We start from the raw sequence: 72,089 nt of genomic DNA on the forward strand, positions 1-72,089 counted from the left end.
TCCAAAATCATTTTCTGTACAAGAAGTTGATCCTTGCACCCCCAACATCCCTTTCTTGCTCCCTTCTGCTCTCTGTAAATTATATCATTGGAAGAGCAGTAAGATGACACGAGGTTTGTCAAACACCCTGTGAATATTTTGTATTGTGTATTCAAACATGTGATAGGGCGGAAGTTTTTGGGATCAGTCAAGTCTCCTTTCTTGGGGAGAAGTATTGTGCGACCTTTGCAGAACCATGGAGGAACATCACCTGTGTCCACAAGAGTATTGAAACAGTGTAGTAATGGTGTTTGGACACAGGGGAACAGTTTCCAATACCGATTTCGAATGCCATCAGGCCCTGGAGCTGTATTTGATTTGGACTTTTTATAACACTTTTCAGGCAATCTGGTGAGATGTAACAGACAAACGACCTAGTTACCTTCTCATGCATTGCATGGTCATAATCACGGACCCATGGTGCCTCAAGGTTACAGTTGCCGGGTACAGACCACAACTGTTTCCAGAACCTTTCATTGGCATCCATGGGAGGCCGTTTGTCATGTTCACCATCACCCTTTGCTTTCAGTTGCCTGTAGAAGTGCTTTTCATTGTTTCTAAACAGTTTATTTTGTTTGATGAATTTATTTTTCTTTTCCCATTTTTTCTTTCTTTCAGTCCAAACCTTTATTTTGGCCTTAAGGGAATCGACAATTTGGAGATGTCAAATAACATAACTTTTATTAGCATTATTACGCTCTTTATTATTATTATTATTATGTTTTACAGATTAAAGATTGTATGCAGCAGAGAGGGTTCGGGTGATCCTGGCACAGTCAGGCTGGTAAGGCTCATCATCAGCTCAGGGCCCTTGCCCCCTCTACACGCAGCCCAGACAGCGAATGGGACTTCTCCCAGGAAACGCTGCCTAGTCGAACCCACCAAGAACTTTCCGGAGAATATGAAGGCTCCCCAACACTGCAGCCTTCTGCATTACCCAGAGTGTCAGAAGGGCTGTACTCCCGGTGGAGAACCCGGGCACTCTCCTGATCTGCGCCAAGAGATCAGGAGGTACCAAACCAAGGGCACCGAGAACAATGGGGAGCCTGACGACAGTGTACTTGGGATGCAAGCGAGACATTTCAAAGGCGAGGTCCGCATATTTATCATGCTTTTCCTTGATCTTGTCAATCACATTCCTGTCAAAAGGGACAGAAAATTCAATGATATATATAAATTCATTGGCTTTATCAAAAAGGACAAGATCAGGTTTGTTAGCTGGAATTCTTCTGAGGCTGTATATGGGCCTATTCCACAGAAGTTTGAAAGCATCATTTTCCATGACGCCCTGGACATGTTCAGGGTCGTACCATGGATGGACCTCGGAGTCAAAGCCACAGGCATGTCGGAGACGGTAGTAAAAGCAACGAGCCATGCCATCATGTCGTTTAAGATATGCTGTTTGTGCCAAGGAAGGGCATCCACTGACAAGGTGTTGGACAGTCTCTGTGAATTCATTGCAAAGTCGACATTTCATGTTAATATTCTCTTTAAGAATCACATTTAGGCGATTACGAGTGGGAAGTGACTGGTCCTGAGCAGCAAAAAGGAAGCCCTCAGTTTCACATTTAAGACCAGCCGACTTCATCCAGGCGAAGGAGTCGGTGGGATTGCTATTCTGTTCAACACACTGCATGTACACACGATGCAATGGCTTCTCAGAAAGCTTCTCCACAAAAGACCGACTCTGGGCAGACTTGGTGAAGGACTTCACCTGGTTTACTCCCATCGCTGTACCGTCCAGCAGTACATTGCTATCAGCAAAGTCAACCTCAAATTTCAGATTCTGTCCAACAACCTTGGCACGCTTAAAATAGCTGTGGAATTCCTTGCTTTCATCATGAGTCTTCACATGCATCACCGGAGGATCATCCGATAAATAAATATGTGCAAAAGTACACAATAAAATTCTGTCATGAAGAGCCTCCACATTAATCAAACCCCGACCTCCAGAATTGATTGGCATATATACACGGTTAAGAGAGGAACGAGGGTGGTGGGCTCTGTTATCAGACATGATCCTTCTGGTCAGACGGTCAAGACTCTGGATGTCTTGTTTCGTCCAATCAACTACTCCAAAGGAATAGGAGAGGACTGGCACAGCAAAAGTATTGGTGGCTTTGACCTTGTTACGAGCATTTAGCTCTGAGCTCCAGATTTTCTTTAAATGAGATTTGTACTCGGCCAGAAGTTTGTCTTGAATCTGGGCATTCTGGAGCTTGTCTCGAACTTGCATTCCAAGATAGGTGTAGGCCTGATCTTCCACAAGATGCTCAATAACTCCTCCCCCTTGTAACTTGACCGATCCATCATTAGTTACCTTGCCACGTTTCAAATGAAGAGTATTACATTTGTCGAGTCCAAATGTCATGCCAATATCATTAGAAAAGGACTCGACGAGGAGAACCTGCTCTTTGAAATTGGTATCTCCTTTGGCAAGGAGCTCGATGTCATCCATGTAAAGGAGATGAGTAAGAGGTGTTGGGGATCTGTGCTGAGGAGGTCCGGGATGGTAACCCTCCTCTTTATTGAGCAGAAAGCTCAAAGGATTTAAAGACAGACAAAAAAGCAAAGGACTAAAGGAATCCCCCTGAAATATTCCCCTTCTGATTGGAATAGATTCCGAAGTCTGCACCTGCCCAGCGAGTACATCTCAAGTTGAGTCGACCAGCAACTCATTAAAGACTTGAGTAAATCAAGTAGTCGCTGAGGGAGGTCAATACAATGAAGAGACTTCAGAATCCATTCGTGAGGGACAGAGTCATATGCTTTTTTGTAGTCAATCCAGCACATGGAGAGGTTGCGGTGATATGTTTTAGCCTCTTCCAAAATCATTTTCTGTACAAGAAGTTGATCCTTGCACCCCCAACATCCCTTTCTTGCTCCCTTCTGCTCTCTGTAAATGATATCATTGGAAGAGCAGTAAGATGACACGAGGTTTGTCAAACACCCTGTGAATATTTTGTATTGTGTATTCAAACATGTGATAGGGCGGAAGTTTTGGGATCAGTCAAGTCTCCCTTTTGGGGAGAAGTATTGTGCGACCTTTGCAGAACCATGGAGGAACATCACCTGTGTCCACAAGAGTATTGAAACAGTGTAGTAATGGTGTTTGGACACAGGGGAACAGTTTCCAATACCGATTTCGAATGCCATCAGGCCCTGGAGCTGTATTAGATTTGGACTTTTTTATAACACTTTTCAGGCAATCTGGTGAGATGTAACAGACAAACGACCTAGTTACCTTCTCATGCATTGCATGGTCATAATCACGGACCCATGGTGCCTCAAGGTTACAGTTGCCGGGTACAGACCACAACTGTTTCCAGAACCTTTCATTGGCATCCATGGGAGGCCGTTTGTCATGTTCACCATCACCCTTTATTTTTTCAGTTGCCTGTAGAAGTGCTTTTCATTGTTTCTAAACAGTTTATTTTGTTTGATGAATTTATTTTTCTTTTCCCATTTTTTCTTTCTTTCAGTCCAAACCTTTATTTTGGCCTTAAGGGAATCGACAATTTGGAGAAGTATCTTTTCTTTCGTTGTTTTATATTTCAGTTTTAATTTTCTCCAAATTGCCTTTGTCTTTTGACATTGGACTGCCTGATGATCTTAACTTCAGGCACAGCTCTATCCAGGAAATGTATTTTCTAGTTTCCGTTAGTTTTACTTGAAACCAGTTTTTCTTTGGTGTAGTCTTCTTAGTATTGGATGTATTTTCTTTGGAAACTGTGTGAAGTTCCTCCAAGGTTCGAGCGGCAGCATAGACACAACAATTAACTTCATGTAATGAACAGTCCGATGAAAGTTTCATAGAAATAATATCATTTAATAAATTGATTTCATTTTTGGGAAAAGATTCATTTGTTTGTTTAATTGGCCTCCGATTTTCTAAAGGTATGCCAGATATTTCATCATAAATAGAATGAAACAAAATATACACAGGATTTTCAGAAAGATCTGCAACTGAGGAAGAGGAAGAGTGAGGGTCTGAAATTTCGGGGCCAATTGGCTCTATGCCGGAAGAGTTTCCATAAGCAAGAGGAAAGAGGTTGACACGGACGTCCATTAGAAGTTTTGGGTCTGCTGCCACTTGAGCATTCTGTTCATGCAAAGGTTCCTGACGGGCACCAGTTGTGGGTTGAACTGGCTCACGGGGCAAGAGATTTTTAAGCCGCCGGAATTGATCTCGGAGATTTTGCTCCGTCAGGTAAGCATACATGGGCATGGCATTGTCCCAATGCAGCTTCAGCGACTTGCCATTGATACGTGGATTTTCAGGCCATCCTGTCGCTCTCGCACACTCAAGTAGTGTGGTTTTAAGGTGGTTTGACCAAGATATTCTTGGTCGGGTTCTGTGCCTTCCCCTGGGGCAAGTCCCATCTCCAGTATGGTTGGTTTCACTACCGGAGGAAGGCTGACTGGGCTGCGGAAGTGAATCTAAACTTTCCTTTTGGCTGTCTGTAACCCAGTGAAAAACCAGCTTCGGGGGGGTCAGTCCTAACTGGGTGATGCACGTTTGGATCAGGGAATAAAATTCCCCTATCTAGGCCCACCACGGAGAGGCGTACATCATCGGGCCCTTATTATTATTATGTTTTACAGATTAAAGATAATATGCACCAGAGAGGGTTCGGGTGATCCTAGCACAGTCAGGCTGGTAAGGCTCATCATCAGCTCAGGGCCCTCGACCCCTCTACACGCAGCCCAGACAGCGAATGGGACTTCTCCCAGGAAACGCTGCCTAGTCGAACCCACCAAGAACTTTCCGGAGAATATGAAGGCTCCCCAACACTGCAGCCTTCTGCATTACCCAGAGTGTCAGAAGAGCTGTGCTCCCGGTGGAGAACCCGGGCACTCTCTTGATCTGCGCCAAGAGATCAGGAGGTACCAAACCAAGGGCACCGAGAACAATGGGGAGCCTGACGACAGTGTACTTGGGATGCAAGCGAGACATTTCAAAGGCGAGGTCCGTTTATTTATCATGCTTTTCCTTAATCTTGTCAATCACATTCCTGTCAAAAGGGACAGAAAATTCAATGATATATATAAATTCATTGGCTTTATCAAAAAGGACAAGATCAGGTTTGTTGGCTGGAATTCTCCGCAGGCTGTATATGGGCCTATTCCACAGAAGTTTGAAAGCATCATTTTCCATGACGCCCTGGACATGTTCAGGGTCGTACCATGGATGGACCTCGGAGTCAAAGCCACAGGCATGTCGGAGACGGTAGTAAAAGCAACGAGCCATGCCATCATGTCGTTTAAGATATGCTGTTTGTGCCAAGGAAGGGCATCCACTGACAAGGTGTTGGACAGTCTCTGTGAATTCATTGCAAAGTCGACATTTCATATTAATATTCTCTTTAAGAATCACATTTAGGCGATTACGAGTGGGAAGTGACTGGTCCTGAGCAGCAAAAAGGAAGCCCTCAGTTTCACATTTAAGACCAGCTGACTTCATCCAGACGAAGGAGTCGGTGGGATTGCTATTCTGTTCAACACACTGCATGTACACACGATGCAATGGCTTCTCAGAAAGCTTCTCCACAAAAGACCGACTCTGGGCAGACTTGGTGTCACAATAAAGGAGAGATAAAACAAAGGTGGTGTTGAAATAAATATAATTTATTTCAAAACAAAATGAAATGGAAAATCAAGAAAAGTTCAAATATTCAGCTTGCACACCCCTTTCTCACCTCAAATACATTCATCCAAACATCTCAGTCATATATCACTCAAATACACCTTCAGTACATCACTCAAATACACCTTCAGTACATCACTCAAACACACACTCAGTATTCCATTACACCAGCGGTACCCAATACACTCATACTCCTATACACAATACACAAATCAAATATAGGCATACAAATGAAACATTTACAAAAATGTAATATTCCAGTCCATATCTATTTGACGATCGGCTCCTATACAGGAGGTTGCACAGATTAATGGTATGTACAGTTCACGTCCTCACGAACACGGTCACACCCTGTCTGACGATACCCTGAGGCTACCCTGCCCTCCATACTTGTCACTGGACAACGTCCGGTCACAACACTGGTGAGAGGCACTGGTGAGAGGCATCGCTTAGCTGGTCAGCATACTTGGAGTTGACCTGCCACACTCAACCGGCAATACCTTGAGGCTACCCTGCCCTCCATACTTGGCACTGGACAACGTCCGGTCACAACACTGGTGAGAGGCATCACTTCGCTGGTCAGCATACTTGGTGTTGACCCGCCACACTCAACTAGCCAGCACACAGGCCGTCAAGCCAATACGGCCCCGACACTACACAAAGACAAAGTACTTGTTACACACAATTGTTTACGTCTTGAGCGTCACATACTCAATGTACACTAATCATTCAATACACAATTCGAATGATTATACACACTTACTACTCGAGTGTAATATACTCAATACACAATCATTCAACACAATACAGAGTATTAAATACTCAGAATGATAATACACAGAGCAATGTCAGCATAATTACACTTAGAATAACATACACGTGTTATTCAACACAGACAAGTGATTATGCCTATACATACTCACTACAGTGACCAACAATTGCCATGTTTACATTTCGCCTGAGTGATGTTTAAATATCAACCTATGACCGACACTGTGCTATTCAATTCAACATTATGGACATAAAAATACAATCTAACAATTTCCATAATTAAATGCAAAATTTACTCACGCCATGATAATTTTCCTGGCTCAGCTTTCACACCGTCGCTCCGCTCTATCATATCACGACTGCACCCGTCACATCAAACCGTCCACTTTTATGACTAAGTCGCAGAAACTGCCTGCTTTTCACGTGCAATCTCACTTCGCACACAGCCCAACTGCACGTACACTCACTCAACCGACACATACAGTTCAACCACACTATAAGAAACATCCAACGTATATACAGCTCAACCACATGTGATCTTGACACACCTCCCATCCTTGATAATTATTTGCAAAATAATTATATACACTAGGACAGATCACATTGGAGTTTTGAATACAGGAAAATAAACTCACGGTGGACACCGGCTCATGAGATCGGCCCCGACATTCTCCACACCCTTCACCGCTCTGATATAGAATCTGTACGGCTGCAAAGCTAAGGCCCACCTCATAACTCGCCCGTTTGCCAACTTAGCCTTGGTCATCCACACTAGAGGCTGGTGATCTGTCTCTAACAGAAATTCCCTTCCATACAAAAACCGGCTCAATTTCTGTACACCCCACACAATAGCCAAACACTCTTTCTCAATGGTAGAATATGCCTTCTCTCGGTCCAGCAACTTCCGACTGACATACATAATGGGAAACTTCTCACCCTCATGTTCTTGTAATAGCATTGCTCCAATGCCAACATCTGATGCATCTGTCCGCAACAGAAATGTCTTTTCCAAATCCGGCAACTTTAGAATTGGTGCACTTGCCATGAGCTTCTTCAACGTCTGGAATGCCTGTTCCTGACTATCAGTCCAAACAACAACATTAGGCTTACCCTTCTTTGTCAAATCTGTCAGTGGAACTGCAATGGCTGCAAAGTTTGGAATAAACCGCCTGTAGTAACCAGTTAAACCAATCAAAGATCTCACCTGTTTCTTTGTGGTTGGTCGTGACAATTCCAAGATTGCTGCTAACTTCTTACTGTCAGGAGAAATATTACCTTGACCGACAATATGTCCCAGGAATGGTATAGTATGGTACCCAATCATCACTTTTGAGGGTCTGGCAGTGATATTGTACTGACGTAAACGACTGAAAATAGCTCTCAGACTTACCATGTGATCTGCCCATCTATCAGTTCCTTCAATCACATCATCAATGTAACTGTCTACATGATCTACCCCTCTAAGGACTTTCCTCATTAACCTTGTGAAGACTGCTGAAGCATTAACCATACCAAACGGCATAACTGTCCACTGATATAGCCCATCTGGAGTGATAAACGCTGTATATGCCTTACTTTCCTCCTCCATCGGAATCTGCCAATAAGCTTTACTGATATCAAACTTAGACAGATACTGACACTTACTAAGCCTTGCAAAGAGACTTTCTGCCAAAGTGACTGGTTCTGAATCAAAAACCGTGATACGATTAATGGCTCTGTAATCTGAACAAAATCTGTAACTACCATCTGGTTTCTTCACTAGCACAATTGGAGAAGCATAAGGTGAATCTGAAGGTTCAATAACACCTAAGTCCAACATAGTCTGTATCTCTGCTGCAACGGTCTCTCTCATATGATGAGGTAATGGATAAGGACGTGACCTAACTGGATCTGAAGAAGTCAACCTGACCTTATATTCCATACAGTTGGTCCTCCCCGGCAAATCTGTCAAAACATCTGAAAATTCTGCCAACAACTCCCTAACGTCTGTCTTCTGCACATCCGACAAATCTTGAGAAATGTTCACATCAAGATAAGTTTCCTTAGCCTTCAAAGGTGGAGAAACAATCTCAGGCAAATCCCTTCTACATCTGACTCCACATTGTCATCTCCCACATCAACAATGCCTGTACAAACATACTGTGGTAAACTCACACTCACATCACTGACCACTGTACTACAGCTACTAGATTCCCTGTCAATATACTTCTTGAGTAAGTTAGCATGATAAGTCTTCAACTTATCCCCAACTCTAACGCGATAATTGTCAGAACCAAAACTCTCCTCTATCACAAAAGGACCTTTCCATTGTAACAATAACTTGTTGTGATTGGTAGGTAACAGAATTAACACCTTATCACCCGCTTTCATCTGGCGTACCTTCACCTTGCGATTGAAATGCTTCCTGTACCTGCCTGATGCCTTAACCAAAGATTGATGAGCTACCTCAATTGTCTCCTCTAACCTATTCTGTAAGTCCAACACATACTCATAGGTTGTCCTAGTCTCTGGATCTGGAATATCTTTTGTCCACAATTCCCTCAACACCTGAACAGGCCCTCTCACTTTCCTGCCATACAACAACTCGAATGGAGAAAATCCTAGACTTTCCTGAGGTACTTCCCTGTAAGCAAAAAGCAAAGCTGATAAATAACGATCCCAATCAGTTGGTTTCTCAGCACTTAGCCGCTTTAACATCAACTTCAGAGTGCCATTAAACCTCTCAACTAACCCATTACACATAGGATGGTATGGAGTGGTGGTTAACTGCTTGAGGGACAACAATCTACTAACCTCCTTCATGACTGATGACGTAAATTGAGCACCCATATCAGACAACATCTCCTTGGGGACACCTACCCGACTAAATATCTCCAAAAGAGCCTCTGCAACATACTCAGTTTCTATCCTCGGAAGAGCTACAGCTTCAGGATACCTAGTCGCATAGTCAACAACTGTTAGGATGTACCGATTGCCTCTATCAGTTACTGGATATAAAGGACCAATCAAGTCTACGGCTATCCTTTCGAAAGGTGTAGAAATTAATGGCATCTGACCTAAAGGAACCTTGCCAACCTTCCCCTTTGGAATCGTACGCTGACAAACATCACAAGACAAACAGTGCCTCCTAACATCACCTTGCACACCTGGCCAATAAAATTGTGAAATAACCCTGTCCAGCGTTTTCTTCACACCCATGTGACCACCCATCAAAGATTCATGACACACTTTCATAACCTCTGACCTCAACTCTGTAGGAACAACAGCCTGAACAACAGCCAAACCATCATGACTCACATACTCACGATACAACATCTCATTCTCACTGAAATATCGTGACACACCCTTCTCCGTCATCTTCTGTCTACCATCTTGCACCAACTTCCGGACTTTGTCTAACCCAGAATCCTCCTTCTGTTTCTGAATAAACTCTAGCCTACTCAAGGAAATGCCAACAGACTGAAATGCTTTCATTGGTTTCATACCTTGCTCCCTAACCTTCCTCTGACGCCTAGTCTCTACAGCACCAACAGCTTCAACAACCTCTACTACTTCCTCTTCAGGTAATGGATCCTCAGGAGCCCTTGCACCTGGAATATTCCCTAACATAACATCAAACAAAGGAGTCTCCAAACATGCTGCCTTAACTGTGCCCCTTGTAAAATGGTGAATCTATAGGAACCCATGCTACTGGTACAGTACAAACCCTACCATCACCCATGGTACAGTTATGAAGCTCACCTTCCACAAAGCAATCCTCATCCACAAGAGATCTCTTGACAACAACTCCATTACAGCCAGAATCACGCAAGACATTCACTGAATGGCCACACAATTTACCAACACGCACTGGCATAGTCCCACACATACCACACATCGTACCTGACGTTGTACCTGACGTCACTAGAGCGTCATCCTCACCTGAATGATCTGTAACACTAGTATCACTTCCTTCCACACCTTGAGAATCTATCTCACTCTTCTCTCCTACTTCTACAACTGGCTCACCGGACACATCACTGACACTCTCAATGACAACACTACCAGCACCTGTATTGCCCTTAAGTTTGGACTTCCACTTAGAACAAGAAGATGCCATATGTCCCAAATCACCACAGCCATAACATTTCCGCTCATGTATCGGCACAAACGTTCTGGAATCCCTCTTCTCACTCTGTACTGACTTCTTCACCTGACTATCTGAGCCCTTCTTGAACCTATCACCACCCTGACTAACTGGATGAACAGATCTACCTGTAACACCTTCCCTAGCCTCCACAAAATGTTCTGCTAACCTAGCCATTTCCCCAACAGACTCTGGCTTCCTCTCCTTCAAGAAAATACAAAGGCCTGTACTAACACCATGCAAGAGCTGCTCCCTCAACAACAAATCTCTAATTCCCTCCCAAGTCCTAGCACTGCCACTAAGATCTACCCACCTATCAAAATAATTCCCAACTCTAACTAAGAACTGAGTAAAGTCTCACCCATCTCTATCCGAGCTGTCCTGAACTTCTGTCGGAACCCTTCCTCAGTCATCTCATACCGCTTCAGCAATGCTTGCTTTACCTCCTTGTAGACCTCCACCTTGTCGGGGTCTAATCGAGAGTAAACGTCAAGTGCCTTACCCTTCAATAAGGTGCTGAGAAAGGTTGCCCACCGAACCTCTGGCCATGCCTGTGACTTGGCTACACGCTCAAACCTTTGTAAATAAGCATCGATGTTATCTCTCTGGTCATCAAAAGGTGGCATCTTAGGCACATAAGTAACAGATGGTGGCTTACCTTCCTGCTTTATACCTTCACCTACAGTACCCTTCTCCCCCTCTAACTGCAGCTTCTTCTCCTCTAAGTCTAACTTCATGCTCTCTAACTTCATAACCCTTTCCTTTTCCTTGTCCTCATTCTCCAATCTAAGTTTCTCTATCTCTAGTTTCTTCATCTCCCGAACCCTTTCCCGGTCATCCCGTTCTAATCTATCCTTTCTCCCTCTCCCTCTCTAAATCTGTCTGTTCCCTTACAAACTGCTGTAAATTCTCCCCTGTATAACCTAACTCCTTGCCCAATTTACATATGCCCACTAAATCCATAGTGAAACTAAGCAAAGTATCTACAGGTAAAATGTATACTATCTAATACAAGGTAAGGTTTGAACAAAGGGACCCGTTATACCTCAGCACCCTACAGCCACTAGTACCAAGCAAGCAAAAAATGTGAAGGAAACCAGGCGCACGACACCCAATATACAAGCGTACCACACTCATACGAAAAGTAATTTGGAAATTACTAAATGGACCTACATATCTCACATGTGACAAAAAAAAAAATATCCCACCGCTGCCACCAAAATGTCACAATGCGAGATAAAACAAAGGTGGTGTTGAAATAAATATAATTTATTTCAAAACAAAATGAAATGGAAAATCAAGAAAAGTTCAAATATTCAGCTTGCACACCCCTTTCTCACCTCAAATACATTCATCCAAACATCTCAGTCATATATCACTCAAATACACCTTCAGTACATCACTCAAATACACACTCAGTACTCCATTACACCAGCGGTACCCAATACACTCATACTCCTATACACAATACACAAATCAAATATAGGCATACAAATGAAACATTTACAAAATGTAATATTCCAGTCCATATCTATTTGACGATCGGCTCCTATACAGGAGGTTGCACAGATTAATGGTATGTACAGTTCACGTCCTCACGAACACGGTCACACCCTGTCTGACGATACCCTGAGGCTACCCTGCCCTCCATACTTGTCACTGGACAACGTCCGGTCACAACACTGGTGAGAGGCACTGGTGAGAGGCATCGCTTAGCTGGTCAGCATACTTGGAGTTGACCCGCCACACTCAACCGGCAATACCTTGAGGCTACCCTGCCCTCCATACTTGGCACTGGACAACGTCCGGTCACAACACTGGTGAGAGGCATCACTTCGCTGGTCAGCATACTTGGTGTTGACCCGCCACACTCAACTAGCCAGCACACAGGCCGTCAAGCCAATACGGCCCCGACACTACACAAAGACAAAGTACTTGTTACACACAATTGTTTACGTCTTGAGCGTCACATACTCAATGTACACTAATCATTCAATTACACAATTCGAATGATTATACACACTTACTACTCGAGTGTAATATACTCAATACACAATCATTCAACACAATACAGAGTATTAAATACTCAGAATGATAATACACAGAGCAATGTCAGCATAATTACACTTAGAATAACATACACGTGTTATTCAACACAGACAAGTGATTATGCCTATACATACTCACTACAGTGACCAACAATTGCCATGTTTACATTTCGCCTGAGTGATGTTTAAATATCAACCTATGACCGACACTGTGCTATTCAATTCAACATTATGGACATAAAAATACAATCTAACAATTTCCATAATTAAATGCAAAATTTACTCACGCCATGATAATTTTCCTGGCTCAGCTTTCACACCGTCGCTCCGCTCTATCATATCACGACTGCACCCGTCACATCAAACCGTCCACTTTTATGACTAAGTCGCAGAAACTGCCTGCTTTTCACGTGCAATCTCACTTCGCACACAGCCCAACTGCACGTACACTCACTCAACCGACACATACAGTTCAACCACACTATAAGAAACATCCAACGTATATACAGCTCAACCACATGTGATCTTGACAGTGAGTACATCTCAAGTTTAGTCGACCAGCAACTTATTAAAGACTTGAGTAAATCAAGTAGTCGCTCAGGGAGGTCAATACCATGAAGAGACTTCAGAATCCATTCGTGAGGAACAGAGTCATATGCTTTTTTGTAGTCAATCCAGCACATGGAGAGGTTGCGGTGATATGTTTTAGCCTCTTCCAAAATCATTTTCTGTAGAAGAAGTTGATCCTTGCACCCCCAACATCCCTTTCTTGCTCCCTTCTGCTCTCTGTAAATGATATCATTGGAGGAGCAGTAAGATGACACGAGGTTTGTCAAACACCCTGAGAATATTTTGTATTGTGTATTCAAACATGTGATAGGGCGGAAATTTTTGGGATCAGTCAAGTCTCCTTTCTTTGGGAGAAGTATTGTGCGACCTTTGCAGAACCATGGAGGAACATCACCTGTGTCCACGAGAGTATTAAAACAGTGTAGTAATGGTGTTTGGACTCTGGGGAACAGTTTCCAATACCGATTTCGAATGCCATCAGGCCCTGGAGCTGTATTAGATTTGGACTTTTTTGTAACACTTTTCAGGCAATCTGGTGAGATGTAACAGACAAACGACCTACTTACTTTCTCATGCATTGCATGGTAGTAATCACGGACCCATGGTGCCTCAAGTTTACAGTTGCCGGGTACAGACCACAACTGTTTCCAGAACCTTTCATTGGCATCCATGGGAGGCCGTTTATCATGTTCACCATCACCCTTTGTTTTCAATTGCCTGTAAAAGTGCTTTTCATTATTTGTAAAAAGTTTATTTTGTTTGATAAATTTATTTTTCTTTTCCCATTTTTTCTTTCTTTCAGTCCAAACCCTTATTTTTGCCTTAAGGGAATCGACAATTTGGAGAAGAACCTTTTCTTTTGTTGTCTTGTATTGTAATTTTAATTTTCTCCAAATTGACTTTTTGCTGTTTTGACATTGGACTCCCCCCTGATGATCTTAACTTCAGGCACAGCTCTATCCAGGAAATGTATTTTCGAGTTTCCGTTAGTTTTACTTGAAACCAGTTTTTCTTTGGTGTATTGTTCTTAGTATTAGATGATTTTTCTTTGGAAACTGTGTGAAGTTCCTCCAAGGTTCGAGCGGCAGCATAGACACAACAATTAACTTCATGTAATGAACAGTCCGATGAAAGTTTCATAGAAATAATATCATTTAATAAATTGATTTCATTTTTGGGTAAAGATTCATTTGTTTGTTTAATTGGCCTCCGATTTTCTAAAGGTATGCCAGATATTTCATCATAAATAGAATGAAACAAAATATACACAGGGTTTTCGGAAAGATCTGCAACTGAAGAAGAGGAAGAGTGAGGGTGTGAAATTTCGGGGCCAATTAGCTCTTTGTCGGAAGAGTTTCCATCAGCAAGAGGAAAGAGGTTGACACGGACGTCCATCAGAAGTTTTGAGTCTGCTGCCACTTGAGCATTCTGTTCATGCAAAGGTTCCTGACGGGCACCAGTTGTGGGTTGAACTGGCTCACGGGGCAAGAGATGTTTAAGCCGCCGGAATTGATCTCGGAGATTTTGCTCCATCAGGTAAGCATACATGGGCTTGGCATTGTCCCAATGCAGCTTCAGCGACTTGCCATTGATACATGGATTTTCAGGCCATCCTGTCGCTCTCGCACACTCAAGTAGTGTGGTTTTAAGGTGGTTTGACCAAGATATTCATGGTCGGGTTCTGTGCCTTCCCCTGGGGCAAGTCCCATCTCCAGTATGGCTAGTGTCACTACCGGGGGAAGGCTGACTGGGCTGCGGAGTTGAAAGATAAAATTCTTCTTGGCTATTTGTAACCCAGTGAAAAACCAGCTTCGGGGGGTCAGCCCTAACTGGGTGATGTACGTTCAGTTCAGGGAATAAAATTCCCCTATCTAGGCCCACCACGAAGAGGCGTACATCATCAGGCCCTTGTAATTATTATTATTATTGTTATTATTATTATTATTATATATAAATGCATCGCATATCCGATGCGTATTCATGATACATATTCCACACATTTTTCACAGAAGTTGATCCACAAATTTTAACCCAAATGCAACAGGTGGGATGCTGAATCAGACAGTGTTCCTTGTCCGAACTGGTGACGGATTATATATAAATGCATAGCATATCCGATGCGTATTCATGATACATATTCCACACATTTTTCACAGAAGTTGATTCACAAATTTTAACCCAAATGCAACAGGTGGGATGCTGAATCAGACAGTGTTCCTTGTCCAAACTGGTGACGGATGTCATCCAGTCGTCGCTCCAAGTCCCTGTATTTCTTCTTCTTGGGCGGACGCTTCTGGCCAGCAGCATAGTGGACCAGCGTACTTCACCTTGTGCGACGAGTTCACCTTATCAAAACATCTAGAGTAGATTATCGGAAACCCTAATTACGCCTAAACAGAACCTTACCATCAAACAAAGAAAACCGCAGCTCGGCATCCTGAGACTAGTGGAAAATCGAAAGGTCGGCGTCCTGAGACCGCTTGGTAGTTGACAGGCGTCTGTTTACACAGCAACGGTGCTATCTCCTTACAACTGTCTTTGTGTAGTTTGCTGAAATCAAAGCTTTGGTCCCTTTTTTGGGCACCATCAAAAGCTATTTCCTCATTCTTGATTTTTCTTGGGTTATGTGCACATGATAAATATACATCTGTGAAAAAGTTTCTGCAACAATTGGCTTGCTATCACAAATAGCTAGGATATTATATTTTCACGTCAATTTCTTCTGGTCTAGTGCGTAGTGAGTCCCCCAAGTGCATGTTTCAAAAGGCGTGATTTGCATGACTACCTACGCCTTTAACTGCAGCTGTTACTGCGCATTTGCAGTGACCTGCCATACATGCAGTCTGGGCACGGGAGTACAGTGCACCGACACCGATAACATTCAGCCGGTGAGTATTACCGCCATGACCATGTGATGTTTCTTTGGATGTTTCTTTGCTATCGAAAATATCAAATAGATTCGTTGAATGTATGTATTTCAGAACATATGGGTGTATATATCAGGCCTTAGTATATTCATCTTTAAGTCTTCAAGGTTTTCTCGATGCATAGTGTGTGTGTATGCTTTCGTATGACTGTACATGTATTTCACGTACATGTAATCACGAGTGATAGATAAGATATATATGTGACAGGTCAACCTGCTGTCTGGTGCGGTGTACGGCAAATGTGGTATTATGTCACAGCTCGTACCTGCTGTCTGGTATGGGGTAAGGGAACCGAGGTATGTATGTATTTATTCGTAGTTGTTGTGTTGTATGGGTTGGGGGACTGAGGTATGTATGTGTCAATTCGTAGTTGTTGTCTGGTATGGGTTGGGGGCCTGAGGTATGTATGTGTTAATTCATAGTTGTTGTCTGGTATGGGTTGGGGGACTGATGTATGTATGTGTTAATTCATAGTTGTTGTCTGGTATGGGTTGGGTGACTGAGGTATGTATCTGTTAATTAATAGTTGTTGTCTGATATGGGTTTGGGGAACCGAGGTATGTATGTGTTAATTCATAGTTGTTGTCTGGTATGGGTTGGGGGACTGAGGTATGTATGTGTTAATTCAGAGTTGCTGTCTGGTATGGGTTGGGGGACTGAGGTATGTATGTGTTAATTCATAGTTGTTGTCTGGTATGGGATTGGGGAACCGAGGTATGTATGTGTTAATTCATAGTTGTTGTCTGGTATGGGTTGGGGGACTGATGTATGTATGTGTTAATTCAGAGTTGTTGTCTGGTATGGGTTGGGGGACTGAGGTATGTATGTGTTAATTCATAGTTGTTGTCTGGTATGGGTTGGGGGACTGAGGTATGTATGTCTTAATTCGCAGTTGTTGTCTGGTATGGGTTTGGGGAACCGAGGTATGTATGTGTTAATTCATAGTTGTTGTCTGGTATTGGTTGGGGGACTTAGGTATGTATGTGTTAATTCAGAGTTGTTGTCTGGTATGGGGTTGGGGGACTGAGGTATGTATGTGTTGATTCATAGTTGTTGTCTGGTATGGGTTGGGGGACTGATGTATGTATGTGTTAATTCATAGTTATTGTCTGGTATGGGTAGGGGGACTGAGGTATAGATGTGTTACTTCATAGTTGTTGTATGTGAAATAGCTTACCTGTCGTCTCTGTTTGGGACTTGTAAGGTAAGTATATATGTGATATAATGTTTGTATGTGATAAATCGTATCTGCTGGTAGGTATGTGCTGGTGTAACTTTTTAGAGAGACGTATAGAGGAAGAAAAGATAAACCTTAGGCTGAAATTAATACAGCTGCATATATGTGAGTGAGTGAGTTAATATTTAACGTCACATCGGCAATATCTCAGCCATATCGTGACGAAAACAATTTATACATTATAAGTGAACATATTTTAAAGAATAAAATCTGTCGACAAGGGACTTCCTAGAGTATCACACATATGAATATTAGACTAGAATGTAAATCTGAAACATTTAATTGAAGAAGACAGTACACTATAAAACACGGGCTATAGATCGCCAACAACTGAAGGTAGTTCACCATACTAGGGTCCATGGTGACTTACAGAACATTTGCTTCCTGCATGGACCCTAGCTGGATTTACACCATCCTTTCAACTATAGGCAATTATCTAGCCATAAATTAAAAAAAACCCATATATCCTACGATTAAAAATAGTGGTAGGTTTAAATTAACTTTGAACAATTTTGGGACTTACACATTCATGAGGACAATAATTTACAATACGTCAGCGCCCTTTAAGGGTACAGCCACTAATAATCTCAGTTTCTAATCCAAACTACCAATAATAAAATATATATCTACTTACAAACTACTCATCAAAAGTTATCTAATAATTCTATTTCTTTTCAAAATTCCATAATTAAATGAAAATAAACAGTACTAAAAATATCCTTAACAGTTTTTACATTGAAATACTTATCCCTTGTGATGGAAAAATTCTGCATATATGTAATTTGATAAGTTGGGAAGGTATAGTGTAAAAGCATAATTTGTATACGTGCCTGCCTATTGTAGATAACCCTGAAATACGGCTTGAACTGTAATGTATTAGAACAGCGAGGGGACTTACACATTCCCCAACACCACAAATGAGAATTAAACTCGGCATTTGTCTTCACAGAAAGTGGGTGAGTGTGGTTTTACGCCGCTTTCAGCAATGTTCGAGCAACATCACAACTTGGACACCAGAAATGGGCATCATTCATTGCACCCGTGTGCTGAATCGAACCTGGACCTTCGCTTTAACAACTAGGCTACCTCCCCGCCCTCTTTGTGGAAAGGAGTATATCAGTGATAAAGTGTTATCGCATTCTAGTACCCAAATGGGATGCAATGTCTGTAGCACATCTCAGATGTTGTCCGTTCTCGTATGTCTGGAATATTGTCATAAACATGGAAATTGTATTCACACAACACTGTTTTGCCCAAACAAAATAGCGTCGGGAAATTGAAACCTACATTTAAATGCTAGAAATAAACCCTTTTTCAATATTCATGAGAAACTTCTGCTTCTCTAATAGCATAACGAAAAGATGGAAGGAATAGGTCAACATGTAGATTATGTATATTAGCCACATAAAGAAACTGTGCATTGTCAAGATATTATCCCAGTTGATAAGTACGATAACAATGTCAAAGGTACATATAAACTGTAATCGAGGGATCATGAGACTATAACAAGTCGGGAGAATTTTTAATTGAAAAGTCAATCACAATGACGTCACGAGTCCACAAGCGGGACAGAGGTCAAACGACCATGTCACAAGCTCAATAACGGGTATGTCCACCATCGGCATTGAGAACAGCAGTGCATCGACGACGCATAGAGCCCATCAAACGTGCAAGGAATGCTTGTGGGATGTCACGCCAGATTTTCTCAAGTTCTGTTGCAAGGTCAAGGACGTTATCTGGCGGATGAGGAAGACGGCGTAGACGTCGATCCATCTCGTCCCAAACATGCTCTATCGGGGAGAGATCCGGTGAATGTGCAGGCCAAGGCAGTAAGTCAACGATGTGGTGTTGCAAGAAATCCATAGCAACCCTTGCCGTATGAGGGCGGTCATTGTCCTGTTGGAATGTTAAATCAGGGCCATAACGTTGCAGAAAAGGAATTGCCACAGGTCGAAGAATCTGATCCCTGTAGCCCACACCAGTTAAGCTGAACAATCACCAAAGGAGTTCTTTGGCGTGTTGTTATTCCACCCCAAATCATCAAGGAACCACCACCAAAGCGATTCCTCTCCAAGACACAGGCCTGTGCATAACGTTATCCCACGCGTCTATCGGCACGTTGACGTCCATCACTATGGGAGATGTTAAACCTATACATGCGTTTCAATAGCCGTTTACGTTTTTGAACGATCGCAAGGGCAGCGGTTGAGCTTTCCAAAGTGACAGTATTGTGTGGCATTCATTTGCTCTGTTTCTCTTTCTCGGAATGCACGTGCAACAACGTCACGGAACGTGGTACGTGCATGTATGTTGGATACATGTCACTGTTCTCTGAGTTTAAATCCTTATGTGTCTACACAGGTTTGATAAAGTTAGATTATAATTTTTTGTATGCACATTTTCCTTATGTGCCCAGTATACAAACAAAAGGTATATGGTATATGTACAAACAAAAGACACCCTTCATTAGCTGCTGTATATGGGTTTACCAAGCTATTTACTTAAGACCAGATCTGTATGTGAAACAAACACGTTACATTTAACAAGGAACATATAATAAAGAAAGTGAAATGAAAAACACTGAACAAGGACGCCTTTAACATAAACACAACATCGATATTGAAAACATTCAGACAGTGAGTATTCACCTTATGATGCTAAATATTTTATTTGATTGGGATCGTATGTAAATGCTGAAACGATTTCGCAGTTCAGGTATGAGGAGGGATCTCTCATTGATGGAGCCTGGTGTCTTGATACATTGTAGTATCGATGTGATTTTGTTTATCACGTAACGTGCTTTACGGCAACCATGTTCAATAAGATTCGATTCCCAACATGGGTACTATATGTGAAGATTATTTCCGGTTTACGCCTGCTGTGACATAGATTTACTGTTAAAAGAATGATTAATTAATAATTAATTCAATGAAGTTTACTGCTATAAATGTAGCATCATACACTGGAATGTACTGGCTGTATCCTCAGAGAGGGTTTAAGTATCGTGATATTATTGTCCTCCTGAGAGGGTACGTAAGTCTTAACACTTTCAAAGTATATTTAAACTTACCCGATGTTTAAACGTTGCATTTTTGTGATTTCAAATTATGGGTTAACTTTCCTACAATTGCTGAAGGGATGGTGTAAATCCAGCTAGGGTCCATGTAAGTAGCAAAGGCACTGTATGTCCCCATGGCCCCGAGTATGGTGATCTGCCTTCAGTTGTTGGCGATCTATAGCCCTTTTTATATTGTATTGTATTTCATAGTTAAGACAGTTGAGATTTTCATGCTGATTTTATAATTATATCTGTCATATTCTAGTTATTTTTACTGTCCTTCGCCGACAGGTTTATATATTTACCATGATTTATTATGCAATTATAAGTTGTGTTTAGTCACGATATGGCTGAAATAGTAAATTAATCACTCACTCATACACCGGACATTATAAGTAGAATGCTTCTCTCGAGTGTAATACGGTTTGATGCACGCCTCTTTGTGCAATGTCATCCGAGCAGGTAGGGATGACACTGCCACGAAAAGGCATACATCAGACCGTATTACCCAAGGCAGAAGCATACAACTTATTTATCACACAACCATGTTAAATGTACAAAATATCATTTTATTCTGGTTTGAACATCGCTACCGACTATAGGACAAAATGGCGTCTGTCTCTCGACTGGATTTTTCAAATCAGCGAAACATATACTGAAAAGCTTCAAACTGCTATAAAATGGTTAATTATGTTTAAGTTGAGTGTGCAAATGATTCAATGCATATAATAGTTTAAATAAGCAGTGGAACTCAGTAAAATAAATCTGTACATAGTGAACTCACAAACAGCTAATCGAGCGGTTTTCGAACGCCGGGCACTGCATGCGTCATATTATGACGGCGGAGAGTTTGGCGGTTACCGTGGCAGTGGGTAATATTTTTTTCCAGTCGTCACCCTCCTCCTGGGAGGGGTTGACACGGAAACTTGTTAAGCGGCACTGACCACATTGACCAAATTGGAATGTGAAACTGTCCTTATGTGCTAAGCGATTGAATTCTATGTTCATGAAACGAAATATTTATATTCTTTCGTAATGGTGCTTAAACTGTAGGGATGTATTTTGCATGATCAATTTTATGTAAATTACAAGTTAAGGGTTTGAAAGTGATTATTTACACTTGGTTAAATGGTAATGGAAACACGTGTCAGCGATACATATCTCCAGGCATTTGGAATACACATAGTAGACGTACATACTTCACTATTTGGTATTGTAAGCGTTTATGAATATTGTAAACTGATGCCAAAACCCAACGCCCAGTTCAGTACACTAGTGATTCGCCATGGCATGGAGAAGGCATCATAATGGTTTTTTTGTGTTTCTCTTTTTTCTTTTTTTTGGGGAATATATTTTGGGGGTGTTTTTGGGGACTGAGGCTTTTAATGTACAAAGACATCACTTCCAAGTTTACTGTCTTGTTCTCTAAACTGTTTGAATTACATTTTGTTTTCCTTAACTACTAGACGTTGTGTCTCTCTGTCATGCAAAACGTACAACGCTGAAACTACCGACATTAAGGCTCGACAATAGCTACCATGCATTTATGTCCGTTGTACGTTATACAGTAGAGTACAAAGTATTCCATAAATGTCAATACTTTGATTTAGTTTAGATTTATAACGCAGCTTCCAAGATAATGGAAGGGCATGGCTATTTATATATGAAGAACTGAACATTTTAAAACGTTCCATAACGAGGCCTACATGCAAATATTACTAAATGAATGTGTGAAAATGTACCAAAAAATCAACACTGTTCTAAAAGTCGTGCCGTATCACCTTTTTATTTGTTTTGCAGGAACCACTTTGACACGCCAAAAATATTATACAAAGTAGATGCAAACCGTACTCATCTTTTTAGGAAGAAGAATTCACGAGTAAAGGACAAAACGCTGGATGTCAGTTGGAAAACAAAACCATGAAGCGCCAAAGAAAGGACATTGATTGCGGATATGCATGGGTGGTTTGTGTTGCTTGCTTTGCTATTGAGCTGCTCTGTGGCACTCTAAACTCTTCACCTGGCGTCATTACACCGGCCATTCTTGAAGAGGTTGATGGCGATTTGGTCAAGGTATCGTGGGTAGGGTCAACATTGCTTGGAACGTTCTCAATGTGCGGTAAGTGTGCTTGCTTCAGGGCTACAACCATACGTCTTGGCTGTCAGTAGAGCAGAGCTGAGATTCAGGTCGAATGTTAAACTACGTGTGTGGCAAACTCCTTTGAGAAGGTAATATCCTTACGGTTTATTCTGTTGCTCCCAAACTTGAGGCTTCGCGGCTCATTCACCACGGAGAGCAAATGCGCAATATTCCATTACGTTATTGTGCAATGTATCATTTAATGCTTTATTATATAATGACAGCGTCAGAAACATAGGAACTATGTATTGTGCATCTAGATGTACTTTATTGCCCTGTAGATTGATTGGGCAATTTAGAGATACCTATTGGCATTGATTTGAGCAAACTAGAATAGCTGTATTCAAAAATGGGGGCAAACTATCTAAAACGGGAAAGTGGTATTATAAAGGAGAGCCGCTCCAAGTCACACAATCATATAAATACCTTGGAGTCTACTTCACTAATCGTCTTGGCTTTTTAGCAGATGCCCAATATTGTTCCACACAGGGCAAAAAGGTACTTATTGGGGTTCTCAAAAGCATTCACATACTCGTAGATATTGATTATCATTCCTTTTTCAAAATATTTGACACAAAAATCCTTCCTATTCTATTGTGTGGTTCAGAGGTATGGGGTTTGAATCATTTTGACGTAATTGAGAAAATTGAAAATTTTATAATAAATTGTATATTTATAAACTTATCCTCTCTCACGGTATGCACCTTTTCTCTCTTCTACGACTATGTGTGGAAACGTGCTGTCAGCTAAGTTGAGTCAAATCTAACTGGCCTCTGACCCGCCGTGACCTCTGCCCTTATCCCGACATCAACGCCCGTCAATCATCCACCAAAGTGTGCAGCTCGTCCAAATGATCACATGACCACCTCTACCTGTCATTCTCGTCTTGGAGCTTCCAGTAATCTGTGATGTGGGGTAGGTCGGGTGGGGCATACCGCGTGAGAAATATACAATTTATTATAAAATTGTCAATTTTTTAAACTTATCCTATCTCAGGGTATGCAGAATCCCACGGTTGGTAGGCGGGTCGCAGATTACCCCGTTACTACAACCACCGGGAAAAACGCTTAACCCAAGGAGGCCAGGAGAAAGCACCAACTCCCGACATGCAAACTCCAAACTTGAGATGGGTTTTTTCAGGTAACCCCTTGGCTTACACAGCACAAAAAACTCTAGGGAGTGGGCGCTCCCGAATTAATGTGGTTTTCAGCCGCAACTTTTGACAAGCAAAAGGACGCAGTTTTGCAAGTAGGCCCCGCCGTCCCGCGATTTATCAGGTGACCCCAGTGAATTTAAAGTCGAGGACCTTAATCTGGACAGTACCTGCTTTGAAACTATCCCCCACAGACACACGCTGGAAGGCGGTGAAAGAAGGAATAGCCCGGTTGCTCAACTAGTTTAACGTTCAGTTCCGATGTCCCCACTTACCAAAGGTGAGAAAGGACGCTTCGTAAACCACACAGGTAATCGGAAATCAACACTTCACAGACGTGATTGCTCAAAGAGTAGAGGTCAGTAAGCGGAATGTCGACCATCTCTGCATGTTGCACAAGACTTGCCTCACAGTCTATCAAGTCATAATTTATGACAGTGCTGACACGCCCTATTCCCATAGGTGAGAATGATCTAAGAGAAAAAAAGTACCAAGATTACATCGATACCTTCTATTTGGTACATAGCAAACCGATCAAGAAAGGATTGCTTTATCTGCGAACACAGGTTGATGACAACTGCTGCGCTGCTGATGCTGACCTTCCACATCTGTAACCGAGGAATTCCGAAGGTAGTGCGAGGCAAAGATGGTATCCGACTTCCAAAAACAACCCTTCGTGATGGACTGGAGGGAACATTCCTATGAAGCACCATGGTGAAAGCCAAAGCCCGGGTCTCCTGAGGGTTCGCCGTCATAGGTGGAGGAAGGTCTGCATAGTCATATGCACACAGGATTGTAGATTTCATCAAAAACACCAAGGTAGTACGGGAGACTTCAGAGGTGGAGTCAGTGTATAAATGGGATAAATAGTTTCTTGCGCAACCTGCAGTGGTCCTTAGAGGCAGCTAGGTTAATCCGTAATGCTCAAACCAGGCATAAGGAAAAATCTTCAATGTCATCTGTGCCCAAGATAGTGGAAAACAGTGGGATCGTGAATGTGCGATCCGACTGTCCTGGTAACTGATTCATGGCAAGGGAATCCCACCGCAAACCAAGGAAACTCTCGCATGTCTACACCTTCCAAACCGTACCCAAGACATCAAGAGCATGCAACTCGGAGATACGGGCAGCTGCAGCCAAGGCCAAGAGCAAAGGTATTAAAGGAGACATGTTCGAAATCTTCTCCTCCAGAGGTTCATATTCAGCTGACGTGAGATGAGCAAGTACACCGTCTCTGACTTCCCATAGCAGCCCTCTATTATTGTCGAGATGGAACAGTTTCCATGTAGATCAAGTGTCAATGCCAGTGCTCTGACTTCATGAGGATGGGAGGCTCGTGGAGGCTCAAGTCCTGCTGTTTTGTAGGCTGTTAAGATGACGGCTCTCATCAATAATGATATTGTTGTACGTGAGATTTCTGTAGGTGTCTCGAGGGATGAAAAGGCGCTTGACCTTGTAGGTAGACTTTTAATGCTCTGCCTGGACATAAGGATAGATACTGAGTATCCTGTGCCCCAAGGATTGACGAAAGTGCTGGGATGTGGAGTTGTCTGTCTGGCTGACCGGGCAGTTGGTTCTTTGCTATGAAATCCCATCTCAATCCCAGATGTATGATGTTGCAATGTGCATCAAATCGTATTCGTTCGAAGTCCAGAGCATGTATTTCGGACATCTGAGCTGCTGTTGCCAAGGCGACCAGAAACAGAGTCTTATGTGTTAAAACTCATAGGATGTCCTTTCTAGTGTTTCGTAAGCGTCACTGGTGAGATGCTGTAAGACTACGTTGGGATCCCAAGCAGGCTCTAAATTTCTTCTGTTGGTCTTGAGGAGCGTAGTAGAGGCAGTATCTCTGGTACTTTGGTCAGCTTAATACCCGTCTACATAGTGATAACCACACTGAGGGCCACTAGGTATGTAGAGAGTGTTGAACCTATTAACCGCCTCGTTTGTCTTAGATGACAAAGGTATTCCGCCACTTGAAGATGTGTTGATTTCATCGCCGTGAAGCCTTTCCTCAGTGTATAATTCTCAAAACTCTGCCACTTGTCGTCGTACAAGTTGCGGGTTGATCTACGTAGAGCTAGTGTGACTGCTTTCACTGCTCTGGCGGAATATCCTCTTTCTTCAAGCAAGTCTTGATACGTTCCATGCAAGTAGCTGGAATACTGTTGGATTCCCCTGTGCTTGCTTGGTGTGCGGATGAATTAGTAGGTTCGGCCACTCTTGGACTTCCTAGTACTTGTATGAGGATGGGAAACCTTACCCTCTCTGGCTAGTAGGGCACGACCAATATCAGTTGCGGCTTCTTTGTCTGCTTGATTTTCTGTAACACCCGTGGAAACGCGTAAGCATTTTAGTCCTTCCCAGGAGATGATTAGAGCATCTGTTGCCCATGCTTGTGGATCTGGAACCTGAGAGACGAATTTTGGTAGTTGTTTGCTGAACTTTGTAGCAAACAGGTCTATCAGCGGATATCCTATCCTCTGTATGATGCATCCGCAGACTTCTGGATGTAACATCCATTACGTTGGGGATGGTTGTGTTGGACGAGATAGGGCGTCTGCTATCACATTCGTGGCTTAGGGAATGTGCCATGCTTTATGTCGATGTTCGGGTTGTCTCTAATGCTGAACAGATGAAGGCTGAGGTCTACAAGATTCCTTAACCTTGTTGATCCTTGTTTGTTGATGTAGAACGCCACTGTGAACTGTCCATATGGATCATCAGTTGTGCGTTCCTTAGTAAGCTAGACCAGTGTAATAATGTGTTTATTACTGCTTTCACCTCGAGCATGGTGATGTGCAAGACTCTGCTCCTGACTCGACAACTTCCCTGCTGCCACTCTTGAAATGATGCATCTACGTAGAGATGAGTGTTGCACTCTGGCTCTGAAAAGTAGTTTCCTCCACAAACATTCGACTTCCGAGTCAACCATAGAAGATATGGTTTCAGCCCGTCTGGTAGTCCAGACTGTCTAGATGAGCGTTCACGAATACTTGTAGTGGGTGCAGTTGTAATCTTCCTCTGTGTCATGTCTTGTGTTAACGTGAGAAGACCAAGTAGGCTCTGCCAACTTCGTAGAGGTAACGGAGAGAGTAGTGCTTGAGATATGATTTGTTGTATCTTGACCCAACGATCCTCTGAGACGACCCTGCGATTCTATGGTGAGATGAACATCTTCCCAAAAATCTGCTCATATCCTACGTTGTAGGTAAGTAGATAGTGAAACCCTTGCCATGTCCGTTATGGAAACGGAGTAATGTCCGGTTCTGGAATCATGACTTGAAGTTTATTTCTTCAATCTTCTGATAATTTGTCAAGAAGAGTTGTCCCGAGAATCCCAACAAAGTGCAGTGATGATGCATAATTCGTCGTCTCAAGATGTACTGGAGCTGCCATCGCTATGAAGTATATTTATAGTAGACTGGCTGCCTCGAGCAAAAAATCACAAGGTGCAACATCTAGAACATTCACACCGGCCTAAACAGTCAACACATAGGTTATGTGGGTCTGCCGCCGAGAAATTACTGCTGCAGTTATCGCAATGTTTGCGTTTATTAGAACCATAAGGATTCACTTTTCCCATTGTAGAAACACAATCATATAGACAAATACACGTCCACACAACGTGGCGACATGAAAATGACAGGTAGAGGTGGTCGTGTGATCATTTCGGCAAGCTGCACGCTTTGGTGGATGATTGGCAGGCGTTGATGTCGGGATGAGGGCAGAGGTCAGGGCGGGTCAGAGGCCAGTTAGATTTGACTCAACTTAGCTGACAGCACGTTTCCAACCATGGTCGTAGAAAAGAGAGATGGTGCATACCGTGAGATTGAATAAGTTTAAAAATTACATTTATATACTTGCAAGACATTTTTAGGGGTGAAAGCAAGTGCACCTAATGCCATGGTATATGGAGATTGTGGAAGATTCCCAACACACTTTTTTGCTAAAGCTAGAATAATAATATATTGGATACGTCTGTTATATATGCCATCTGATAGATACCCTAGACAGTGTTATGATATGATGTTAATGTACGATAACAACGGAAAGACTAACTGGGTGACTAACACATTCGAGAATTGTTAAATACAATAGGTTTTGGGGAGGTATGGCAAAGGCAAAAGGTTGACTTTCATACACATTTTGTGAATAATTTTATTCAAAGGCAAAAAGATATATATACATAAGAATGGGTTGTAACACTGTCATTGCCAATTAAATGTTTCTATTATAGAATGTTTAAATCCCATATATACAGAGAGAATTATCTGGTTTCACTAAATATCAAGAAATCTCGAAAGGCTTTTGCTCAGTTTAGGTGTTCCTCACATGACTTGGCAATCGAAACAGGGAGATATAATAAAATAGAGAGAGAAAATAGAATTTGTACATTTTGTGATCCTAATGGTGTAGAAGATGAATATCATTTCCTCTTAATTTGCCTATTCTATTGTGAGTTAAGAAAATAAATTGTCCCAAAATATTATTCTGTATATCCCGATAGGGTGAAATTTTCTTTGTTAATGAGTACTGATGACAATGTTCTTGTCCGTAAGTTGTCAACCTTTATCTATCAGGCATTGTCTCTAAGAAATAAACATAATAATTCATAGAATGTGTCTACTCATATTGTTGTTTGATATGATATGGTATGATGTGGTGGGATAGTATATGATATGATATGATATGATGTAATATGGTGTGTTATGATATGATGTGATACGACAAGGTATGTGTAATGCGATGTTACATGATGTGATACATTTTGATGTGATATGACTTATTGTGATGTGACTATATTATTTTTTTCTATGATATTGTGTACTATGTTCTTGTATACTATGGGCCTGTGGCCTTCAGTATGAATAAAGATTGATTTGAGCAGGCACACGTATCTGTGCGGTTCCTAAAGAACCGACAGGCTGTAAGACTCGGAAGACTTTGTTGTTCCGTCAGTCTTTGCCACACACAACTCAGGGTCATTGTGTACATATTAGATACACACGTTCGGTGTCAGACGTAAGACATAATTGACTGTTCATCCGTATTTTGAAACATTTGTCTGCAATATATGATGCTCAAACATGACATAATATTGAAGTTCCAATGTTCATGTTTAGTACAGGAAGGAAAAACGCAAAATATGCAGCATATTTACTAAAGTCTGTTGTGGAAAGAGTATGATGAAAGAAATACATGGTTCATTCAAAAAACAAAATGTTTCAAATGAAATTCGGACATACAGCTACAAACATACCAAACTAATGACGGACTTTTTCAGGCCCATTAGCAGGAATTATTCAAGGCAGAATTGGAAACCGATGGACAGGTATTCTGGGTGGTATACTGATGCTTCTTGGACTGACAGCTGCATCCTTTTGTAGGACTGTCACTGGTTTGATCCTTACGTTTGGAGTCATAGCAGGTAAGATTCAACATGCTTGCTGTGTATACTTGACTCGTACAGTGTGGTGAATGTGACACTTTGATTGATGGTTTCAAAACAAAATAAAGCTGTATGCATTGTACATGTATATGCTTTTTTTAACCTACAGGGGATAAAATGCAGTGGAAACTCGTATCTTCTTCATATCTGCACAGTGTGCAGTTAGTGAATGATCCTCGAAGCAGACAGTTAAACAAAGACGTATTTCCATTTGATTTCTCTCTCACTGACTTCATTCACAAACCCAGTGCATTCTTTCGCATATTTTACTACAGCCTCGCTGATTCGCGATTTACAAGACAAGAACATAGTTTCTGATCACTTATATTTTACATTATAGTCAACCAAACATTCTTTTCCCAGGAGTTTCAGTTTACAATCTCAAAGTAATTAGAAAAAGTTACAACTAAATTTGCGTTTGTAAACAAGGCTGACCATTTGTCACCTTGAAAGTTAATAACCTCTTATAGCTTGGGACTATAACCATTTATCCATGACACATTTTCCGTAATTACTCGTACCTCGTTGGTTATTCTGCAAATGTACACGTAATAACTTATTTGCGTATGCTTCCACAACCTGCGATTGTCTGTATCTATATCCACAGGTTTAGGTTGTGGTCTGGCTGCTAACGTGAGTGGCGTGGCCCCCAGCAACTACTTCAATAAGAGACTCCCAGTAGCATACGGTATCTGCATGTCTGGAGGTGCCTTAGGACTGCTGGCAATCGGACCATTAGCAGTTCAGCTGTTGGAGATGTACACTTTATCCGGCGCGTTGCTTATATTGGGTGGCATTACATTCAATGTGTGCTTAGTTGGAGCTCTAATTCGACCACCGTCTACACTGATGCAAGAGGAGTCAATGTCAATAGATCTTGCCCACCACCAAGAAGACACAGATGAGATTTGTGATGCACAAGGAGATCCTACAATGACGATGCAATCACAACATAATGTTCTAACTGTAGAAACTACGACCGTCAAGTTTGAACAGCGTGACGAGAACCAATGTTCTCCAGCTAATTTGCCTCGGATTGTTAAAGAAAACAGTCCTTGGAAAGGTAATGAAACGGCAGAATCTCTGCTGGAACACAGCTCGCATTTAACAACTGAAAACTCACGGAGTATGATAATGCATCAATGTGTAGCCTTGTTCTGCACAAATGGATTTTTCCTGTATCTGCTCAGTATCATTTTCTGGTCTCTTGGGGGTTCAGCTTGCATGGTTCATTTACCAAATTTTGCTGAATTGAGAGGCAGTACACCTGCACAGTCTGCCAGTTTGTTCACTGTCATGGGTGTGCCTGCCCTTTTTTCCGGATTGCTGATTGGTTTTGCCTCTTCTGATCCAGCTATTGGAAACATTATCCTTCACGTTGGACTACAAGGAATGACAGCAGTGTCCCTTCTGCTACTCCCCGTGCTGTCACATACGTACAGTCTCCAAATGATTTTCAGTGTCCTGTATGGTACATACAGTCAGGGACCTTACACACTGGTTAGTCCTATATGCATTGAGCTGATAGGACGATCCAAGTTGGCCATTGGCTATGGTATATGTTCCTTTTGCTTTGGACTCGGCAGCATGGTCGGACCACCCATTGCAAGTAGGTTAACCTTGAGCGTATATTTTGCGTATATTTTCGTGAATGTGTGAGTAGTTGATGCGATAATGCGTTAATTAATGTGTTAATAGACGGCTTGTAACTCCCTACCTGACTGGTGCGAGGAGGTATGAACCAATCATGAAACATGCATAGTCATTAATGCTCAAATATGCATTTTAATATATACTTCTAAAGCTTTCAGTTTTGTTCATGCCCTTAAACTATTTGATCATCAAACTGAGACATAATATTTTCTGTTACATAAAGAACCACCACATTGTGTTTCAGGTCTTATTTATGAAAGTACTGGGGTGTATGACTTAACGTTTCTTTTCTCAGGTAGGTAATTGTGATCACCCTTATTGAAAATCACCATATTGTCAAGAAACAAGTAAAATGAGTTTATGCACTCTGCCAGATGCAAATATGTCGAAAGTGAATAGTCCACTAAATGATCAGAGAGTAAGTGTAGATTTTGTATTTTGTTCAGATATAAACATTCGCATCCCATTTGTTGAACTTAACAGTATGACAAACCAATAATGAAGGATGCAACTTTATGGATGACAACGTCTTGTTTACTGAAAACAGCCTCGTTTCGATGCAGATTTCTGCACCGCTATCACGATTAGCTTGATAACAGTGTAAGAATCAACATCAATAGGTCGCTCTGTGCAATAAACAAGATGTCATCCATAAAGTTGTATGCTTCATTTTTTATTCCCCTTGTTCAAGAATGCTGAACCTTCAGGAAAACAGTTTCAAACAATTGACAAACCATTGATTGTGTTACCTTTAATTTCTGATAGAGACAAACAATTAAGTTGAGAGGAAAACCACAATCGTACATTGTTGAGAAACAACACGATCTCTTTGTAAACATCGGGTATTATTGTCTGTAAATATACATTTAAGGCGCATGCTTTTTAGTTGTTTCAGTACAAACATCAGTGCCTCATTGTTGTCTGCATATTTCACAGTAAGGGAGTATAGTTATACGCTGTTTTAGCAATATATCAGCAATATCACGGCGGAGGACACCAGACATGGGTAAAAATCTTTTTAACTCTGTGTATATTTGGTCAGTGTTTCGTTGCAGGTGCCTGCTTCATCATTAGTGCCTTCCTCGCCTTGTGTATTCCATTGACCAAGAAGCCAACATAAATGGATGTTTAAATCTATGTATGAATAGATATAGTATTTTTTTATCCCCCGTAAGAAATGGGACGGGGCTGTTGGTTTGACCTCCACCCGTCCGTCCGAGGTGATGCGGAGAGATCTTCCAAAAAACCGTCATAGACATGGAAACAAAATTTGGTAGGTGCTTTCAGGACATGATGGAGATCGAAAACGGAAACCGTGTTACAACTTGTTACAGAGTTAAAGATAATTTGCACATTGTATAGAGAAGCACAAACTTCATTCGGACACAACATTTGGCACAAACTGGCACTTTAAAACATTTTACGACTGTGCATTAGGCGCATGTTTTCCAGTTGTCCAGGTTTTGATATGTATGGGCTTTTCGGGGAGTCACTCAGTTGGATGTCAAGGTAGAAGTAAGAGACAACTTTGAGTAGCTATACGAATACCATTTTGAACAAATGAAACAACTTATTTTCCCATTGTTTGGGTGGCTATTCTAGATTTAAAAGAAGAAGAAGAAAAGGACCAAGTTCAATGACTCGCCTTCCTCGTCTCTTGATTAAAAATATAGACCTGCATGAAATGAATACATTCTTGTCCATTTGACATGTGTAATCGATGGGGTAGCGTTGGTCCCGGGAATAGCTTAGAATGGAGACAATCTGCTCACCAGGAGTATGTCCGAAGAACATATGGACTCAGTGTTGTAATGAGTTTAACACTCTTGTGGAAGAGGGTAATGTTGGTGAAGCTGCACATATACTGTCCAGCTCTATAAGCGAGGCTGCAATATCCAGTGGCATGCAAATCAGAAACAGAGTGGGACAAGGAAAGTGAGATCATTAAATCGGAGAAGTACAAACTTCTTGAGAAGTTCAGAGCAATCAACATGAATAGTGATTTCCAACAGTATAGAAGGTCAAGAAATAAACTAAAGGGCACCTGCAGACAAATGAAAGAGCAGCTTCAACATAAACAGGTCACTAAAATAAGTAGTACTCACTTAGGCAATCAAGGCAATACTAGGGAGCAAGTCATTTTAAATGATGTTTAACAAGGGAGAGAACTCATTCTATGAGGCGCACGTAAAATATTTCAGCCGTGAACCTGTGTGAAATGTTGGGTACTGAAAGGCACTGTATGTCATGCGTGTGTCTATGCGTGTAAGATTGGTCGCGAGGAATGGATTCATACCGACATGATGACTGTTGTTGAATGAATATAAACATATATGTGTATATGGGTGATGTTTAATGTTTCATGAAATATCAACACATGTACTTACGGGTGGAGGCCTTGTTTACTGCTTAATAAACTAAACAAAACAAATAAATGGACGTTGATAGGTTTTTAAAGATTATGTTGTTTGCACGAACGTCTGGGCGAGTAAGGCAGGTCTAAATATTTACTCTGCAGAAAGCTGTATTGTGTACGAAGTAACAGGAAAGTTATCTTCGATCACATGTATATCAGATTCCTCACAAATCTTCAATTTGGTAGCTATGTATCTATGTCTGCCAACTTGATCATAAGTCTTTAATTAGTGTATCTAAATTGTCCACTCACAAAGCAATCCATAACACTCGATCGATGCGCCATTGAAAAACGAGTATGAGTAATTTGTGTGTCAAATATTTGCAGATAAATGTTCCAAAAGACAATTGAATGTAATTAAGCCCTGTTAGATACCATTGTTTTTGTTTATATTACTGTATTACAAGAGAGACATTTCGACGCCAATGAGAGTGCCCCAAAGGTATTCATAAGAAGTGGCAATTTGTATCGGTTGTTAGGTGAAGTATATCTTATCCCTGCTTGATAGTTGTGTCCTATTGACAACCTAAAAGTGTTTACAGGGAGTTTACAGTATGAACTTCAGAGCTCCATTTGAGGTATCAACTTTTGCAAACCTTTTATAGTACTTTAAAACTTACCTACAGCTATATATCATTAGCAAACGGCAATCTAAGTATCTTAATAACTGGAGGAAGCTGTTTAGCAATCGCAACTTGCGTAGCAAGTTCACTGATAAAAAACCCGAAAAGTTACATGTAGAACTTTAGGCCATATTTCACAGTTTCTGAAACATAACTCAATTTTTTCATAAATATTGCAAATATTCCACACATTTTAAACAGAGTAGGGCCCGAGTGTGTAGACTCGGTGACTTAGTTGACAGCATTAAGAACTGTTCGTAATGACCACCACGGCATTGTCAGGTCCTCAGTCTTCTATTGAAGGTGTTCACACATCCACAATAGGGTTGGCATTATGTTTCCCTTGATATCACATAATATGTTACATCAGTTTAAACTATCCCAAAGCTCTCAATTGATTTTACGCTTAAAATGTTATCTGGCTAATCAATATCATAAACGGTGTTCAAATGTTTGAAAATAAAACCTGACTTTCTAAGGTGTTCGGAACCATTGCAATTTCTAGATGTCGAATTTATATACATCAAATTAACTACTTCAAACGAGAGTAAATACATCAGCTGAGTGAATATAGCTCTATTGCATACATTGTCATACATTGTTACAAATTCTGCTTAAGAATGCAAGGTGTTAACATTTAGCCGACCATGCAGAGAACATATGGACCTATGACCTGCGGTAAATTCCTAAATAAACTAACTCCTGAACCAACACTTGAACTAACTCCTGAACCAAGAAAATATTTTGTTTGTGTGTCACATGTTATATATAAAACATACATAGACACCTTCAAACACTCAATAAAATATAACATCCTGTCATATGGCCTGTGAGACACAAGACACTACATTATACCTGAAGCAGAATCGTAGTGAATAGAATATCACAGCTTTATAAGCAACAGTGAAGTGCGGTATATGTAATTGCAGCACTACAAACTATTAAACTATTAAACATTTTAGTAACCAATGAAGCTAAGGGTTTTATTAATTTAACATTACCTAGCATAAATGCGGCCTGGTCAGTAGGCGACAAGAGAGAGAGAAAAGGTTAATGTCGTAAATCCGAATATAGTGAACAGCTGACCAAAATGTGAACTTCGTCCTCAATCGTACTGCCATCACTACAAATATTATCATCTAAAGGTCTTTAGGGCATGTAAATCTACCGACCTCTAATTCCAAAGGTAGGGATCCACATCGTAGCCTACTAAGGATACTGCGATGAGATCTAGGCAGAATTTCAGTAATATATGGCTCAGCCGTTCATACGTTTTTAAACTCTTTTGAAGTACAGAGTTAATTCCCGTTAGGTTTCCCTCGGTCTTTCCAGAATTCTTTAGTTTTTTCCCTGACAATGTGAAGATCGTATCCACTGTGAAACATTATAAATTCCATTTTAGACATATTATACAGGTCCACCACGTCGACATCCATATTGTAAAGAATATTAACAACTGTTCTATGCAAGATTTTGAACAAGTATTAGACCATCTGCATAAAGCACTGAGTATTCTTGACTGTTCAGTACTGCAGTGCTTACGCCCAAACCGTACAATTTCAATTTGTTTGTTAGAAAATGGAGTTGTACATGAGTACAATGTGTGAAGCTCATTTCTGGTGTCCACCACCATGATATTGCTGCAATGTTGCTAAAAGCGGCGTTAAACTAAACTCACTCACATAATTCGTTCACATCAATTTGGACAACTGGGCACCTTGACACACTTTACCACCGCGTTCAGAATGTGTATGTGTGTGTCAGGTTATTGATGTCACCGGTGTCGCAACGCGAACGAGTCCACAGTCAATGTACCCGTGTTGTAGGATATTCATAAAGGTTGCTTTAAGAGTTGGCATGAGTATAATGTCATGTTCAGAGTCTAAGCATTTAACAGTCACCGGTGGTATTAGTCACAGTATAGTCACTGTCAGCCCTAGTGTCAAACAGATACCATACAAGCACCTCCTAGGCGGAAATTAAGCCTCAGTGGAAGCTTCGTCATGACCATTGAGAGGTTAGCAAACGCAGCACTGCTTTCCATCTCAGACTTATCTTCCGGATTGAGGTTACTAACTGAAGCTATCCTATCAGTTCTCTGTGAGTTTAAAAGACATATTTGCAGTGGGACATGCGGTCTTCTCGTGGTATCATGATGAATGTCTAAAAAAAGCAGTTGACTGTCGAAGCGCCCTCTTCTATGGCATTTACACACATGGGTAAACTGTAAATGCAGTCGATTTTTAAGACGTATAACATTCTGTCCTGTTTCAGAGATGCATGTCTGGTACACTGGTTTGTATTGTAGGTGTAAGACAAGGTTAAGACTGTTTATTGAGCCCGTTCCTGTTTCAATTGTTAAATTAAGTAGTGTATGAGACAGCAAATGAGTGGCTAATTGGTTTATACAGTTTCACTCAGGTCTAGTTTACATTCTACCCTTTTGATTTTATAGTGATTTGACACCGTTAGAGAACTCATGTCACGCTCTCCAGAGAAAGGTACAATTTCTACAGAATTTCTGTGTTTAAAAATTAATACGAAATGTCGGTAAAGTGTCTAAATCTATAAATTGTAGTCTTACAAAATAAATCTGCAGGAATAGACAATCTTATTCCAGATTTCTTTAAATGTGCTAAGGATATTCGTATGTCATATCTACATATCTATGTGTTATATTTTATTTAATGTTGGAAAAAGCTTATTTTCCCAAAGGGTGGGAAGTTGGTATAATTATTCCTTTCTATAAAAGTGGTGATCCTAATAACCGAGAGCATTATCGAGGAATTACTTTACTTAGCGTTTTTTAGTAAAAAATATATGTATGTCATTAACAGAAGATTAATATTTTGGTCTTATGCTACAAATAAGATTAATGAAGCTCAAACAGGTTTTAGAGAAGGCTATTCAACCACTGACAATGTATACTGAGTCAAAAAAGAAACGTCACAAAATGTAATTTGAAAAATAATGAATAATTTTGCTCTGATGATACATCTATGTATCCGAAATGGGATCCCTATCTTTCGACTCTAGAAAAACGTTAGCAAAACCCACACAAACCCATCCATTCGTCGTGCAAATGACGTTAGTGTCAAATCAGGTTTTGCACGTGCAGTCGATCACGTGATCTTCGCATCGAAGTTTTGCAAGCGTTGGAAGATAAGATCATTTATTGACGTAGCAAGAGCAATGGGATGCAGCCGTCGTACTGTGTATGACTTGCGAGGTCGTCTACAACAAACTGGCACCACGTGAACACGACGTCACGAGCAAAAGACCGTCAAATCGTCCTACGTCACCTACGTGACAGATTTCTGCCGGCTACACGAACCAGGGCTGAGATGTTTAGAGGTCGACTGTCCTCACAGACCATTCGAAATCGGTTGCGGGCTGCCAATCTCCATTCTCGACGTCCATATCGTGGGCCAATATTGACGCCGTTTCATCAACGTCAACGTCGGCTGTGAGCCCAACGTCACCTCCGATCGACCCAAAGAGACTGGAATCGAGTCTTCTTTAGCGATGAATCCAGGTTTACCCTTCGCGGACGGCAGGCATAGAGTCTGGAGACGACGTCGTGAACGGTATGCCCAATGTTGTGTACAGGAAGCCGACAGATTCAGGGACGGAAGTTGCATGGTGTGGGGTGCCTTCTGTGGGAACAACCTTTCCCGACTTCTGGTCATCCGTGGAAACCTCACTGCTGCTGCTTACCGCGACCAGGTGCTCACCCTGAACTCGTTCCTTTCATGGCGGCTCATGGCCTAGGTCCACAGTTCCAGCATGATAATGCTCGGCCGCATACCTCGATGTTGACACGAAATTTCCTTCAAGACGCTGGAATCAACGTCATGGACTGGCCATCGAGGTCCCTTGACCTTAATCCAATACAGCACACAGATTCTCAGCAATGAAATAATAACAATTTAACCCTCTTACCATCTCTTGTTCTTTTATAGTGCCCTGCGGAAAGAATGTGAAGTTTCTTTTTTGAGTCAGTATATTTATCCTAAACAGCCTCAAACAGCGATATCTTTCTTGTAAAGGTTCGAAGTTTTATGTCCTTTTTGTTGATTTTTCTAAAGCCTTTGATTCTGTTAATAGAAATAAATTATGGATGCTATTAACAGCACATGGTCTTAGTAATAAAATGAGGAACATGTTACTAAGCATATATAACAATGTTGAAGGATGTATTAGTAGGAGTAAGGGGGTTTTGTCAGCAACTTTTGGTTGTAATATTGATGGTCGCCAAGGATGTATTCTGAGCCCATTCTTGTTTTCATTCTTTATAAATGAATTCGCTACCGCTGTTCATCAGAATTGTAATGATGGTATACAACTACATCCTCACATTGTTAAGTTATTCCTCCTATTGTTTGCCGATGATATTATCATGTTTTCTAGCACTGTTAAAGGCCGTCAAATTACTGTTTTAGAAGATTATTGTAACAAGTTTAAGTTATAAATAGAGATAAGACTAAGATAGTGGTTTTTAAGAATGGCGGGAAATTATCCAAGTTTTGAGAAATGGACATTAAATGACAATTATTTAGAAGTAGCCAAGGTATATAAATATTTAGGTGTATATTTTTCAAAAACCTTATCATGGAACATACATGTACATCCCTACAGGGTAAGAAAATACTTATGGGAATATTTCATAATTTGAAGAAGGCTGGTGAAGGAAGTTATAATACATTCTTTAAAATATTTGACTCCAAAATTTAACCTATTCAGTTATATGGTTCAGAGGTTTGGGGTTTTACACATTTTAATGTTTTAGAAAGGGTTCATCTTTATGCATGTAAAGGATTTTTAGGTGTTAAGGACAGTACTTCTAACTGCATGGTTTATGGAGAATGTGGACGTTACCCTTTATATGTTGAAGCATATAAGCAAATTTTAAGATATTGGATAAGGTTAGTAAATATGCAGCAGTCACGTTATCCCAAAAAATGTTACAATATGATGTGCATGTATGACAGAAATGGTAAGATAAATTGGGTAACAAATGTGAGAAATATGCTTGAAACATGTGGATTCGGATATGCTTTTAAACTTGATTGTATAAGCTTCCCATATGTTTTTATTAAATCTGTAACACAAAGGTTAAAAGATATGTACTTGCAACTCTGGACTGCCTCGCTAACTCTATCACCCAAATCCTCATTGTATAGCACTTTTAAATCAGATCTTATAGCAGAGCATTACCTCCTTGGTGTTAACATTAAAAAGTTTAGGACAGCAACTGCACGACTAAGATGTACATCCCATGAATTTAATATAGAAAAGGGCAAATATCATAATGTTCCACGAGAAAATAGACTGTGTATGTTATGTGATTTAGGGATGATAGAAGATGAGTGTCATTTTATATTAGTCTGTCCGCAATTTCACAATTTAAGAATGTTATATATACCCCCATTTTATCGCACCAATCACTGTGAATATAAATTCAGTTTACTGTTGAAAGCAACAAATCTACGAATTGATGAAAATATATCAATGTACATCTATCATGGATTCAACAGTAGAAAATTTCTTTTAAATACTATGTAACTGTACACACTTGTATTGTACTATAGGCCTGTTGCCTCTTCAGTACCCTGAATAAAAGAAATTGAAAATGGTATATAAATTCTATAAAGGCGATGCAGACATGATCCTTATTACACCTATATGGGGTTTTCCAGTAGGCCTTATAATTATTGGTCTTAAAAGGACGAGATGATATAACACCAGGCCAGGATGGTATACAATGCCGTCCAGTAATTCCGCGCACCTAAGCACATCGATCGCAACACGGCAGCTAACGTCTTTTTTTGTGGTTTACGTGACTAAACATGCTGGTATGCATCATAATTACCTAGAAATGTAAGTTTTATTGACGACAACAAGATTCTAACGTTGCATTATGCCATACGGTTGACCCTACCGGCGTTCTGACTACATCGCTGGCTGTCCAGTAATTGTGCGCAGCACTTTATGAGCATAACATCCACATGGAGATCCTAAGTATGGAAGCGTATTATGGCCAGATTATTTTCAAAAATCACTTCATCAATGTAACGAAGAGTGTTTCATATTAAATCCAATTATGAATAATGAAAAAAAAGTTTTAACAATCTGAAGAAAACGACTTTTCATAAGACTGTCAATTTATCTGTCAATTACTGTTATTTACTTACCTTTAGTGATTTAAAGCCAGTCCTTTGTAGAAATGTCCCGATTTCAAGCGTAAATGTGGTAGCAGACGATGTTTACCTTCGATGCGGAAGTACGCTATTGCGTTATCTGGGTCTGATAAGTACACAATCAGGTACACTTGCTATAATAAGGTGTTTTCAGTAATGGTTAAATGATCTGACAATACCCACGTGTCGAATACCAAAGAAATGTTTCATGACGTGCTTGTGTGACGAGCAAGCTCGGATACATTGGTTAAGTTAGGGCATTGTTTGTGTAGATTAGGGCTCAGGGGCAAGCGCTTATTTCAAAGATTCAGGATCAAAAATGTATTTCTTCTCTCTTTCTACAACGTTCGAGGGACAACTACCAACAGATCTGGGGTGGTGGGGTAGCCTAGTGGTTAAAGCGTCGGCTCGTCACGCTAAAGACCCGGGCTCGATTCCCCACATGGGTACAATGTGTTCAGCCCATTTCTGGTGATCCCCGCCGTGATGTTGCTGGAATATTGCTAAAAGCGGCGTAAAATCATACTCACTCACTCATTCCAACAGATCTGACACTGTGATTTACATGCTGGTCACTAATATGCAAACTTTATGGTTTTCATAAGCTGTGAAAATTCAAAATGGTTCCTTATCGCTTCAAACACCCCGACATTTGAGAAAATGTAATCCTTGCAACTGAATTCCAGTTTCTGTTAGCATGACCTGCTTATTTACGATTAAGAAAATCAAAGCAAGGTTTTGTTTACATCCCACGTTCCATGTGTATAATATACTCATGCCAATAATGGTTGTCACCCACCTCCCCACCCCACCCCATTCCCCCTCTCCAATTACAAAATTGAAGGGAGTGACAACCATTATTGGCATGAGTATATTTGATGTCATCGGCAAACCCTAACATTATTACCAATCTAGCAAAACATCTGAAAGGATGAGTGAGTGAGTGAATGATAATTGATTTGTGTAGCGCCTGGTTTCCAGATTAAACATGACTGTCTTCAGATGAGTTAGGAAAGAGTATTTTGTTTGACGATTTCTGATTTTCCAGTGGTAAGAGCAATCCACAGTTGTGGAGCTCTTTGTTTCAGTTTAAGTTTTAGGAACATGAAGTAGTTTATCATTGGCTGATCTTAAAGCTCTTGTGGGTTGGTAGCGATGTAACATGTCCTTAATATAAGTTTTGGAATTTTCATCACTTAGTGCTGAATACGTGATAGAAAGAGTCTTGAAAGTGATGCGGTGCTCTACAGGTGAGTGAGTGAGTGAGTAAATATTTAACGTCACATCGGCAATATTTCAGCCATATCGTGACGAGAACAATTTGATATTGTATGAAATATTTGTATATTATAAAAAAACCTGCCGACGAAGGACAGTAAAACAACTAGAATATCACAGATGTAAAACTAGTAATTAAATCTAAAACGTTTTAACAATAGGGGAAAAACAATACAGTATAAAAATGGGCTATAAATCGCCAATAACTCAAGGTAGATCACCATACCAGGGACCCGGTGCTCTACAGGTAGCCAGTGGAGTGGTTTCAGGACGGGGGTGATATGGTCAGTTCTTCTGGTAACAGTTTGTAGTTTGATGTTAGCGGTAGTTGCTCCATTGAGGAGGGCATTTCCATCGGCAAGACATGATATAACACAGGCTTAGATAACTGTCCTCAGACTGTCAATGTCAAGGTATGTCTTCATCGTGCTGATGTTAAAGAGCTGGAAGAAGGCAGGTCTGCATGTTGATTTGGCATGGTCTTTCAACGTTATGTTTCTGTCGAATTTGACTCCCAGATTTTTCAAGTCATTGCTTGGTTTGATGTGACTGCCACTAATCACAAGAGTTACAACTGGAATTTTGGACTCTTATTTTCCAGAGTTAATAGTCATGAATCCTGTATTTGATATGTTAAATTTGTGTGCATTTGCTGTCATCCACTGTTGAATATCACTGATGCGCTGTTCAAGTTGTAACGTGGAAGCAACTGTTTGGGTAGGTTTTGTTCCCATATACAACTGGCTGTTGTCTGCGTATCCGTGAAAGTTGATATTGTGCTGTCGGATTATACTTCCTATAGGCAGTATGTAAATGTTAAAAGGTGAGGGCCAAGGAAAGAGGCTTGTGGGACACCACAGCGCAGCTCACATTCTTTTGATCTGGATCCATCAATTTGAACTTGAAGGTATCTGTCGGTGAGGGACGATCTGAACCACTAAAGTGCAGAGCTGCCAATACCAGCTGTTTGTTGCTTCCAATCTTTGACGCAATATGTCATGGTCCACAGTATCGAAAGCTGCAGAGAGGTATATCTGTGCAACGGACATATGGAAAGATTGAACGTGTAGCTGAAACTCCGACTGGACATAATATTTCAACATTTCTTTCACACGTGCTGTAACCTTATACATCAAGGTTCATAAGATCCTATTAAGTCTCTGCCTACCAGGGCCTGGCTATGCAAGACATTGTTATACAAGCGGACACAGTGTTACAGTGTAGGACGTACGGATGTTACGAAATCTTAGGCTTATGAGACCTTTGTGAAACGGGGCCCTCGCACCTAAGACTAAAGCTTAGTCTCTGAAAGAATGCAATTTTGATAGAAGCAGATGATGCCACATAACGTGAAAGGAAAGCCAGTGACTTTAGTGATTACAAACCAGGGGAAATCTAGACCTGCTCAATTAAGATTTGTGCATTTCAGGAAGGGTTAGGCGGAAGGGAAATACTGAGGTTTTGTGACAATGAGACAGACTGAGACAGACGTCTGAGGACCCGATGATGCAGAGCGAGAGAGAGCGGAGAGAAGCGCATTTTAAAACACTTATCTTAGTATTTGTATTTTTTAAAATAAAATAAAACTTAACAAACAGTGGGATGCGGACGGGTGCAGATTCGGGCTTGTTATTGGTGTTTTTTTTTGTGATGGGTATTCTATTCATCATGCTGTTTATCTTGCCACGGCTTATCTCATGTATATTTATGTTTTCATTTTCTTTTATCGCCCATGTTCTTTGTTAACCCTCATGTACCTATATATATCCTGCTGTACCCATTCACCACTGCTTGAACACGGTATAAGCATCTACCGAAACGTCGGTATTGTACAATAAAGAAGTTGATAATCAGTAAACACTTTTCATTCCTATTTTTGCCATCAATCTTCTAGAATGTCTCTTAAACAGTTCAAATATTCCAGTTATATGGCGGCGATCTGTAACTAATTGAGTCTGGACCAGACAATCCAGTCATCAACATTATGAACATCGATCTACGCAATTGGGATATGATGACATGCGTCAAACAAGTCAGCGAACCTGACGACCAGATCCCGTTAGTCGCCTCTTAGAAAAGCATAAGTTACGGTCGATCAATTCTTACCCCGATCTTCACGGGTCTGCATCATGAAAGGAATATCAAGATTTGGCAGCATAACTATTTTGTAAGCCAACAGACCCACCGCCTCTGCCGACAAAGGAACACACTCCAGAAGAAACAGCTGCAAGGTGACCAATGTGACCGGCGGTGGGGGGCGGTCGGGGTGCATTTTACCCCAGGCCCATATGGGTTGCCCCTGTTTGAGATGTCCTCACAACTTGAGCAAAATTCAGCCACACATGCTATACATATGCCGTACATGCTATATGTGGGGATGTTCAAAGGCTGTATAGGAATGTCTTCAGACTGATGCATGTCAAGATTGCACTACATTTTTTACTCTGAATTGCCCCTTTCCAATTATGCAGTGAAAGGAATCTGACTGTCATTGCTATTCGCAAATAGAATCTTATTTCAGAATGGCTTAAACGTTATAGTGTGATTACCAATTAAACAGGATAACCTTTTAATTCACAAATGCACTGTACATGCACAGAACCATTCAACATGTAGCGCGAACCCTCCCTACGTACAACCAGTCGATATGTAGGGACAGCTATAGTCTGTCTCACAGTTCCTGAACCACATTATTTTCCCCACTACCCAGCACTTCCTGCAATAAATGAAGCAAGTCAAGTCCCATTTGCCCAGGTTTAAGTTGAATCTTTCAGCTCACTGGGGCTCCTTTTTAATTTAAATGGGTTTATCAAAATTATGTAGTCTAGGGCAGCTATTATACAGTGTAATTTCAAGTCCTAAAAGCACGCGAACCCACATGCATTCACAGTGCGCCCACTTTACCATTGGTGTCAGGCTGTATATTTCTAATGAATTGATCCCTATTGTTAGTGTATCATATATACTTCATGTTGTTCTTGTTAACTGTTTTACTGTCTATATATTTCAACCCGTTACAGTCTCACTCATACTTGCTTGACAACGATACAAGAATCTGTATCGAAACGTCGCATCATCCGAATAAAGAAGTTGTTCATCCATAAAGTGTTGTCCTTATCTGATTCACCAACTTCTAAACATACCACTGAAACAAGAATTGATCCACGTTACCATAACACCAGATAATAAGGTGAAGGTGTACGGCACACAAGAGGAATGTGGACAACATAAAACCGGTCGCCCATGTCAGACGTGACTCTTATTAAATATTTCAAAGGTTATTTATGATGTGCAACGGGGCGTCATTTTCTAGTGACGGTGTTGTGTATACTGTTTGCCTACTCTTCATGTAGTCATGAAACCTTTTGAGACGCACTTTCTACTGACAGCTGGTAATGTTACATAACCATTGCCTTGCTGTGTGATATACGTATTTAAGCGTATTCGTGTCACATAGCCTCAACAGGAGAGCCATTGCAGGGTGATATACGTATTTAAGCGTATTCGTGTCACATAGCCTCAACAGGAGAGCCATTGCAGGGTGATATACTAAAGGCAAGTAGACATTCATTGGACGTCCATGTATGTTACCGCCATTCATGTCACAATGTTTATATTACAACATCAAGTTAACGGAAGCGAGACTTGATATCCTCCGCTTCAACACATGTATGAACGGAGATGCATACAATACACATCTTTGAATATACAGTGATGTATTTGTCACATGCAGTAGTCATGAAATAGTTTCTAGTCGGCTAGCATTCAACATTCAAGTGGACTAGCGTGCCCATATTCAAGTTGACTAGCGGAGTGTGCATTCATTCACAACACATTGTCACAATGCGACGCTCCGGTACAAAAAAATAACATTTCCATTTCGTCACTCTTACGCCCTGCTGGGTATTTCAATATGGTTATTGTATTTGAGCACCCATGTATGTATGCTTGTTGAGAGTTCAGTTATCATTTGATGAGTTCAAACGAATGAATAGATCATGGGAAGAACAGTTCAAGTGAAATCGTGCGTCCAATAACTTTAATGACACAATGCACCATTTGGCCTAGTAAGGATTTTCATATTTCATAACGCAACGTGACATCATTTTTTAAGCTTGTTCAAAACAGCTAATTATAAAATGAAAGTAAGTTCATATCAATGTTTGAAAATGTACACTCATTTTTGGTACTTTGAAAGCAGAAGGCTCACAATAAGTTCGTAATATCATGGAATCAAAAGACCTCGCGACCTAAACAGTTACCACACCATCTTATCATGATGTAATACGTAAATTTAAATTAATCCCGTGTCTAGTCCCAACGCAAAGAACAATGAACCGAATAGCGCAAAAAACAACAAAAATCCGGGAAAAAAACATCTGTACACAAAATCCGAATTCTCATCAAAATAATGAGCACTAGAATTTTTATTTATTTATTTTTATTTTTATTTATTTACTTATTTATTTTTATTTTATGGGTTTTTTAGCACTAGAATTGATTGACCGTGCATTCTGGCAATCATAAACCTCCACATCAAGGACAATACCAAATATGTACAACACTGTTGATGTGTGACATCATACCCTTGACCGGCGTATATAAACATTGTCGTGTTCACTCATCTGAGTATACAGAAGTATGTTCGTTGGTTCAAGGATCGTATATGCATAAATGTAAGTATTCAGAAACTTTCTCACGATCTGTGTATTGTTATTTGTTCTTATTGATTTCATTGTGAGTAGACATAGTAATACAATTCCGGTGTACCTTTGTCTTTGTGGAGTTTGGTAAACAAGCTGTATGTTGCTTATCTGAATACCGTGTTTACTTTTCTCACCTTGAGGTAAAATCGAGCATGTTCTTTCTGCTAAGATTTTAAAGTGCGCCATGCGACTCTTGCCCAAATATTGTCAGATGACCAAAAACGTTTCATCGCGGAATATAGAAACAATATCAAAATCTGAAGCATAATATGTTCATGATAGAGTGGGAATCTTACACTGGGCCCTTCCCCTAGCTAAATACTTCTTATGAATATTAAAACACAGCGTTTTGTCGCTTTTATTCACATAAATTCACCAACTAACAATTAAGAGTACGACTAAAGAATAAGCTTAAAATGTCGCCTCTAGGCCATATGCATAAAGAAATCAAAACAACTCTGCAAACAGTAATATACATAAACAAGGGCCCGACTCCCCCGATTAGTCTTTATAGGTTTTGACTTTGTTTTTTGCACCGCAGGTGTAAGTGAGTACCATGTTCAGATGTGGCTGTCCTTTATGTCCAGCGTCTTTTTGTGATTTGTGATAAAGCATATCATTTCAACCACGTGATCGTGTGGATGTGGCGGTTACAAACGAATCTGGTGATCGTGGTGTAACGTGCATTGCCAGTGCTGCTCAGTTTCAGTTAAATACCGAGTGTCTGGTTTGTACACCGATTAACTTCATTGGCCATTCATAAACATACATGGTGACTGGTAGTCCACACGGTTTAAGGTTCAATATTGACAAACGTTATGGATAACACCTTCTTTGATATCGCGAGTGCGACGTTTGGATACATATTCTATTGTTGTTGCCAAGCAATAGTTCCACTGATTAAAATGAATGGCTTACGTTGAACAGACTTGAGTCGCTTTAGAAAGCATCAGGCGTCTTTTGGAGCGTTGCTTCGTGGCTATGGAATGATTTATTCTCACATTCACCGTGATTGTAGTCTTCCTTCTCAGTCACTAAGCGTGGATTTATGTAAGACTTCGTCACGGTCAAAAGTCTTCAATGAAGCACAACTTCTGTTCTTGAATCCTGAGAACACAGCCTGATGCAGACAGAAACGTCGGCGCTTTCCGATATGTATCCTGTCCACGGTAATTTTGCAAGTTGGACCACAGAAGATCTCGAATCGTCTTCGTGGTGCAGTGGGTAGCCTGATGGTTCGCTACCCCATATGGGTACAATATGTGACTCCCATTTTAGGTTCCCACCGTGATATTGGTCTAATGTTACCATAAATGGGATGAAACCATACTCACTCATCCTGACATATTGTTTATCTACCTTTTATTGTTTTCTTACGAATCCGCTCAAAGAATGTAGTCTATTCAGTGCAGTGTATAACAACACAAGGATGATAACTCTTAAGTACTCAAGTTCATACCATCATTTGAAAACTGGAAACAAAGTTCTAAAGATACATTTCAATTTTCAAAGAATGGTCACCGAGTTGGTGGCCCTGATGCACAAGAGTTGTCCGTTTCTTGTGAGTGAGCGAGTGAGTGAGTTTGGTTTTACGCCGGTTTTAGCAATATTCCAGCAATGTCACGGCGGGGGACACCAGAAAAATGGGCTTCACACATTGTACCCATGTGGGGAATCGAACTCGGGTCTTCGGCGTGACGAGCCAACGCTTTAACCAACAGGCTACCCCACCGTCCCCCGTTTGTTGTGCGAATCCTGTTATCTTAGATCGCTGTCCCGGTTCTCCATGATGGGGTCTAGGTTTGACAGCACCAAACCCCTGTCCTTAGGTTTCTCAGAAGTGGTAAGCGTCTACGACCTACAATTGGCGGTTGTTCTTCAAGGCCGATGAGCAGTGGTACGACTCAGTTTCTCTCCAAAACGAGTTAAACGAAAATGACTTTCGCACTAACTCTGATTTACTGATTTCAACAGGCCCTGTTGCTGGTATGGTTCATCAGAAACTAGGCTCCAGAAAAACAGCTATGATATCCGGGGTGTTGGTGCTGATTGGGATGACATCGGCATACTTCTGTCAAAAAGTGTTGGAGTTATTAATCACATACGGACTGGTGACAGGTAGGGATACTAGTATTTCCATTTACGGTTTCATCCACAAGAGTCAAATCTTGGTAACGCAACCATTTCCAGTCGTATTAGTTCTTTGGGATGTATGCTTAGGAAATGGTCTCACGCGTTCAGTTGTTCTTCGTGAGATGACATGCTGTCAAATGTTATATTTGAAAGCTACATGGATGTAATTGATAATATCAATGTACTTAACTGCAATTAACTTAACTTAACTGGAAGCAGAAACTTGAAAGATGAATTCGTTTTTTCAGACGTGAATTATAACTTAGCATCAGACACTTTGTGGTTTTTAGAGTGTCAATATATGTTTTTAGGGGTTCTTTATTTCCATTTGTATCTTTACACGAACATCCACATGATGGACATGTTTGTGTTTAGGGACATGCCAGATATGACCCCTTTGGGGTTCGACATAATACACCACTGTGACCATGATAATGGCTAAAATGTACACCGATTTGATGCTTTAACGCTGCGGATTTAGGTTGGGAAAAAAATATCTCTGCCAGTTAAATGAAATTTATCTTAACTCTTTTTAGACAAGAAAAATTCGCATCTTACCCACTTTCACTCGTTTGATATGTTTTGGAGCAACTATATAAATCGTATGTTACAGAGTGAGTGAGTATGTTTTTGGGCCGCATTCAGCAATATTCCAGCAATTGCAAGGAAGGGGACACCAGAAATGGTCTTTACACATTGCCCTCACGTGGGTTATCGAACCCGAGTCTTCAGCATGACTAGTGAACGCTTCAACCACTAGGCTATCCCACCGCCCCAGTGTGTGAGACAACTATGGCTCTGATTTGCCTTTTGCTATTGTTACAGGACTGGCGTTAGGTCTTGCATCAAATGTTGCTGGAGTCGTCCCAGGATATTACTTTCTGAAAAGAAGACCTATTGCGTTTGGAGTGTCCATGGCCGGGAGTGGAGCTGGTCTCTTCACGGGGCCATTGGCACGGTACCTCCTCGACCAATACAACCTACATGGAACACTTCTCATCTTGGGCGGCATCGGCTTCAACATGTGCTTCGCTGGTGCCTTGTTACGATCGGTAAGGGACCAAGAACAAACCAAATCCATTGTCAGAAAGACAGAAGAAGAAGGTTGCCCACAACCTCATCCAGAAGCGACCAGTCTCATGAGACAGTCAGAAGAGAACAACGCAATCATCAGATCTGTCCAATCATCAGATGATGGATCCCCGGATCCAGGTTACACAGGATCCTGTTTGTATGCACGATTCAGGATCTTCATACAGATGGATTTTGTATTGTACAATGTTAGTGTTTTTCTGTGGTGTTTGGGAGCATCATCTTGCATACTTCACTTGCCAAACTACGCTGAATATAAAGGAAGTTCACCTATTCAGGCTGCCACTCTGCTTCCTGCTGTGGGTGCAGGTAGTATCTTCTCAAGAATAGTCGTGGGGTTAGCTTCATCTGACACAAACATTGACGATCTGTTGCTCCAGTTTGGAATAACTGGGATAACAGGAACATTAGCGCTCGTCTTCCCATTATTGCCTAACAGTTACAATGCTCAGCTTGTGTTCAGTTGTTTGTATGGGACATATTGCCATGGCGTATATTCGCTTCTTGGACCTATGACAATTAGGCTTCTTGGTTTACCAAATGCTTCTATTTCGTACGGAATCGTTAGTCTCTTCATTGGAGGTGGACATTTGCTGGGACCTCCTACTGCAAGTAAGTTTGTCCCCCTCTTGATAGTGTCTCCTTGTATTGAGAAAATCTATGTCACGAATGGATTAGTTTAAATACGTGTCATGTTGATATCACTGTCGGAAGCACTGTACGATAAAGTTTAAGACTGATGTACTGTTATTATCCTCCGCAACGCGTTTTGCGGGGGGTATTAAAACGCGCTCTTTCCGTGCGTGCGTCGGTCCATGCACATTCATCTTTTCGGGAGGCAAAACATCAAAACCATTCACTATTTCTTTCCCACACTTCTCACATAGATAGATCTGGTGGTGTACTGGTGTCTTTTGATAGTTTGGATATCTGAATAAAATATTTGATTGCGTTTTCTTGGCAACAAGTTTGAGTTTGACTGAAATTGGTGGTAGTGTTCTTTTCCGGAGCAGAACTGTAGAACCAAACTTGGCACATAGATTGGTCTTGTGGTGTACTGGTGCCTTTCGGTATTTTTGGAATTCGGAATAAAGTATTTTTTGTGTTTCTTGCCAGACTTTGACTGAATTTGGTGGTAGTGCTCCTTACTGGAGCAGAACTTAAAAACCTTACAATACTCTCCTTTCACTTTGCCATATACACACCAAAACATTTGACATAATTATAACTAGTAGACATGTTCATGAAGAGTCTTTTGACGTTGCATGATAACTGCTACTCTTACAATATTATGAGGGTAATGCTTTTTTTGAGAGCATTATCATTTGCAGAAGACCGAGGTTTTCCATTAACTGCTCGACGAAGGAGGGCAGTTGAAAAAGATCGAATGCAATTACGTCATCGAACAATTTAAGTGACGTCACAACAGAAAGTGACGATATTCGACCTTGGCCTTGGACAAGACCATAGCCTGCAACATGTCAAACTATGTCAGTGTTCGGTTTAACAATGTTAATAAAATATAAATAGTGCAATTGTGAAGGTTAGCACCAGCAAGAAAACCAATATTACTGCTATTTAAAGCCGGTATTCGGACTGCTTTGACTTGTTTGGCCCAGAATACCTGCCAGTCGAAAGTCAATGTCGAATGAACCGTAAGCCCACGCACCCACTATGACGTCACTTGACAACAGAACTGATAGTGGCCCATTGTTAAGGTTGAGCGGTCCAATATCATTTGCAGCGGCCCGCAAATTTCTGATAATGGGAGGGCCGTTTCATGATAATACCATATACTTTAGCTATAAGATTTCTTACCCTACTCGTCATGGACCATTTGTTACATTAGTAGGTTCCTATATGGTTTTCATGTGAACAATTGGCTAGCCCTTGCATGTGTTTATGAAGTGTGCCACCAGTTGGGCATGGTATGCACTCTTTCTCAAGCACCCGTTATCATCGCTGTTTGATAGTGTTTCATAAACGCATGCTTGTGATATAGTCGCAATTGTATAAAGACTCTGCTCTTTGCAGAGAGTTCTTGTGGATTTGGACAGCACCTGTTATCATCGCTGTTTGATAGTGTTTCATAAACGCATGCTTGTGATATAGTCGAAATCGTATAAAGACTCTGCTCTTTGCAGAGAGTTCTTGAGGATTTGAACAGGGCTTTACCGCTATTTATTGACCCAACACATCCCTGTCAAACAGATTTCCCTCAATACCGTGTATTGAAAATATTTGATGTCCATTATTATTTCAGATGCCTTTTTTTACATGTCTTCAGGTTTCTTGTATAAAACAAGTGGGATATATGAATATACCTACATATTTTCAGGTAAGAACATGTAATGTTATTGACTGAGATTCTGGTCAACTGCTGACACGTGCATATGCGCAAGACATAAGGTGGCAGTTTCTCGTCGCAATAAACTACATATATATGCGTTTTTTTGTTTCTGCGCACATGACATTGTGTTTCAATATCCCTAGTAAATAAGTTGTGAAAGAAGGTCGTTTCTGGCGAGTCTTAGCACATTACAAAACAAGGCAACTTAAATTGCATTTCGTTATATATTGTACTTTGACACTTTGCTAATTTCCTTGGGATATTTCAATTCTAGGCTGTTTGATTATGGTGTTTGTATTATGTTTGCACCATCAATAATACTCTTTTTTTTCTTTCCAGGTCTATGTTCTGTCCTGAGTTCGATATCAGTTGCATCCACAAGTGCATTTAGAAGTAGGCGGCTAGATAATTAAAGCCAGATCTATCGCGGTTGACATGATGGTTTGATTTCACGCAATCGTATATTATGTGCGAACTGTATATTAAGTAAATGCTGTATGGCTTATGAACATTTAGACACCTAAATGTACACTGGTATGTACACCTAACAAACCAAATGGCGTCCTATATGCTACGTATTCTGATAAAGGGCGTATAGGTAGAAGGGCTCTGAATACTTAGAATACGGTATACTATACTGCATGGTGACATTGGAACGTAGGATTGCTTTTGAACCGAAGACCGTTTACCAGGATAGATCCTGGCTGTGAATTGTCCGTAGGTCCGCTCTGACTGATAGCGAGTGAGGGCGGATCAACGGATGAATCATGACCCAGTGGACTGTCTACATCTACAAACTCCATAGCAACACATCTATGATGGTTTGTTCAAGCTGTTGATCGCGTCTGTTTTCCACGGGAAAATATACCTTTATCCAATGAAGCAAACGTCTTAATTTCTTTTCGCGTGATATTGTCATGCAAACTGTTTGACTTGATGAAGCGTGCATTTACAGCCTTTCTCATGAGTTGTTGTCCACTGGCGTTTGAGTACCAATGGCAAAAGTGTTAGTTGTTTTTGTAAGTTCAATATTTTACTCAAATTGCAAAAGATAGTTTTCTACACTTTAAATAACATAGTGGGAACTTAAAAAAGAAGGGTTTTTTTTGCTCTTGGATTTCTGCGATCTGTGAGCATATTTTTTTCTGTGTGGCTTATTTTATTCCCTTGACTAAAATTGCCGTACCACCTTAAAGTAGTATTGTTCATTTGTTACCACAAAATTGACATTAGATCACTCGAATATTTTCTGTCTTGTGAATTGAGAAATATGCAAAATCCATGAATGATACTATTGGCATAAAAGGTTTTTATAACCTATAGGCTTCTTTCTTGTGAATGAGGAACAGACACACAGGCCGATATAATGGACACTTTTGCCAGCACAATAGTACGAGGTTGCTTGGTGGTTGTCTCAGTTCTACTGTCTCTGACTAGGTGAATAATGAGCGCTTAAATATGGTTTTACGCAGCTTTCAGGAATATTCCAGCAATATCGTGGCGGGGGACAACAGATCTTCATACATTGAAACCATATGGGAAATCGAACCCGGGTATTCGGCGTGACGAGTGAACGCTTTAACCACTTAGCTACCCACAGTTGAATAGAGATCGGAAACAGATTAGTTGCGCATTGTAAATGCAACGTAGACGGACATCACATTGTAATATGCGCACCTTTGATTTCAAATTGGCAAACACAGCGTGTTTCTTTATCCAAACATATCCATTATGCACACCCGTGAAGATCAGGGTTAGAATTGATCTTCAGTATCCCATGCTTGTCGCCACTAACCGGATCGGGTGGTCAGACTAGCTGACTTGGTTGACAGATGTTAGCGTACCTCAGTTCGTACCCAAGTAGATCGATGTTCATACTGTTGATCACTGGATTGACTGGTCCAGACTCGATTCTTTACAGTCCACCGCCATATAGCTGGAATATTGCTGAGTCGGCGTTAAACTAAAATCACTCACTCACTCCACCATGCAGAAGAACATCAAGGCTATCTGTTCCTCATATAACGCACTTCAGGACTAATTGAAGTTTTGAAGTTAATGCAAAAAAACAGCAATGCAGTGCTGAAACGAGTGACAAGATTATGTTCACTTAAGGTCACATGGCCCGTAGTTATGCATATATAATACACGCACAAAGTGCGCTGCTTCTGCAGTTGTGTAATTATACAGGAACGTTTATCTTGGAGACTTTTTTTTAAATGCTATTGTTGATACCTGAACGATTTGTTGATGACATACTAAACTCGTATAATTTATCAGTCGAGGATTCATATAATAACAATGTTGTAAAAACATTTCTATGCTCGACAGAACATTCGACAAGGACGTCAATGGAACGTGAATTACAATTTGTGCACGAAACCATTTGGGGATCATCATTTGCGTTTAGCCATATACTGCACTTACTCAACTTATGCAGTGCACTACGACAATTACAATAGACCCTCGGTAAGTGCTTAGAAGAGTATAATTAAACATTTTGTCAACGCCCATTATAGGTTTGAAACCACAATACAAATTCAAATTTGAAATCTTGTCATACCATTTCTGTAACTCTATTTCTTTACATCTCAGCCACTCAAAAAAAAGACCCTGATATAAGCACAATCCAGATACATAAGTAATCCAGATAAACGAAAACCTGGTTTCAAATGATAGCTTACGGATATGAAAACACCCATTTATCTTGCCATTAGCATCATGAATCCGTAACACATCACAGCAAGTTCTCGGATATCTGGAACTTTCCATATGAAGAAGCCTGCAGCAGTACTCTTTGTACCGACTATACTAACGTACAACCTACATCTCCTAATCAAGGTCACGTATATTTTCGATCTCATTTTTGTGAACCATCATATGCATTGTGTCGTGTCACATGATCTGCATTTAAACTATGAGACCGGGACACACTTAGCCGAGTCACGATATGGGCGAGTCACGATAAGACTGAAATATTGCCGATGTGACTATAAATCTGAACTAACTCATGAGGCATGGCGTAAGTCCCATTTAACTCACTCAGTGAGTTTATTTTTACGCCTCAATATTCCAGCTGTATGGCGACGATCTGTAAATAATCGAGTCTGGACCACAAAATCCAGTGATCAGCAGCATGAGCATCGATTTGCGCAACTGGGATACGATGACATATGTCAACCAAGTCAGCGAGTCTGACAACCCGATCCCGTTGGTCGCCTCTTGCGACAAGCATTGGCTACTGAAGATCAATTTTTATCCGCATCTTCACGGGACTACTCACTCAGTGATTATAGTATTATTTTAGGATATTTATATAACGCACATAGCCATGCATTAAGTACATGCTCAAGGCGCTGACATTTTTTCCCTCGATCACTGGATGTCAATCTCAACGGCACATCGTTTTTTATCAATCTCAACGCCCCGGGGACCATACAACTCTTGCACCCACTAAGCGCACCGAGGTATTGGGGCTGTCTCATCCTTACGAGGTACCTATTTACAGCTACGGAGTGTTTAATAGTGTAAGACAGAAAGTAAAACGTCTCGGTCGGTACAACGGAGGCGTGATTGTGTTTGTCAAGAACATATTCATTGATAATAGGTTCGTTAGCCGTGTGTATGAACATTTCCAGGACTGTGTAGCTCTCATCTTGCATACATCTCGCTTGAAGTTGGGCCATGATATAATTCTCATGTTCAATACGTTTCACCTGAGAACTCTCCAATATATGATAATGTTGACTGTGATGGTATTTGTCAACTGGAAGATTACTTCCATAGAGTGAGATCAGATTATCCAACTGACCATATATTTCTAGGGGGTGATCTTAATGCAAGAATGAAGGACTTCCTTGATTATATACCAGATGATACTATTGAATATGTTTATGATACGGATGGTTATCCAGGTGATATGTTTGAAACCCCAAGGAATTCTAAAGATGAACAGTATAATAATTATGGTATGAAACTTGCAGAACTATGTCGTACATTTGGGATACACACTCTGAACGGTCGACTGTATGAAGATCTGTCTGGAGAGTTTACATGTGTCACCCACAATGGGGCCAGTGTTGTTGATTACATGATGGCATCCTCATCACTGTTTCCTCATATCAATAACTTTGGCATAGGTACTCATGACTTATCTTGCCATATTGCTCTATTGCCATTGCTGCTGACACTGACAGCAGGGCTAATGACACTGTGTCTGATGAAGTAAATGAAACATGGATCAAATATGTAGGGTCTAAGGACACAGAAAATAAGTTTATCACACACTTTGAGCATGCATTTGCAGACTCTCTTGGTGATTTGTTATACCTATTGAATACATGTGTTGACGACTCTATATCTATGTTTGTAAAGCTACTTCATCATGCTGCTGCCCACACTAAAAGTGTGTACCCTCCTGTGTGTGTAGTAAAGCTGATAGGGACAGGAGCAGCCTCCATGGTGGGATCAAGAATTAGAGGAGTTAAAACATGATAAGTACAAGGCTCTTAGAGCTCATAGAGATTTTAATCAAAGTCTGGATATTTTCAGGTGTTTTAGAAATTGTTTTAAACATGTTTTCAGAGTGAAGAAGGAAGCCTATTTCTGTAAACAAAAGGACAAGTTGGTAGCTGCTAGCAAGGATTCTAAGTCATTTTGGAGGATTTTGAAAAAGTGTAATTCTTCCAGTGGTATTTCTCAGTCTATAACTAATCTGCAGTGGGTCAGTCACTTTATGTCTTTACTTGGTGCAGATCAAGATGGGTCTTGTCTTTCAGATGAGGATAGTGATGTTTATTTGTCAACTCAGAGATCAGAAGGGCTTGATGATCCTATTACTCAACAGGAAGTTTCACGTCAGATAGTTAATTCTGCTAATAATAAATCTCCAGGGCCAGATGGTGTTGCTGCTGAATTCTTAAAGGCTTCTAGTCATCTCATTGTACCATATCTTACTCAGCTTTTTAATCATATTCTTGATAGTGGTAAATTTCCATCTTGTTGGGGTAAAAGCATTATTTGTCCTGTTCATAAGTCTGGTTGTAGAGATGATACTAATAATTACAGAGGAATTTCTCTCATAGATTCTACTTGTAAAGTGTTTATGTCAATTCTTAATCGCCGCCTCCAGCGATGGTGTGAAGTTCATGATATTATCAGTGAATCACAGTCTGGTTTCAGGGCTGATTATTCAACAATTGACCAAAATTTTTTCATTGCAGTCGTTAATTCAAAAATATATTAGCAAAAAGGGGTAGATTTTTATTGTCTCTTTGTAGATTTTGCCAAGGCTTTTTGATACTCTAAGGCATGATGTTCTTCTAAAGTCACTTTATGAAGCTGGTATACGAGGTAAATTTCTTATGCTGTTAACTTCTATGTATAGTTCTTTATCAGCTTCAGTCAGGACATCTAAGGGTGTATCAAATAGTTTTTATTGTAAAAAATCGGTACTCGCCAAGGCTGTGTTTTGAGCCCTCAGATTTTTATTATCTTCATAAATAAGCTATGCAGTCTTATGGAGTTGGAAGGAGGTCAAGGTATTACAGTTTCTTCTTCTATTAGCAATCTCTGCTCTCTTATGTTTGCTGATGATGTGTCAGCAATAGCTGACACCTGTGCAAAGCTGCAAAAAAAGATCAATGTACTTGGTAAATGTTGTGAGCAAACTGGCATGAGCGTGAATCTAAAGAAAACTAAGATTATTGTTTTTAGAAATGGTGGTCCCTTGCGCTCATATGAAAATTGGTTTTATAATGGCAATGTTATTGAAACTGTATCCTTTTACAAGTACCTTGGAATTATGTTCACTCCTAAATTATCCTGGAGTAAAGCTACATCTTGCCTTGCATCACAAGCTAGTAAGGCAATATTCTCTGTTAAAAATTTCCAAAGGAAACTTGGCAGCATTAATTGTACAGATTTATTTAAAATCTTTGATTGTATGATATCACCCATTCTCTGTTATGGGTCTGAAATCTGGGGCACATCCTACTGTAATACCATTGAATCTGTCCATATTAAATTCTGTAAATATGTCTTGAAACTTGGGAAATCCGAAACTTTAAACCTGTAGACATTAACTCTTTTTCAAATGATTTTCTTGAGAGTGCTGAAGACACGTCCTCTCCGGATGATGTAAACAACCTTGTCAGCGAGTTCAACACAAAACTGGCGGCTATAGTTGATAAACATGCTCCTGTCAGGACCAGAGTTCGTAGACCAAGAACAACATCTCCATGGCACACGGCAGAGATCAGAGAAGCCAAAAGTACTCGGAGAGCTGCAGAACGGCAGTGGAGGAAGTCGCAGCTGGAGATTCACAGACAGATCTTCAATGCTTGCAGGCACTCTGTGAACAATCTCATTCGTACAGCCAAAGCTGAATATATCAATGCTGAACTCACAGGCAGTTCTAATAATCCACAGAAGATGTTCTCTATCCTACACGGTTTACTCGGAAAACAGTCAACTGCAGCACTTCCTCATGGTGCAGATGCTCACCTAGCATTAGAATTTTACAGCTACTTTCTGGACAAGATCAGCAACATCTGCCAACAGTTTGATTCTGATATGGACAACGAACCATCTCCTCAATACACGGGCACCAAGTTTAGTTCATTCCGGGTTGTAACAGAAAATGAAGTCCGTAAAACCATCCTCGAGGCCATACCAACATCGTGCAGCCTAGATCCTCTACCCACCAAGTTCATGTTGAAGATCCTGGACGTTGTCCTACCCACCATCACAGATATAATCAATGTCAGTATATCCACGGGTGTTGTGCCGGATTATTTTTAAAAAGCCATTGTCAAACCCCTTCTGAAGAAGCCAAATTTAGATCGCAGCTACTCAAGAACTATAGGCCAGTCTCCAACCTATCGTTCATATCCAAAACTTAGAGAAAATAGTTAAGAGACAGTTGCTGTACCACCTGACCTCAAATGATCTACTTCACAAGTATCAGTCAGCTTATAGACAGGCCAACAATTACGGAAACAGCATTAAACTGTGTGGATGAACAGTGTGCACATGTCTGTTGACAGAGGATATTGCTATGCTGGTATTGCTAGACTTGTCATCCGCCTTTGATACCATAGATCATAGCATAATATTGCATCGTCTCGAAAATACCTTCGGCATCACAGGGATACCGCTTCAGTGGTTTGAGTACTTCACAAACAGGTCACAGACAGTCCTAATTGGTGATGAGATGTCAGCTCCAGCCAGATTATTCTGTGGAGTACCACAAGGATCAGTGTTAGGGCCAATACTTTTTACCCTTTATACAACACCTCTAGGTCAGTGTATTGAAGAACATCATATAACTCATCACTTCTATGCAGATGACTCGCAAGTACAGAACAGCTTTAAGCCAACACCCATCAGTGAATCTGAAGCAAAACATGCAATGCAACAGTGCATTGCTGATGTCAGTACATGGATGGAAAAGAACAAGCTGAAACTCAATTCAGACAAAACGGAGGTGATTTTGTTTGGACCTCCATCCAGGTTACGGAAATGTACTTTGGATCATCTGTCTATCGGGTCAGCTGACATCACCTTCAAGTCATCTGTCAAGAACCTTGGTGTGTACCTTGACTCCTCGCTGTCCGTGGAAGATCACGTGAGCCACTGCTGCAAGGTCAGTCATTACCACCTGAGAAACATCAGTGCCATCATACATTTGCTGACGAGAGATGCAGCTGCCTCCCTCGTGAGATCTCTGATATTCTCTCGATTAGACTATTGCAACAGTTTGCTCCATGGAATCACCAAACAACAAATCAGACGTCTGCAGCACATCCAAAACTATGCTGCCAGATTGGTCACTCGGACGAACATAAAGGCACACATCACACCAGTGCTAAACTCGCTTCACTGGCTTCGCATTCCTGAGCGAATCATTTTCAAAATTCTCTCACTCACTTACCAAGCTGTCCATGGTACTGGACCTGCCTATCTGAGTGATCTGACTGTCTCATATGTCCCTTCAAGAACTCTACGCTCTAGTCAACAACAGCTCCTTCGGGTGCCTGTAACCAAACTTAAAACTTTCGGCTCCAGATCCTTTTCTGTCTCAGCCGCTACTCTGTGGAACTCTCTGCCCGAATCACTGAAGTTGATTCCATCTCTTGAAACTTTTAAATCCAGTCTTAAATCCTACCTTTTCAAGCACTATACGTAAAAGATACATAATTCATACCATTGTGGAGAACTCAACTGCCTCTGTTTCCATCGTTTGAGGCAATGCGCTTTGAGCATACCTTCATGGCGTGGATATAGCGCAATATAAGTGCCATTATTATTATTATTATTAAATCCACCTGTAACAATATGGTCTTGGGTGAATGTGGAAGAGTGCCTTTACAGTTTACTTATACAACCAATTCAGTGAAATACTGGTGCAGACTTCTAAACATGCCTGACTATAGATTACCAAAACAATGTTATTTTATGCCATTATCTTTAGACCGGGTAGGACGAAACTCATGGGCAATTAGAATTAAAAATATTCTTTTTCAATTTGGCTTTGGATTTGTTTGGATAAGTCAGGAAATTGGTGATCACAAAATATTTATGGAATCATTTAAACAGAGACTACGTGATAATTTATTTCAATCTTGGCATTCATCTTTGGACAGTAACCGTAAATGTCTTTACTATAAGCAATTCAAATCTTTGTTAAATGTTGAGAGCTACTTGATAAATAATGATATCCCTCAATATTTAAAAACTATATATGCCCGATTTCGGTGCTGTAATTTTAAACTAGCAGTTGAACCGGGAAGATACACTGATGTTGTATATAATGAGAGGCATTGCCTGTTTTGTAAATTAAATGGTATCTTTGTTGTTGAAGATGAATGGCATGTGTTTTATATCTGTGATGCATATTCTCATATCAGAAATAAGTACATATCAAAATATTTTAGTAAATGTCCATCAATTATTAATTTTATATCAATATTACAGAGTAAAAATGTTAATATTATCAAGGATGGATGTCTATTTTTATATTTTGTTGACAAGAAACACAAATCTAAATGAAATATATATGTGCTCTACTTATCATCAATTTATGTACATGTATTTTGGGCCGGAGGCCTGTTACTGAAATAAAATTCTGTTCTGTTCTATTTACAGCTAGGTGGACTGCGACACATAGTAACAGTACTTTGTCCACGTTTACTGCACGTGGCTGTACCCGCAACTATGTGTTTGCACATATTCATGTGGCAATCATCTGGTCATATACCAACGGATTCGTGAGTTCTTTAAGTGCACAGGTTTCTGTACTGTACACTAGGGGTTGTGACAACAACGAAAGTCAGCACTCAAAGTTGACGCCAATGTTTTTACGCCCGATCAAAGGTGGGCTCGATCCCGTCACCTCAAGCTCGCTGGATCAGTAGCCCCTGGCGCCCTAGCCAGCTCGCCCACCATGCCACCATATACTCTGATCTATACTCAGTTCATCTGAAAACTAATGTCATTTGTTATTACAGTGGTCACCCAAGTAATTGTTGCCCAAATTGTGATAAGATAACGTTCGCATGTTCCATGAGAGGGGTATATGTTCCCTCTATGCTACCTACCCGAGCCCACCCATGAAGATCCGCTCTACAGTTGACTAAACTCACTCCTACCCGAGCCAAGGGTTCTGTCACCCACGAGACAGGTGCTTAACGCATATATCTTGGAGGCGACTGACGGGTTTTGGTGGTCAGACTCACTGAGTGTTGTTGTATTCCATCGTATCCCAAATGAGTAGACCGTTGCTCATGGTGTCAATCAATAGATTGTGTGTTCAGACTCAACTAGTTACATACCGTTGTCACATATATTAATTATTCCTAATTACTGCTTTAAGAAACAAAGAAACAAAAATATTTTCTGTTGGAAACCTCCCATTCACCAACACGGGACAGAAATGTTTATATATAAACGAAGAGCATGGTGCGAGTCCCAAACAGGTACAGCGTTTGAAGTCTTTGTGACCTTCTTCACCTTAATCGTTCTGTATCATGGCCAAACGTGGATGACAACACAACACTGATGACGTCACCTGTTTGAGAGGCACAATAGGTTAGGGACCTCTATCTTGCACAACGAGGTCATGTCAACAAATGACTTTAGACGTAGCGTTGCATTTGTATGCCATAGTAATCTAGGAAACAGGTAAGATCAAAGCTGCATCGTTTTCTGATATATTTTCATAACGATCGTTGTTTTGATGTTTTGCTTTTTTGCAGTAATGTAATTAGGAGATAAACCTACTGTGTGAGAAAATCAGAGGTATATAACGAGATTATAATAGCTTTAAATGAACAATTTAGAGCTATTATAATTTCGCGTGAGGTTTTAAATGAACAATTTAGAGCTATTATCATTTCGTTATATACCTCTGATTTTCCCACACAGTAGGTTTATCTCCATTCTAGCATGACAATTTTATGAACAATTTCAGGTGGAGCTCTTTCTTTGGTTACGAGTCTCAAGTGGCATTGCCCGAAACGGGGTGATTGGTGGCAAACCGTCAATGGCTAACAAACTCCAGATTCAGTAATAACGCATGTAGACACTTGGGTGAGATTCTCTATATAGAGATATATACTTTTTCAACGATATTATACTTTTAGAAAAAAAATATGTTAGGCTAAACAGAACGGTTTGCAGATTCTGTAATTGTGTTTTACTACCGCTAAATTTGAAACAGTACGAATTTCAAACTATCATTTGTTTGAATTGATAACCCAACTGTTTATTTATACGGACGGAAGGCATTAAAATTTCTTCGACGTTCGATGTTAATGCATCCTCCGTTGCCGAATCAAGATCAGTGGCGATATCGTTGACGAAAGCTGATAATAAATTTGATACGGAAATTATTTAGCAGTCTATTGCTGGATCTATTCTGACATAACATAGAATCAACGTAAACATATTTGTTTTTGCGGAATTTCTATTCGGAAAGCAGACGATGTTTTGATCTTGTTCGACTCAATATTTGTTTCCATGCTTTCGAAGTACTTTTGTATGTATAAATACCTATTGCTGTGACTTACGCAAGTAGTGAGTCGAGTCCATCATCGCTAAATCCATCTTTAAAGACATATGTGTAATTTCCGACAGCAAAATCGCAGTAATGTATCGATGCATCGGTAGATTGTTTGGTGTCCGCCATGTTGGTGGGCAGACAAAAATAGTGCATTACCGTAAACCATGTATGATTGCGCACGGAAAATCAGAGACCTGTATAACGTGATTATATACCTCTGAATGACTTTAATTAATCAATCACAATCCTGTGTTTACTGTTTTTAAATTTACAAGCAAACAATGGTTCATGAAATGTACGTTCGTTGGTTTGAATACCATATTCCCTGGATCTGTACTCTTATCAGCAGTCACCGCCTGACCAAGGACCCGCTCAAGGATTAGTTTTCCTCTTGGGTAATCAATTCTACCTTTCCTTATTTATCAGTCTGACAAACCAAGGAACCCATTTCATTACCGGTACAAGTAAAGCGAGAAACATCTATTTCAACGACCATAAGAAATCTCTCATTTCATTGTACGGTCACGACTAAATCATAATTATGCAAGTATGAATCACAGTCGGTAATTATACGATGACTTAACGATGGGCACGCTTATCCTCCCCAAGTGCTGGCACACCTGGCAAATACATGCAAAGGCACGTGAGTTGTGTACCTGCAAACCCTCCACACTTCATACAAAATCGTACCAAGGTCATGAATGTTATACCCGTGATCACTTTTGTCCTTCAACGTTCCTTGAAGTCTTCGTTGAAAGAGGGACGGTGGGGTAGCCTGATGGTTAAAGCGTTTGCTCGTCACGCCGAAGACTCGGGTTCGATTCCCCACATGGGTACAATGTGTGAAGCTCATTTCTGGTGTCCCCCGCCGTGATATTGCTGGACTATTGCTAAAAGCGGCGTAAAACCAAACTCACTCACTCACTCGTTGAAAGAGCTTGCACGATTGTAAATCAGGCTGTGAAATGTGATAACAAAATACTCTAGTTGATGGAGTGTTGCCTCCTATTAAAAGGCATTAAGCTTTTTGTGACTTGAAGACATTCGAGTGGAGAAGTTCTTGTCACTTTGAATCTTCGTGCATATATCTTATGTAAAACAGATGCATCAATCTCACGGGCCCCTTGACCCGTGAAGATCCGGGGTAGAATAGGTCTTCAGCAACCCATGTGCTTGCCATAAAAAGGCGACTATCTTGTCGAAAGAGGCGACTAACGGGATCGGGTGGTCAGGCTCGATGACTTGGTCGACACAGGTCATCGGTTCCCAATTGCGCAGATCGATGCTCATGCTGTTGATCACTGGATTGTCTGGTCCAGACTCGATTATTTACAGACCGCCGCCATATAGCTGGAATATTGCTGAGTGCGGCGTAAAACTAAACTCACTCACTCACTCACGGGCCCCTTATTTCTAGTTCAGGCTGCACATTGTATATGTGCTCGTACTGTTACTTCGCATTCCATCCCTTAATCAAAACAAAGTTCGACGGTATGCATACTAATTATCATTTTTTATCCCATGCTGAACGCTATCCGTCACCATCAGGCCACCGCATAAGCTGGGGTAAACATGTGACGAATACAGCTTCCTTCTCGCCTCTAATAGCTGCGGCACAGGGTTGGTTAGCCAGTATCTATTGCCAGTCCCTTAGTACAGGTATGTACTTCCACACAATCGCAACGCGTCTTCCATAATCCATTATATGATATCTTCAAATGTTCCATTCGCCACCATCACTTCGTTTCGGCAATTGAAGTCTTATCAGTAACTTCGAGATGAGTCAAATTTGATTGAAAGGAAAAGGGTTACTCTGTGCAACTCTAACCAAAGATAAAATGTCATTTCCTAAAAAAAATACTTGTCTTAATATCTTTCCAAAATGCACTTTGTATCTTTAAGGGGAAGGTAGAAGTTAAATCTTAATTGTAGTCCCCAGCCGAGAAGGATTCTCAGTCAGCAATCCGCCATCACAAGCACTTGGAACATTAACCCATACGGAACAACTGGGATATAAGCAATTGGATTGAAGGTATTCGAAAGGATACAGGTTCATGTGGTAGTTGTCCACTTGAGGTTTTCGGCTTAATTGTAGCAAGCTGTCAAGTCTTTCAAAGTCAGTGGACAGGGCCCGCTGTCGTCATCGGGTCAACGTTATATCTGCTCATTGGTGCAGCACCGAGCCACAGTCGGTCCACCATCACCAGTATAGCGGTTGCCCAACAAAGAGAAGGTGACAGAGTAGTTGATAATTACATGACGACCCAAATTACCCTGTGATTCATTATCTGTAATCTCACTTTCTGTAATATCTCTAATTACGTATTTTAGAGAAATGAAAAGCGAAGTGGGCACCGCAAAGCCACAAATTCCATGTTTACATCACGCTCACAACCAACGTCCCCAAATGTTAAAATGATTTCATAATCTTTTCTTGGTTCTGAATTCTAGCAGGATTGAAGCCAAGACAAGAATAAAAGATGCGTTGTATTCACATGATACATTTTGTTGTTCACATTGTCACTAGTATAACAGTATTTTATTCTCGTCTGCACCCACCGTCGTCTATGTCCTTCTTAGTAAAACAATGCACGTACGCCATGAGTTGAAATGACTCAGAAAATATTTGGACTTCAAGCAATGAAAGCATTTATTGCATGACATAAAAACAAGACCTGGGTTTAAGGGGTTCAGACAACTATTTTATGTGAGAGATAAAACCAAATTGTACCTGCCCTGGGTCTGCATTGTCCATTAACGATTTGGTGTCTTCTATTATACCCTGGCTAAGGCCATGTGTCCTGAATTCACAGAGGAGAGGCTTTACTAAGGTTCTGAGACGTGTAATGATCCGGATTAGAATTAGTCTTCAGTAATCCATGCTTGTCGTAAGAGGTGATAAAAGGGATCGGGTTGTGACACATGTCATCGTACCCCAATTGCGTAGATTGATGTTCATGCTGTTGATCGCTGGATTGTCTGGTCAAGACAAACGTGCGGCGTTAAACAGACCAACAACAAGCCAACTTATGTTCAGAGATTACAATCAGTATGGAAACATCCAGCAGTGGTGTAACTACTTTAACATGATACAATGTAGTAACTCCTGTATCTTACTGACCAGGAACCGTCCTCATACAGGTTAAGGGAACAGGTTTTCACGAATTCATATTACATCATAATACATGTATGTACGTATGTCCCCTTTTATCAAACTATATCTGTATAGAAAATAATATATGTTCATTAACCCCACCTGTCGTAATAAATACGCTTCATTTCATTAACCGAATTCCTTTCATTGAATATAATTATACATGTTTGGAATACGTGTCATGTCCCTTCCTTGCACTTGTGAGATGAACACCTTGGTATGCAGCTTAGGAGATGATGATTTGACACAAAAGAAGCAAGAGGAAAATGCGCCGTTATGAGTGTGTTTAGCTCCTTTGTAGAGCTACCAGACCCCACTGCTCGCGTGAAAAGCCTCAATGTGTCAGCCACATGTGAAGAGCTTTATTTAGAAACAACGTACTGTTTCGTCCACAGGACTTTAGCTGTTTTGTGGCACTGGGTTAGGGAAGTGGGTCGCACTGTGCACGACTGAGCAAGTGTAAGTATGACAATATGCATGCATGATCTATAATAATTGCTATGTAGGACCGTGTTTTGCGTCTGTGCGTGTTCCTGTGAACATCTGTGTCTTGTTTCCTGACCACGATTGCCATGTTTGTTGTGAGAAGACGTACATTCACAGGTCCCTTCCTGAACAGTCATACAGGGCCGCATTTCACAGAGGGATCATAGGACTACGACTAGCGTATCTACGGCTAGCGTATATCCTATACTTTACCATAGAGTTACAACAGCCGTAGCACTAAGATAGCTTTGTGAAACAGGGCCCAGTTTAGTATTACATAATTGGATTTGGTAACTGACAGCTGTCTCTTATGAGAATATGTCTGTGTGTGATACTGAATTAATGGATTGTTGAGCCGCAACACGGTCAGTGTGTTGCACTGCACGTAACCCATGGTCAGAATTGATCTTCAGTCGTAAGAGGCGACTAACTGGATCGGGTGGTCAGGCTCACTTACTTGGTTGACACATGTCATCGAATCCTAATTGCGTAGATCGATGCTCATGTTGTCGATGGTACTGGGCTGATTATTGCTTGTCTGGTCCAGACTCAATTATTTACTGAGAGCCGCCATATGGCTGGATTATTGCTGAAAGTTCCCTTTAAAACTAAACTGTTGTGGCGAGTCAGTTTAGTTACAGATGTAAGTCGATATTTAGGAGGCATTCTCGTCTGTCGCCAGCATCAGCAAGTCCTTCAGGCCCCATTGCTGTGTGTGATAACAACAATTAGAATAAGTATATCAGTCGAATATATAACCAATATATGCGGAAAATGATAGCTAAGTTATAATGACTATAACTGTCTACAAAATGCTCAAGATGGGGTCTATTGAGCTGTTCGGAACATCGGAAGCATGTGTTCATTTAATTAATGTCAAATTGTGATGATACCAGCTGTTGGCAAAATGTTGAGCGCGTCCTGCTATTGATGTGATAGTTTACCAAACACATGTCGTTGGAAGACAACTGTTCGCCCAGAGAGGAATACGCCATGGATGGTACCGGTAAAACTGAAAATAGCATCAGATATTATTTTTGTCTCAGTTTTAAATAGCAAAGATAGATCGGTGGGATGTAATGTCGGCAAGTTATTCTTTGTGACACATTGAGGAATCAGTAGACAATATCATTGAATGCAGCATAATGATATATTTGGGTGTTCACTTTGTCTATCGCTAATAGATCACTGCCTTTATATACTGACGATTAGGTGTATCACTCTGAGAGCTTGGGTTCGAATCCCGGACGGGAGAAAACTGTACTATAATCTGTGCAGATCAGGCGTGAAAAAAATGATAACAACAACATGGTATTGTCACAGTTGTACAATTGATTCTGCTTTTACCACTCTGCTTGATTCTCTGCTGCATAATACCCATGAAGGTTCGGGTTAGAATTTATTTTCAGTATCTCTTCAGTAAGAGGCGACTAACGGGATCGGGTGGTAAGGCTCGCTGACTTGGTTGACACAATTGCGTAGATCGATGTCCATGCTGCTGATCACTGGATTGTCCGTTACGTAAAAAACTGGGAACATGCTACAACTGTCCATCAGTTCCGTTTTTTAAAGAAAATATTATATGTTCTACAGCTGATGATGACTCGGAAGGACGTGGACCAAGGGTACGCCTGGGTAGCTCTGGCAGCAGCTGTCTCTATTCAGCTTCTAGCAGGACTTGTTGCCTTTTCATCAGGAGTCATCAACATCGCCATCATGCAAGAGGTGGAGAATGACATCACGAAAACATCATGGATAGGTTCAACTCTAATTGGATCTTACACATTACTCGGTGGGAGAAACAGCTTGTGCTAGTTAATTTCACCAGTTCCTCTTATATAAAACTATTTGCTGAATAGTGAATGAGTGAGGTTATATCTGGTACACAAATCATACATTCTATACATGTGCGAAAACCGGACGGTGATATGCTTATGCTTACCCTTTTCGCCAAAACCTGATTTATTCACATAAACTTCACCTTTTACGTCCATCGGGGTCTGTTTAGTAAGATGATCAACGCTATGTTTGTAATTAGTTTGCATAACAGTATTTCAGTTATAAGTCCCGGCGTGTCAGTTTGAATTTAAGGACATCCTTCTGTGTTGGAGACACAGACTTTTGAGTAGTGTTCATGGCCTTGGTCATATCAAGGAGACACGCCACGGTTTTGCTGAAATACTTTCACAGCTGCGGAGAACACATGTCACGAGCTTACCATTGTGGGGCATGATCTCCAAAACACTCACTCATTCTCTTCAGGACCATTAGCTGGTATGGTTCAACACCGAATTGGGTCTAAACTGACGGCGTTCGCCGGAGGAACGCTTGCACTCCTGGGGATGACCATTGCATCGTTTTGTCAAACAATCGTAGGGCTGATCTTCACGTATGGAATGATGGCGGGTAAGAAAACTATCAAGTAAAGTCACTCTCTCAATAACCCGTCGAACATTCAACTTCCCTTCACTGATTTACACAGATCCGAACTACAAATGAAGGAGAGCAATAATAACCCCTCATGTGTTCAATACTTCGAAAATACGAGCCTCGGAACCGTCTGACAAACGGGACGCCGTCGAAGTCTTCTACTCCCCACATGGGACACATTGTGAAAAGCCCATTTCTGATGTCCCCAGACGTGACATTGCTGCAATATTGTTAACAGCGACGTAAAACTAAACTCACTCACTCATGTTTTCAATCTACCCTTCATATCGAGGACAAAGATTGTCAGAATCAACATTAAGCTAGTACTCTGTGATATTACTGAAATACAATTCACAGTTCACACACAATGTTCATTATTCAAGGTATCGTTCTCTCGTGAAGTAATGTCGGTTATATGTCCCGTGGCTTACTGCTGGTTTCTCCTCAACAGGGTTTGGATTGTGTCTCGGTGCCAATGTCGTCGGCGTCATCCCTGGACAATACTTTGAGAAGAAGAGACCCGCTGCCTATGGATTGTGCATGGTAGGAGGAGGTATGGGTCTGTTTGTGGCTGGCCCCCTTGCACGGCATCTACTGGACGAGTACAAACTGCATGGGACACTACTCATAATTGGTGCTATTGCATTTCACATGTGCGTTGCAGCATCCCTCATACGTAAACCACCACTGTCCATCAGAACTATTGAAATTGAGCAAGAAAATCAAGACGAATCGGTCAAGAAGATTGATGCATTGGTGGAAGATGCTTTCTGTCCGAGAAGTCTGCACTCAGGCATTGAAAACGGAACAACTGTGGCGTCGTCACAACGCTTGGAAAATTCTGATGATCAGCTAACAAAAACTCCCTTTCTTCATAAAACAATCTGTTCCAGCATTTCAATTGAAAAGGAAATCTCAAAACAGTGTTGCCACAAATCAACATGTAGTGTTCTAAAAAGTCTTTCTAACAAATCGTTCCTTCTGTATAACACAACCATCATTTTCTGGTCATTAGGTGACGCTGCGTGCATATTCCACTTACCAAATTATGCAGAGGTGATGGGAAGTTCTCCAACAGCAGCTTCAAATCTGTTAAGTGCACTGGGTGCCGGCGGGGTCTTTGCGAGGTTTATTATAGGACTTTGGGCCTCCGATTCCAGCATGGAATTTTCAGTGCTCCAAGTGGGTTTCCTTGGCATTACTGGGGTGATTACAGTTCTGTTTCCTCTGATGTCGGATACCTACCGCTGGCAACTTGGTTTTAGTTTCTTCTACGGGGTTTACAGTCATGGCACGAATTCCTTAATGGGTCCCTTCGCAATAGAGCTGGCGGGTTTGGCGACCGTTGCTGTTGGATTTGGAGTGGTATACTTCTCATGTGGAGTTGGATACCTTCTTGGACCTGTCATCGCGAGTAAGTTCTATATTGACAAACACATTTAGGAATTTGACACAAATACTTGTTTCGTATATATGTGTGTAATTGAGTGTCATCGTTCGTGAACAAATTTTAAACGCAATAGTCATTGTTTCAGAAGTTGATTTATAAAGGGTAACTTGCATACGTCGTACAAATATGTTTTCTTTTGGTTTCAAATGTGCATTATATTCTTGTAGGGAGTAATGTTATCCATTTCAGAAATGTCATGTTAATAACAATAAATGCACAGATACATGGTAATCAGGTGATGAATTGCTTTCAGGTTTCATTTACGAAAGCTCGGGGTTGTACGATTATACGTTCATTTTTGCAGGTAAGTTGCAAATAACCTGTTTAAGCACTTGTACCTACGTGTTATTATAACAAAACATAAATGTTTAGTTGGTAGATGTAACATTTAAGCAATATTTTATTCTGGGGATTTATGAACCACATACTCTGTATCATCGGTGTGCTTCATCCGGCATACCCGTTGCAAGACAACAGGGACAGAATAAGAGTAAAGCATCACGTCATCACCCGTCACAGCAACGGTTGATGCATGACTGCGTCAAGCAAATACATTTGTATGTCAAGGACAACTCTGGAGAAATTATATATAAGTAAATCTTATTCATAAAGACGTATGTGTTGCCATACAAGTGTCATAGCGTGTCAGCTGAAGGTCTTCTAGTAACTTGTTCATCTTGGGATGGCCATATGAAACACATGCTAAAACTGACTGACTGACTGAGTTTGGTTTCACGCCGCTTTTAGCAATATTCCAGCAACATCACGGCGGAGGACACCAGCAATGGGCTTCACACATTGTGTCCATGTGGGGATTCGAACCCGGGTCTTCGGCGTGACGAGCCAATGCTTTAAACATTAGGCTACCCCACCGCCCCATATATAAGTAAATCTCATTCATAATGACATATTTGTTGCCATACAAGTGTCATAGCGTGTCAGCTGAGGGTCTCCAAGTAACTTGTTCATCTTGGGATGGCCATCTGACGCACATGTTAAAACACTACCTCAGCAGTAGTGAGTGAGTGAGTTTATGGCTTGTGTTTGAACACATGTATCATCTAGTCAAAAATCAAAACAGGATGTATAATGTGAATATTTTTGTAAATGTATGTTCACCTGTATATTGTGTTTCAGGTATATGTTTCCTGTTGAGTTCTATATCAACAGCAGCAGTAACGGTGTGTAGGAAGAGAAGAGAATTCTGAAAGAACCTTCAAAGTGTCTACTTAAACAACATACTCTGTGACTGAAGATCAAGAAAAGTGTGAAACAATGCTCAGTTGTATAGGGGTAACGCTGCTTTTCAGGGCATTATCATTAGTAGAAGCCCTAGGTCGTCAATAACTGCCCGACGAAAGAGGGCAGTTGAAAAACCGTGGGCTTCTGGAAATTATGTTGCTCCGAAAACAGTGTACCCCTATTACAGCGAAAATGGATGGAATTTGTGTTAAAAAAAGACAGTGATTATCTGTATTTTTTCTACTTGGCTTGTCTCTTGCAATAATTTACCATGGAACGCTGCAATTAGGTTTAGGTTAGGCTTTATATGCATCAATGAGTAGATTTAATGACATATTATATACTGAACATGTTCTGTTTGTATTGCACAGAGCAATATTCCAGCTTTATGACGACGGTATGTAAACAATCAAGTCTGGACCAGACAATACAGTGACCGACAGCATGAGCATCGATCTACGCGATTAGGAAACGATAGCATGCATCAACCAAGTCAGCGAGCCTGACAACCAATCCCGTTATTCGCTTCTTACGACAACCTTTCCCGTTATTCGCTTCTTACCACAACCTTTCCCGTTATTCGCTTCTTACGACAACCTATCCCGTTATTCACTTCTTACGACTAGAATGAGTTGCGGAAGTCCAT

The 72,089-nt window shown here is 40.8% G+C and overlaps 3 protein-coding genes and 2 long non-coding RNA genes across 9 annotated transcripts; 3 read left to right on the forward strand and 2 right to left on the reverse strand.

The window, feature by feature from the left end:
• Positions 1-11,836: 11,836 nt before the first annotated feature.
• Positions 11,837-13,161, reverse strand: LOC124283618. The gene is made up of 2 exons (XR_006900366.1): positions 12,919-13,161; positions 11,837-12,499 (listed from the first exon to the last, which is right to left on the reverse strand). It is a non-coding gene; the product is annotated as an uncharacterized LOC124283618 (long non-coding RNA).
• Positions 13,162-16,016: 2,855 nt separating this feature from the next.
• LOC124283582 (monocarboxylate transporter 9-like) lies at positions 16,017-31,958 on the forward strand. 5 transcript variants are annotated; one of them, XM_046719592.1, is made up of 8 exons: positions 16,017-16,089; positions 16,336-16,424; positions 22,224-22,542; positions 29,004-29,147; positions 29,776-30,231; positions 30,523-30,777; positions 31,066-31,116; positions 31,877-31,958. In XM_046719592.1, exons 3-8 carry the CDS (start codon positions 22,344-22,346, stop codon positions 31,939-31,941), a joined length of 1,170 nt encoding a protein of 389 aa, XP_046575548.1. In that variant the 5' UTR covers positions 16,017-16,089; positions 16,336-16,424; positions 22,224-22,343; the 3' UTR covers positions 31,942-31,958. The 5 variants fall into 5 exon arrangements, with proteins under 5 accessions (XP_046575548.1, XP_046575525.1, XP_046575541.1 ...); XM_046719569.1 differs by having other exon boundaries at positions 29,776-30,777; XM_046719585.1 differs by having other exon boundaries at positions 29,776-30,668.
• On the reverse strand, positions 20,336-40,616 carry LOC124283624. The gene is made up of 3 exons (XR_006900369.1): positions 40,605-40,616; positions 37,172-37,177; positions 20,336-20,404 (listed from the first exon to the last, which is right to left on the reverse strand). It is a non-coding gene; the product is annotated as an uncharacterized LOC124283624 (long non-coding RNA).
• Positions 40,617-45,831: 5,215 nt separating this feature from the next.
• On the forward strand, positions 45,832-52,907 carry LOC124283696 (monocarboxylate transporter 2-like). The gene is made up of 5 exons (XM_046719704.1): positions 45,832-46,014; positions 48,019-48,162; positions 49,003-49,881; positions 51,557-51,607; positions 51,959-52,907. The coding sequence occupies exons 1-5, from the start codon at positions 45,909-45,911 to the stop codon at positions 52,030-52,032; spliced, it is 1,254 nt and encodes a 417-aa protein (XP_046575660.1). The 5' UTR covers positions 45,832-45,908; the 3' UTR covers positions 52,033-52,907.
• A 4,354-nt stretch (positions 52,908-57,261) lies between these two features.
• LOC124283666 (monocarboxylate transporter 12-like) lies at positions 57,262-71,843 on the forward strand. The gene is made up of 8 exons (XM_046719661.1): positions 57,262-57,270; positions 57,728-58,385; positions 58,966-59,264; positions 67,915-68,113; positions 68,584-68,727; positions 69,203-70,165; positions 70,455-70,505; positions 71,339-71,843. The coding sequence occupies exons 1-8, from the start codon at positions 57,262-57,264 to the stop codon at positions 71,407-71,409; spliced, it is 2,394 nt and encodes a 797-aa protein (XP_046575617.1). The 3' UTR covers positions 71,410-71,843.
• The last annotated feature ends 246 nt before the right edge of the window (positions 71,844-72,089 follow it).

Source organism: Haliotis rubra, unplaced genomic scaffold, assembly GCF_003918875.1.
Source record: "Haliotis rubra isolate DU_JTF1 unplaced genomic scaffold, ASM391887v1 Scf1094, whole genome shotgun sequence".
Lineage (NCBI taxonomy): Eukaryota > Metazoa > Mollusca > Gastropoda > Lepetellida > Haliotidae > Haliotis > Haliotis rubra.

Bases quoted from the DNA above. Each gene is read 5' to 3' on its own strand.
- LOC124283582 (XM_046719569.1), top strand. From the start codon at position 22,344: ATGAAGCGCCAAAGAAAGGACATTGATTGCGGATATGCATGGGTGGTT. The intron at 22,543-29,003 runs GTAAGTGTGCTT...GGACTTTTTCAG, and splicing joins TGGAACGTTCTCAATGTGCG to GCCCATTAGCAGGAATTATT. The intron at 30,778-31,065 runs GTAGGTTAACCT...ATTGTGTTTCAG, and splicing joins GGTCGGACCACCCATTGCAA to GTCTTATTTATGAAAGTACT.
- LOC124283696 (XM_046719704.1), top strand. From the start codon at position 45,909: ATGTGTGACATCATACCCTTGACCGGCGTATATAAACATTGTCGTGTT. The intron at 48,163-49,002 runs GTAGGGATACTA...CTATTGTTACAG, and splicing joins CACATACGGACTGGTGACAG to GACTGGCGTTAGGTCTTGCA. The intron at 49,882-51,556 runs GTAAGTTTGTCC...ACATGTCTTCAG, and splicing joins GCTGGGACCTCCTACTGCAA to GTTTCTTGTATAAAACAAGT.
- LOC124283666 (XM_046719661.1), top strand. The intron at 59,265-67,914 runs GTCAGTCATTAC...TATGTTCTACAG, and splicing joins ACGTGAGCCACTGCTGCAAG to CTGATGATGACTCGGAAGGA. The intron at 68,114-68,583 runs GTGGGAGAAACA...CATTCTCTTCAG, and splicing joins TGGATCTTACACATTACTCG to GACCATTAGCTGGTATGGTT.